Below are 65,456 nucleotides of genomic sequence, written 5' to 3' on the forward strand. Positions count from 1 at the left end.
CCTTTTAGTAGCGTAAAATACAGTCGGTCACTTGCGGAACCCAAGAAAAATGTATTATCTACAATATTTTCGAGGGTAATGTTAGTAAGTTTAATGACCGACGCAGTATTTTTTGGGAGGAAATTATTACCACGCGTTGTCGTTTGGGCAATTAAGGGTGCGAAGTCAGCCCCTCGACCCCTATGAGTGGCCGCCTTGACACCCGCAAAAATCACTTTGCAATGTCAGCAAATGTTGGCGTTCGGCATGGAGCAACTTTTCGACTTTCGTATTTGAGCTAGGCATCATTTAATTAAAGGAGGGATTAATTTTTTTTGTTTTTATTTTGATAAGTTGAAAAATGCAAGCAACACACTTTTAAAATAGTAATTCCTAAATTTGTTTTACTGCAATTACTTGGAATCTTTTATAAGCGCTACTTCAGATCAAGGAACCAAATCAAAATCAAAGTAGTAATTGCGTTATAAATAAATCAGTCAGTTATTTAAGAACAAAAGTGCTTTTCAATACAATACCTTCAGGTACAGACAGATGGGGATTTAATGTATTTAGTATTACGTTTTTTGCTTTGTCAATTTTCCTTTCGCAAAAGTTTTTATTACCATCTCACTCAAGGGCTAAAACCTTAGTCCTTTCTACGAGCATTTATTAGGGCACTTGAGAGAAATTCTACATTATTCGTATCCATTAGAGGGTCGACCGTACTAAAAATTTAAACAACAGAAAATATTTTTATTCCGCCTTAGGTTTCACGCGTAAGCTTTCTAGATCAACCTTTGTTACACTTTTAAGAAGGATTTCTTCAATCGATCTCACTTAAGGTTATGTTAATCTGTGTCATTTTCTTCGTGACTGGTTTGTGGCAAGATTTTCTTTTTATTATAGGGACTTTTTGCTCCCGAAAATGTCAGTTGTGTATATTTAATACAATTATAACATATAGGACAACAATTAGTATATTTAACGTGACCGTGCACAATTTTGCTTGCAATTCGTGAACTTAAACAAGATCACAATCATTTTTGGAATGAACAGTTGCCAGTTCAAATTAAATAAGAAATTATTCAATAGCTTTACGCACTAAATTGATATTATAATTTCTAGAACGTCTTACAAATTCATTGAAGATTTTCCCAAAAATAGATATACAATTTTCCATCTGAGGTAAATCTAACATTGTGCCGCCATGTTGGTGTAAACGGTTAAAATGTTATGATAATTCCAGAGACACAATTTCATTTGGAATTTCAATCCGTTTCGCCGCGCCACAGAGTACATACGAATGTGGGATTGTACATGTGTTTTGCGTATAACACCGCTTCCCGTATCAAGGGAGGTAATAGCGGAATCTGGCGCGAGAGTTCGTCTACAGGAAATTAAAGTTCAGCTCTTCCCCAAGCGGCTGGCATATAAACTTTTTTTAGAATATTCTAAATTTAATACGGCGGCTTAGCTTAGTAAGTAGCGGTTGTATTTCATTTTTGTTTTCGCAGATTTAGATGTTTAATGCTAGGTATTTTGTGGAATAATAAAAGTATTTTTAACACTTACACTCACTGACAGACAGACTGACGGACAATTCAATTTGACGTTTCAAAAGTGCCTAATTTAGGATTAAATGAAATAAATGCTTTGACTTTGACTTTGACTTTGACTTTGAAACACATTGAACGCCGTGGTGGTCACCAGTGACCGACGCTAGCGGAGGATTTGCCTTCAACGGTTTTCTATTGACATTCAAAGACTTAATAACAATTATGATTCAGTTCTAAGTTAAATTAGTGTGTCTGAATGGAAAAATATGTCTCTAATCTAAACGCAAATGCCTGGAAATTTCATCTAAATATTTAATACTTTCATTATTTTTTGTGTGCTACTTACAATTTTGGTAAAATGATTAGATCTACCTAAAGATAAAAAGCAGGGGTACCCTAGCTAAGAAAAGGTGGCCCCTTCTTAAGGGTGTTGTAAGAAGCAACTAAGGGATTTATATAAGTAGTTGGTTGGACGGCAGCGACCAGTTAATGTAATCTCGTAATCTCCTTTGGTCCTCCGCTTTCTAATGAGGAAGTGTCCAGTTCCCTCGAGAGGAATAAAGGAAGCATTTGTCACGTTACTTAATCCGCTACATTAATTTGAATTTTGATTAATGTACGTTCGCAAATACACATCTCTTTATTCCAAATAAACAGAGGACAGATTAATTCGTCCCCAGAAGGACCCAATGTTATATGACAACAATAAAGGAAATTTCAAATTGTACATTAATCATACGATGTAACGTTACAAATTTGTCATGCCACGGTCGGCGGTGTTCCGACGCGGAACAATAATTAATGAACCCATCCCGAAACAAGTAATTATGGAATGGGTCATTTTTTTCCATCGTCATGTGCTCGTTTGCCAGCCCCTGCAATATGGCTGCCGATGCCGCATCTTGCCTAGATCGCGTTCATTTACATAAACAGACAATCAGAATAACAAAAGACGCTCTGATGAAAACTCATTGTCATAATTTTTCGCTGTCTGCCCGCCAGAATATTGTTGATGTTGGTTGAAACGTTGCGAGTAATACCTAATATGAATACGCAGCGTGTTATTAAGAACGTTTATCACACAAATTGTTTTAAACACAATGAGTTTTAATAAAATATTCACAACATACGTAAAATATGTGTTGGCTCGTCATATGTGCGTTATTAAAATGCCACTTCGTAGTGTAAATTGTTTAATTCATCTACCAATTTGTTTCAATAAATGAAATTAGGTTTTTGCATAATAGAGTGATAGTTCAATAGTGCTATTTGGCTATAATGGGAAGTGTTCCAATGCAATTTACGTAAGTAGATTGTACTATTGAAATGCAACAGCCCAATAAATATATAATGTTGTTCGCGTCAGTAAATTGAATGATAGCTGACACGTTATTACGAAAAGTTAATGGAGTTTGTACATTTTCCAATAAATTTCTCCTGTGGGGTGTATTAATTATTGAGTGACTCAGGTTCGGTACCATATGTCACGCCGATAGCCAATTAGCGTCGGGAACATTAACCCTACACGCTGCGAATAAAACCCACTTTTTGTTATTACTTCATTTAAATTTTAACGAATATTGTAAATTCATGAACGAGGAAGACCTTTTATAATTTCACTTTGCTCCATTTTATTGGTCAGGCCAAGTCTTTTATAGTAATTACAGACGAAACGAAAAATTCAAATGATTGTTGCCTACCTTTGTGTTACTTAAATCTAATGTTTTACAAAGATATAAAATGATACAAATTGCTTTTGTAATAAGGAATATTTTGTTTCTGTTATTTCTTTAAAAAAAAAACATTTTGTGGGTCACACAAGAGTTGCTCAGTGCGGGAATCGAACACACTCAACACACCAACTGTTTATTTACTTTAACGTTAACATTCTAGTAGAAAGTAATTTTTATTTGTATTTATCGACGTCCATATTTATAATCTGTCTCCTACCTTCAATGTGACCACTGAGGGAAGGTTATGTTTCATCCGTCACCACGTTATATTTCGTTGACATGTACCTATGACATTCACCATCATGTTCTCATTTTCGTTTTTAAATGAAAATTTCGTAATAAAAAATCCTAAAAGTACATTATTTAGCAGTTACTTCATGACCTTTGGGCAATACAGTGAAATATTAAAATATACAGAGACCTGAAAACACACAAAACACAACAAATTAAATAAACATAGGATGATTTCCTCATAAATAATGGAACCATTACTCATATTCTCTTGTAGAAGACAAGGTAAACAAATTACGTTTGCTCTAAAGCCAGGTTTTACTCAAGCCCCGGCTGATGAAGGCATTGCCGCGCTTAGTATGTAAGCTGACAGTAGGATTAAAGACGTACGCGAGGTGGAGCCACTTACCAACATTGCCATTTGTAAGGGTCGTTGTGTTGCAAGTGTTAGCTATACAAACTTGTATACTCACTTATGGAAACTAAGAAAATTAATGGTTTGATAGTGATAAGCATTAAGTTCGACTTTTGTTCCAATTATTTCATTGTATTGTGTACATTAAAGATTAAATAAATAAATAAAAAAAAAAAAAAGGACATTTGAGAACAATAACTTTAAAGGAGATGGACAAATTTTGCCCCAAGCTGTACATAATTAAAAGTATTACAATTAATTAAATTAAAATAAATAAATAATTGATAATATCTAATAATATTTCATAGCAGTCTCTGAATAAAGTACAAAAATAAAAGAATTTTAAGCGATTTTATCCGTTCAATTTCACTTTAAAAAGCATATTCAATGTTGCCATTTAATAATATCAATGCTTAGAGGAAAATATAACTAAACGCATACAGCAATTAAAATATTAATAACAAAATATTTATTTAAATATATTTTTGACGATAAGTAATCCATCAAACAAACCTTATTTTAATGATTTTATAGATCAAAACTGAAAGTACACAGACAATATCATATTTTAATAATTTATTTACATAAAGGTTTTACTTGAATTAATAATTACTAACAACACTCAATGAATCCGTCAAACGTCAAAACTGACATGACATATTATGCACTTGAAGTACTCGTTGTTTATATTGTGTTCACTGTATTCGTTTGCTTCGTATTATTATTTTATGGTATCGTAGCCCCATGCAAATGCTCCACTAATTATAATAAATATAATATTAGGTAATAATATACCTAATATTCGGACAACTATCACACAACATTGTAAAATCATGATGAAAACTGATTGAAAAAATCAAGAGTTTCAATTCTTTATAACTTTATTCCACGACTGCATAGCTATATGTAACTTACGATTCTTAATTATTGAAGATGTGCCCTATTGAACGACATATACTTCATCTCTGTACATTCTGGGGCACAGGTCCCAAACATTCTTGTCCATCTCCTTTTGATAGTGAATTATACTATATACCAGCATTAAGCTGTTTCAAAAACCAACACGAATAGAATACTTTGAAAACTATACTTTATCAAAATGTACTAAGGTTTAAATCAAATTAAAGACTATAACGTAAGGTAAACATGTACTAAGGTTTAAATCATATTAAAAACTATTATATAACACTGTATAATACAAAAATACTGAACACGATTACATCACATACAGCACAATGTCTGCCACAAACTGACTGGGTGTCGCGTCGTGTCATGCAAATAATCCAATGAAAAGTGTAAAATTGGATACTCACAGTTGACAAGTTCAACATTGTATTTTATTTAATTTTTGTTTTGAAAAATCATTTTAATTAATAGAATAACTGAGGGAAAGTTTATCTAGAAAATAAACATTTATTTATGTCAAAAAGATTAGTAATATTTTCATGAAAGATGATTTGCATAAAATTATGTCCAGATTCAAACTTGGCCAGTAAATGTCATCTCACCCTAGAGGTGAATGACCCACCCGTTACATTGATATGGGACAGTACGCAAGTATCAAAGCCTTTGTTTAGTAGTTCACGAGTCACGGCGTGATACTAATTTCGATGATAACGTGATCGGAAAGCAATGTAAATGAATGTACAACTTTAATAATACAAATCTGAATTCACGATTCGTACAAAGGATCATGAACATAATCCCTCAAAATCCCGCAATGAAATATAGCCCCACGTCACTATGTAACACGTCACATTATTGTAAAACATAAATCCTCTAAACACGAATTACGCTATACAACAGATAAGACATACCGACGACAAAATATTAAAACCTTTCACAAACCGAAACCTCGCAACAGCTAATTACTGTTTATTTTTATTGGAATTTTATCTTTATTACAATGTAGTTAAGAGTCATAGGGGTTGTGTATGGAAGTTCTTGAAGCGAAACGAAAGCTCGCGACATAATTGCGACTGTACCCGGAAGTTAATTGCGTGTTCGCTGTGAAGCCGCGGGTTGGGATGATTCAAGGATCGTAGAAATAAGGGAGATAAGACGAAGGCTTTACCACACACCCGTAATTATGTATTCCAAAATGCTTATGAGCACTGATAAAAGTATAGCTACCTGTTGTTACCGGCAATCGCGGTCGTTGGAAGTAAAATTGAGGTGTATCAAAGTTAGAAGTGTTTTTGATGGTTAATTGTTATTGTAATATTAAGTTGTTAATTACATAGGTTTATGGAACAGGTATGCAGAAGTCTGGCATTCCCTTTGCTGCTTGGCTTCTAAATATAAAGTTAAGTTATAATAGCGATGATGATAGGTTATGAAAATTAGAACTCAAATTAGTCCGTCAGTTAGATAATGAAATAATATTAGACATGTAGTTTTTTATTTTGTCATATAAGATAATAAATAGGTGTGAAGCAAATACCTAGGTCATTTCTACGTTTTATAATAATAAAACGGACCTAGAAGTGACGCCACGTGATATTTCAAATCGATATACAATACATACCTATGTTGGAAAGCTTCTTTCCCTACGAAAATAAAAAATATGAATTTTTAAAATTATCTACAAAATTAGGTATCCACCCTATTGTGTTCCCTTGTAAAAAATCACTTCAAGTTTAATATAAAGCAAGATGACTTCGGTATTTCGTAAATGACTACTTTGAATAAATACAAACAGAAATCTCTTTAAAAAAAGTTTTGTAGGAGAATATTCTGTTGTGTTAATTTTTTGGATTATCATGCCTATCCTCTTTTTCTATGTTTCGTGTTCAGAACAGACACGTCCAACATAGAACATAAGTTGGCAGACGCTAAGTTATTAAACCTATTACTGAATATTTACCAACCAAGTCTGGTTTCAGATTTAATTTTGTAACTAATTTATGTAAGAAAATGAGATTTATTTTGTAAAGTTTATTTGAATATTTAATTTCGTAGATTTGTTTTTGGAATAGTGGGTAAATAAGCAGACGGGTCACTTGATGGTAAGCGATCAGTGCCGCCTATGGACACCCGCAACACCAGAGGAGTGTGACCCGCAACACCACAGGTGGGTAAATAAACTGATTTAAAATAAATATTTTAAATCTTTCGTATCTATATATATAAAAATCAATTGCTATTCCTTTGTCTCGCTAAAACTCGAGAACGGCTGGACCGATTTGGCAAATTTTGGTCTTGAATTATTTGTAGAAGTCCAGGGAAGGTTTAAAAGGTGAGAAAATATCAAATAATTGACGGAAAATCCCTAAAAACTGCCCTTTCCTTTATCCCATACAAACGTTTTCTAACTAATACGTAGAGTCAATTTGAGCTTTATTGCTATTGGATAAAGTTCATTGTTGGATAAATGCTATTGGATACTAAAAAACAAATGCTATTGAATAAGTGTGCGTTGGAGACTTGGAGCACAGAATCCCTACTAATATTATAAATGCGAAAGTAACTCTGTCTGTCTGTAATTACGCTTTCAAGCCTAAACCAGTGAACCGATTTTGATGGAATTTAGTACTGAGATAGAATAGACCTTGATACTTTTTATTGCAAAAAAAAATAGCGGAGAATGGGTAAAAATAAGGGATAAATGGTCATATGGAAATTCGTCATTTTAAAAGCTGTAACAGTAAAACTTTGTATTTAGATACTTAATGAGGAACGAAAGAACATGGTCTACTTTTTATTGCAAAAAAATAGGGGAGAGTGGGTAAAAATAGGGGATGAATGGTCATATGGAAATTCGTCATTTTTAAAGCTGTAACAGTGAAATTTTGTATTTAGACACTTAATGAGGAGCGAAAGAACATAGGCTACTTTTTAATAAAAAGGGTAGAGGCGTAGTATGTTTGATAGAGGAGATTAATGTTTGCTTGAAAATTCGTCATTTTCGTTAATACGTTGCCTGTGGCTTCACTCGCGTTCCATTCTTATTTAAATACACATATACTTATTTAAATCGCCAATATCCCTACTACCATACTAATGATATGAATGCAAAAGTAATCCTGTTTGTGTTGAGGTTACGCTTGCACGAATGTGTTTTTTTTGGAATATAACAACGAAACAAGGTATTTTTTTATTGATAGGCAATATATAGGAAAATAAAGGATAATTATAAAGATATTTTTCATCATGATTATAAAATGATGAATCGGCGGTCGTGGTTTCTATGGAATACATATCTTTAAAAATGCTAACAGTAACATATTCTCAAGTAATTCACATTTTAGATGACATACGGCAGCATTTTGACCACTAACACCACTACGCGGACGAAGTCGCGGGCAAAAGCTAGATTCGATAAATTTTCATTTGTACATGTCAAATATTTGTTTTTTCTAAATTCAAATTCTGTAAATAATGATTGACATTTATGCATAAACTATGAAAAGGGTGAATAAACAATTGTCTGTATTTTTTTTAATCTATTGAAAATGTTGAAAAGCATTAATAGAAATTCCTCAAATATTAATTATGCGTGCGTCCAGCAATAATGACAAATTATCAACAGTTACGCGTGTGTTCAGAAATTTATTTTGTGTAAATTAAAGTTTCTATTCACGTTTTCGAACAAACGATGCTCTTTCAATATAGTCTATTGGTGTGAATGACATTGACATTCGTATTGCGCGTTTTTTAAAATATGCAAAATTAAATGTATATTTTTCAATATTTCTGAGACATTATCTTAATATTTCTTCGAGTTTTAAAGACTAAGAAGATTCTTATTTTCTAATAAGTGTTTGTTAATCAAGGTAAGTTCACATCTTCATTATTGATTTTTAGTAACTTTTGGTGACTACACAATACTAGAATTTGGTATACACGGTTATGCAGAAAATGTATGAGAGCTTTTTATTTTCAGTTGGAATTTCGTTTTTAACAATGCTACCAACCAGACGTACAAGCTTAGGCCGCAGAACTCGAAATACGGCAAGTCAAAGAAATATAAGAGCAAATCAAACTAATCCCCACAAAGCTGCATTCAGTTATAATGTGGCAATTGATTACAGTTCAGAGCAAATTGTTGCTATTGGACTAATGAACATTGTGTGTCCACATTGGGATTGAAATTAAAAAATGAAGCCTCTGGATTGTGTTGCGCCAGCGGCCAAGTCAAATTGACGCCATTGGTACCGCCACCAGAGCCACTACATTCATTGGTTCATTTTTTGACTCATATCTAGCAGTACAATAATTGCTTTCAAATGACATCATTTGGGGCAAGAAAAGTTATACGAGACAATTTTTTGCCTACTTTTAGCAAGTAAGTATAATAGCAAACGATTTTTTTTAGTTTTAAAACCATGTAGCTGGTGCAAAATATGTCGAGTCAGTGATGTGTTTATTTTGTAAACAATAAATCAAATACATAATAATAGTCTATAATCCGAAGACTTAATCAGCAACATTTATAACATGTTGTATTTTATAGTGGCATGAGCAAGATGTTCTTGGTAAAGCCTACTACCTAAAGCTGCCGTGGAAGGCTGTTTAATGTCGAGGTTAAAAGTAGTTTTAATTTGAAATGATGTAAATTATTGTGGCAGTATTTTGCGAGCCACATGGTGGTACAATTTGCTATACAATTGCCTGTATACATATTTATATTCTTGCAGATTCAGGGATTCAAATATATCATCAAACAGGTTCCTTATTGCCAGTGGCTGTTGAAGACTATACATTTTTGCAAATATATTTTATGAACAAGAGAAGTCGATCAGCGTTGCGCACACAACAACTCAGTAAAGAGATCCATTGTGATGAACAACTTCAAACATTTTTCCTTCAACACAATGAATTAGTTGCATTAGACCGATGCATTAGACATTCACAAATGCATTAGACCGCATGCCATCAGATAATCACAAAATTGTCATCAGAGCCGATAAGGCGCCTGCAGGACAGTGAAATGATTGAATCCTATGAAATAAACACTATTATGAAAATATATTTTGTTTTTTTTTTTTTTAATTAGTAACTAACTTTTTAGGTATAGTGAGATCAGGAAATTATGGATTCATTTTTATATGGAGGATATTTATAGATTCCAATTCAAATTGAATAGGGACTCATACATAACTCAGCTATACAAAATAAAGTAGAGCATCATTGCTACGCGAAAGCGGTACGAAGTTCGCTGGGTCAGCTAGTACAACTATAAATTTTACTATCAACAAAAAAAAACCGACTTCAAAAAATAAATATTCCAAAACAAATTAATATGCACTAAAAAGTAAAAGAAATAATTGCGTATTTTTCAACAACTTAATAGATCAACTAACTTTACTAACTCATCACACACATTATAATGTAAGTAGGTACAATTATTGTTATTTCTGGAGTCGGTGTCAGCCAACTAAGATAGGTTTGTTATTATTTACCTATTATCACAACAAAACATTGCAGTTTTACACCAGTTGTAAGTAGGTACTCAACCACCACTCCGCCCGTGCCGTGCCCGTGCCGTGCTAGTTGTTAGCGTTTCCTAGGCTGACACCGACTCCAAAAATAACAATAATTGTACCTACTTACATTATAATGTGTGTGATGAGTTAGTAAAGTTAGTTGATCTATTAAGTTGTTGAAAAATACGCAATTATTTCTTTTACTTTTTAGTGCATATTAATTTGTTTTGGAATATTTATTTTTTGAAGTCGGTTTTCTTTTGTTAAAATTGTTTTTTATTTCTTGATTTTTAGTGAATAACTTATTTGAGTATGGGTCGACCTATTAAACGCGCTGCTCATATGAGACAGTGCCGTGTAAATGAATAATATTAATATCTATCCATATTGACGCATAATTACTTTATTTTCAAACTAGCTTCTGCCCGCGACTCCGTCCGCGCGGATGTCGGTCTTCGCGTGGAAGTTTTATTTCTCCATTTTGAGTAACTGTGAAAATGACATCTTATAAATATCTATTGGACCCAAATACGGCAAAGCCCATAATAATTAAGGAGATCCCTCTATTGAGCTACTGCTGTTGAGCAGAATAAAACTGAAAAATAAAGATTTTTTTCTACGTATTTTTCCAGGATAAAAAGTAACCTATTTTATGTCCAGGATAATAAGTTAATTATACCAAGTTTCATCGAAATCAAACCGTTAGTTTTCACGTGATGCCTGAACATATATAGACAGACAGACAAAAAAATAATAATCACATATTTGGGTTTGGTATCGACCCAGTAGCACCCTGCTATTTATTTTTTCTATATTTTCAATGAACAGAATTGACCCTTCTACAGATTTATTATAGCCCGCGACTTCGTTCGTGTGGAATAGTGACTTCCGGCAAATTTTTGGTTTTAACCACATAGTTCCCGATTTCGCGGGATCTCTTCAAAAATGAGATGTGGAAAATATTCTAGGGAACTCCTCAAAAATCAACATAATGAGCTCTGCGTTTGAATTTAATAGATGTATACTCACTTCGGGCATTGAAAAAATAGTTTAAAAACGCACTTAAACTAAAGAAATATTATAATCTTTCCGAACTTAAGATGAAAACTAACTTAAAACTAAAGAATTAAAGAAAGCTACGAATTACGAATTTATAACAATTAAAAAAGAAATTATATTACAACCTATCCTCAATGCTATAATACCAAGCCAAACCAAGCTTAAACTAAATAATTTAAAAGAAACGACTTAAATCTAATTAATTTATAAATTATAGACTTACAATTTTATTAAACAAACTAACTACAGTAACTACTAATAATCGATATCAAACTAAACCTACGTTAAATAATTTAACCAGGAAAACCCAACAAATAAACTTTTTAATAGACAAATACAACGAAACCAATTTAGAATATACGAAACAGCAGGACCACTGCAGACAAATAATCATACGACTTATAGTACACTATTTCCACAACAGTACCGAAGCGCTCGGCCGATACCCAACAAATACTAATAATAAAAACGATAGAAAACAAATAAAAACTATCCTATGTCCTTTCTAAGGTTCTAAACTATATCTGTACCAAATTTCAACCAAATCCGTCAAATAGTTGCGGAGATTAATGGTATAAGCATAGAATGTTCGACGTGATTCTTTAATTTGACATAACTTTTTTATTTATGAACCGATTGACATGAAACAAACACTAAATGTAAATTTAAGCATCCCACAATATATTCGTGAAAACCGCATCCAACTCGGATCAGCCGTTTCTGAGATTAGCGCGCACAGACGAACAGACAAACAGACAAACAGACAAACAGACAAACAGACAAACAGACAAAAAAAAAGTTAATTACATTTTTGGGTTCGACATCGACATAACAATAACCCCTGCTATTTTTTTTATTTTTATTTTCAATGTACAGACAGCACTTTTCTACGATTTTATTATATGTATTGATGATTGATGTATGTTAACCTGATACCCTTACTTATGATCTGCCGAGCCGACAGCTAACAGTAACCTGTTCATAAGCTACATACATAGTCAGTTGTCAAACACACAAACAGATTAGATACCCACATAGGTATACAGTCATGTAACTCAGACAGCACATCAAGCTACCCATCATTCTATACTAGATATGCTACTATCTGTCCTGAATTTTATGGCTACTGAGAAAGATAAGCTAGTATGCATCACTTCAACGTAAACGCGGAGCTCATTCTGCTCATTTTTAAGGAGTTCCCTGGATTATCTTCCACATTTATGGTCAGACTTTAAAAACAATTATATGGGACCACACTGCCATCGTACTCTTTCAAATACAAAAAGAATTTCTCAAATCGGACTATAACTGCCAGAGATATGCATTTGTCAAACACAAACAGATTAGGTACCTACATACACATGTAAATCAGACAGCACATCAAGCTACCCATCATTCTATACCAGATATGCTACTATCTGTCCTGAATTGTATGGTTACTCAGAAAGATAAGCTAATATACATCACTTAAACTCAAACGCAGAGCATATTCTGTTCATTTTTGAGGAGTTCCCTGGATTATCTTCCACATTTATGGTCAGACTTTAAAAAAATTTTCATGGGACCACACGGACATCGTACTCTTTCAAACACAAAAAGAATTTCTCAAATCGGTCTATAACTGACGGAGATATCGATTAACATACATAAAAAAAAAAAAAAAAAAAAATACGGTCGAATTGAGAACCTCCTCCTTTTTTTGAAGTCGGTTAAAAAACAAAATACCGCAGCCATTGGATGCAGCAGTGGACGTCCTGTGACTGATACGATAATATCATATAATACAAAAATAATATAATATTTAATTCTAATTTCAAACAATGATACAAAATTATACACGTTCAACAATTTATTAATCAGTTGATTTTACAATTTGTTAGTAACTTTTTCAAATAATAAGTATTAAATGATTAAAAATGGCAAAATACCATTTTCAAAATAAAAAGCTAGTATCAAAAATCAAAGTCCTGGAATCCTAAAGTACGATTAGGTTTTCTGGTCATTTTAGTTGGTTGTGGACCTTTAGGCATAATGGACAGTCTCCTATGAATGGCACGTGATGCGTTCGCACTCTCTTCAACTCTAGCTCCGGGCATTATGGAGAAGCGTCTGCAAAAAAACATGATTCTAGTAATAACGATAGAGTAAAATACAATTTGTCACCAACCCTACACTTCTTGTGGGTGTCGACTAAGGAACTACATAACTGACAAAGACGGGGCCTCAGCGCTTTCTGATAAATCGATCTACAACTTGCCTGCCAAGCACGGAGGTTATGGCAAATCTACCCCAAAGGAGATAAAATAGGGGATTTAACTTTGTATAAAGCGATCGGCCTGAGACTTTTCATGCATATTGCTACCAAGACGTGGGACGTGGCATCCCCTAAGATATTAATATGATAAATTCCATTAATAATAATACTTTCTAACGCAATCGAAGTCGCAGGCAAAAGCTAGTAATAATATAAACAACTATATCACAAAATGACGGGTGTAACTAAATCCGTAGGGTTGCCAATGATACGAAGGAGTTTGACAAACGTTAGGTCCTGATAAGCCCCAGTCAGACATCGGGTCTAAACAAGAATATCGCATCACTCAGGCTTCGAGGTTGTAGGTATTATCTTCAATTAAAATACTGTAATCCCGACTAATCTGGCTAAGATTCAGTGACCCTGAATTGTTGTTAATTTTGTTTCAAGGTTAGAAGAGTAAAGTACTCAGGTTACGTTAGTAAAATGATCGTAAGTCTGTACATTATTAATTATAAAGAAGAAAGATTTGAATGTTTTTATACATAGATTTATTTCTTACGCGGGAAAGCCATGATTTGACAGAAGTGGGTTAGCTATACCTGAAGTTTTAGAAAAACTAAGCGTAAAATTACGCGTATGTTGTAGTTCGCCGTATGAGTGAGAAGAACATCGGATTCCCAATACTCCCCCACTCTCATTCCATCCTATTCTCAAAAAGTCTGGTAACACACTTATAACTAATTCCTCTGGTGTGACGGGAACCTAAAACGTTTTTTAATATACAAAGAAAAGGTCATTAACCTGCTGACTGGTATATTAGACATCCTCTTGAACAGATGTCTGGCGGCAGATCGTAAGTCATCATCTTGCATCAAGCTCACCAAATCTTTCTCGCGTTTCTCTAAAGGAGCATCCGAGGCGATCACTTCACCTTCCAAAGAAACGTTGACACACTGAAAATAATGGATTTTAAATTCTATGGCTCTAAATCGAAGGTTCGTTTTCAGTTGACCTTCATTTGAGAATGCCTTTAAAGTGGATGTCATGTAATAAACTATTGTTATTATTTTGAAAAATATATTTAACAAAGAGTTCTAAGATTTCTTAAGAACTAAATTACCTTACTACTTCTGTAACAAATTACCTTATTACAGAAGAAGCCAAAAGTAATTTTGTAAACTAAATTGTACTAGATTTGTGTAAGAAAAACGAGTTAAAAAGTTATTTTCTCCGTTTAGAAACAAAAACATATCGAGGCATAAAATTCTCCGTATTAAAATTTTCCTGAAGTTCGTTTCTTTTTACTTTTTTTCTGCTCTCGGACTGCCAGCTTACGGACGCCATGTAGCACTTAGCTTATCAAAAACGAATTACGAGAACATTTAAAGCAACATTTTTTTAGGACCCGTGTGTTAAAATTTTTAAGAGATTAAGTACAGTTATAATTTGATACAAAAATAATAATTTTCAATGTTTTGAGGGCTTTTTCCTTTGTGCATTTTATGGCCGGAATCAGTTCAAAAACCATTGTTAAGTTAACCAAGCTATTAAAAATAAATCTTACTTAAAGGTAAAAAAGAAAACACAAAAGAAAACTCTTAACCCCCCAACAAGAGACAATCAGCGCAGAAACCGTTAAAACGTTTAATTACTTTCAAAATTCGAACAATGTATTCTCTGCGGTATAGAGTTAGACAACCTACTCTTTTCTGTCAAATTACTTTATTCAATTTTGAACTTTAATCTTTTTAATATAAAGTCGAAAATCGAATGAAAAATTGACAGACTGGAATAGGTTGAGATGCTGGTGTCTCTACAATGTTCGGTAAAGTAGGTATTTAAGTTTTAAGGCGCTTACAGTGTCATAGAAGTCGGCCACTTCACCGTAGCCGTAGGAGCGGGCGAGACCCGCGGCTTCTAGAAGTACTGCTCGGGCTTCGGGCCGGTTATTCTGCAGGAGATGGCAGCGAGCCAATAGGAACTGCGCGTTTAAAAGCCACGAACGCTGATTGGATGCTTTAGCCTCTGTTGAGTTTGAAAGTTGTTAATTTTATGACCGCTGTGCTAATGTGAGCGTGAGTTAAGTATAAGTACACTACCATAGATATACAAAGTACTCTGTGAAGTACACAGTCATGTAAAAATAATAATAAATGTTTGAATTTATCACTCATTCTTCTATTTATAGTAAAAGTTAACATTTACAGATGAGTCTTCGAATGAATACCCAGTAAAATATGTAAATTCAAAGTTTATCTAAAGAGGGCTATTTTAAAATGAAAGCTACCAAATCGATTCAAAGTCACGAAGCGTTTTCTAAAATGGTAGCGAAGATTTAAAGGTTTTCTGGGCTTTGGCTACTGAAAGATAATCTAAAACATGGTTGTGGGAGGCCTGTCAACGTTTCAACAAGCCATTCAGTTAAAAGTTATCGAATTATTAAATTAAAATCTTAAGTCCTTTTACCGATGTCTAGTGATTTACATGATTAAGTTTGTACAATTTTTTATTTAGCTTTGAATGTATGTATTGTTCCTGAGTACGATACACTGCGATCTATTAGATGGGCTGTAGTCGTAAGTAACGATGACGTCATAATATCTTTGAGTCAATTAAGTTCGGTTAGATCGCTTAATGGGGCGTAGTTTAGCCTATTGTGTTGATACGGTTACTGAGATGATATGTCGTGGACATGGTGTGACGGCCGACGGCACGAAAATGTGCATTGATTCTAATTCATAATCAAAACTCAATTGGCGCCGCGATATATTTATGTATGAATAAATGAATTGGTGTAAAGTGGAATCTTGCAGCTTAAAATTTGAAGTAGATGTCTACAACCGATTTGGCTGATATTTCGTATACACGTTTAATTTACATGACCATCAGCTTTTATAGATATATTTATATTACAAGTATCTCTATTTCTTTTGTAAACTCACTAAATTATACATTATATTATACACTAAATTATAATTATATCATGTATGTATTATGAATTCCATAATAATAATTCACAACAAGCAACTCTTCTGAGTACTTATTACACAATCTATACTTATAATAAATCTGTAGAGAGGTCAATTCTGTACATGAAATATATTTCCAAAATAACTATCAGCGGGTGATTAGTGATCGATACTGACGCCAAAAATGCAATCAGATTTTTTTTTGTCTGTCTGTCTGTCTGTCTGTCTGTCTGTCTGTCTGTATGTTCTTTATAGAAACAAAAACCACTCGACAGATTTCAACGAAACTTGGTACAATTGTTCTTCATACTCCTGGGCAGGTTATAGTATACTTTTCATCACGCTACAATCAATAGGAGCAGAGCAGTGAAGGGAAATGTTGGGAAAACAGGAGAACTTACTCCATTTTTTAAACTTCCGTCGCGTGTGCAGCCTTAATGGTTAAAGCTACACAGAAATAATGTATGGCGGAAATGTTCTCCTTAAAATTGTTAAAAAAATATTCCTAGACAGCAAATGTCTATCTCTTATGGTTGACTCACAATAACACTTATAACTCCCGATAGCTTAGCAGTTCGGAGCTTTCTGATTATATTTGTCTACTCTTACAAACGTAAGAGTAGACAAATATAATCAGAAGTGTTATAAACATAAATCAGAGAGTGTTATAAACATAACACTCTCATTCATACATTCATATTACTAAATCTGTAGAAGGGTCAATTCTGTACATTGAAAATATTGAAAGAAAAGCATCACGTGAAAACTAACGGTTCTATTTTGATGAAACTTGGTATAATATACCTTATTATCCTGGCCATAAAATAGTATACTCTTTATCCTGGAAAAATACGTAGAAAAAAAATCTTAATTTTTAAGTTTTATTCTACAGAACGCGAGCTCAACAGCAGTAGCTCAATAGAGGGATCGCCTTAATTATTATGGGCCTCGCCGTATTTGGGTCCAATAGATATTTATAAGATGACTTCCACACAAAGATCGACATCCGCGCGGACGGAGTCGCGGGCGGAAGCTAGTTATTGAATAATTTCGCAGCGCAACGAGCGCCTCCATATCAGATATATAGATTCTCTCCTTATATACTTTATACACACAATATGAAAGTATTTAATGTAAATAAATCTTTCCCTGCGGTAGGCAACGTTGCAAAGTTTATTCATTACCTTAATGCATTCAGCGTAGACCTACGAATTCCGAGATTGACCTGCGTTTCCATTTACTCATCATACGAATGTGTATTAGAGGGTCTAAGCCGAGTTTTGGCATCGGTTTTTTTATGAAAACTGTCTGTAGAAATATAGTGTCCGAAACATATACAAAAGTTTAGTGTAGCCAAATAAAATATTAAAGTATCGAAATTGTATATCACTTAGGTTCCAAAACACTTTTCGTATAAAATATGACTAAGTTAGAACGAAACTCTTGCTTGGCCTCTGATGCCTTTGACTTTATGTTCCTCATACTTTCAACCCTGTCTATGCTAACACGACTTTCGAATCTATACAAACTGAATTATAATAACAGGATAAAAGCGACATAAAGACCCTTTGTGTAAATATTTTCATTGAAAAAATTCCAACAATTTGTGAATAAAAAAGACATTCCATTCGATCGTAGTCGACTAATTTATTTCTTGGAATCAACGACCCGTTCACTGGCCTATAAATCCCCGGAACACAAGTATTTTAGTGCTAACAAAGTGATAAATTCCATTCTACTGAATGTGCCTTACCGGTTTGACATTTGGTCGCGTAAACTCTTGCTTTTAACGGTTGCTTTGTATCGACATTGAGACGAGCAAGTTCATGCAACAAGTAACATCGTTCAGACTCTCGTGTGCTCATCGACAATGCTCGTTCTAAAGTACGAATGCGAACTCTGAGAACAAAACAAAATTTATTGTATGAAGATACACGGTAGTATTTTGCACCTTGTTGACATCAAAATTAGGACTCATGTAGGTACTACACTTACAATTCTAGTAGAACCTTAGAATTTAGAACCAATTTCGTAATTTGATCATTTATTTTAATTTGCCTATGAGAAACTTAAAAAAAAAAATGCATTGTAAAAGAAAAACATACCGACTTTGAATGTCTTCATTGCTTTTTTTTAAGAATACAACTCTTACCTACAATTAAATTTACATTTCTAAGGTTATTCAAAAACACCATTTCATTTCATTGTTTTAATAAAAATGAAGACAATAAGATATACGAAGAGATTACGTACATTTAGAAAGCATATTATTTTTAATGACACGTTATCTAAAGGCATATAAGGGAGGAGATAAGCCACCACAGACATTAAATAACATAAAACGACAGGGTGGGACTACTGCCGGCTAAGCGACGGTTTCAGATAAAAGGTCGAATTAATTAAAGAAAGTTAGGTCAAGGCAAACGTTACGTAACCTATTCAGTCTAGTTTCATACGAGACACCAAGTGTGCTCTCATTTTATATGCCTCGTTTTAAGCCTGAGAAAGTTACATTTGCTCAGATAAAAGCATAATAATCTTGAGGAGTCATTATAATTAAACCCTCTTTTCATTTGAAATGTGTTCCGAATTCATTTTAAATACTCATCAAGGTTTTCTTTGATGTATACCACCTTAACACAATTCGTAACGTTAAGCCGTTGGGTCTATTGGTTACAGATGTAAGTGGAATACTAATCTCACTTGGCGTCCCGAGGCGGAGCTGGCGGTCGCACCCGGAGCACGGAGTCGCGACTCGGCTCACGAGACACCGTCATGCCCAGAAGAATAAACGCCCTTCGTTCCCGATCCGCCTCGCTCATATTTGCTCGAACACGTTTCTGAACATAAAATAAGAAAGATTTTTCACGGTCTACGTGACTTGGCAAACAAGCTCTATTAAAGTTCCCAGCTTCGTAATGTCCATGGCTACACAATTTATAAAATAATGCAGCGATGGACCTACCTGGTCCAGGAAAGCGTTTCCAACAATATCGTGAAGCTCTTGCAAGAATTTATCTTTTCCCGGTAATAAGTTGGCTGGTTTCCTTGTTATTTGTTCCATTCCGAACTCGGCTTGCTCCAAACACTTGGCGGTATCTCGTTCCTCGTAAATGGATTGAGCTGTCTGTATGAGGCGGCGTGCGTCGGTGGCGTGTTGCTTTTGCGTGTGCGTCAATTGCTCCTTCCGCGCGCGTGACAAGCGGGCCCGGGCAGCCGCCCCTAGTGCTCGAGCAGCATAAAGAGGCCTTCGCTCACGTAAGACAGCCTGATTCATATTAAACAAACGATCAGAACTTACAAAGCTAACATAAGAAATACGAAATATCTGAATTATAATATGTTCCAGCCTTTCAAAGCGACGTGACAGGCTTACGCAATTTAAATGATAATATCTGTCTGAAAAAATGGACTGAGCCAGCAAAATAGCATCTAAATATTACTGGAATACGAGGATAACGCCTACTGCCATTGTACATTGTGTTAAAAATTGCTATTGTTATTCAATTAAGCTTATATTCTCGTTTCGAATTTTGTGAATACTGAATCTACTACAGGGTAAGATAACAATCTGTACAAGTGCTATAAATTACAATTTACTCGGCCATTTATAAAGAGCAGCGGCGAGCAATATATTACATTTTGTGGGTTAACAGGTCACAGTTTAATTTTATTGAATTAGATAGTGTGAGCGTACTTGTCGTTTCTCGACGTCGGCGAGCGCCTTGTGGGCCAGTTCTTGCAGCTTTAGAGATCCTTGTTTATTGGCAGAGACCAATCGTTCGTCCTTACATAAGGCAGTTAAGAAATATTTGTCATGTGCCATTCGCTCCAAATATTTCGAAGCCATTAAACGGGAGATTTGTTCGGCTCTCTGTTTTTCCGCGCGGGATATTTCTTGGACCTAGAATTACGGTTATTGCCAACATATTTTTTATTTCTCGTTGTAAACAAAGACGTATCTGCACTTTAGTAAACGAGGTATAGACGTTCTTTATACGGAAGTGCTATAATAAATCCTTACACATATTTATAGCATAACAATTTATTTTGACAAAATGGTGGTCGTAAAGTGAATTAATAGGTAACTACAAGGTCGGAAACATTTTGTAATAAATTAAAGGGACACAGTAATTTTACTTAAAAGGTATTTTGTTTTTGATTGATATACCAAAACACTGTGCAACATTGCAAAAAAGTAAAATGACTTAACAACTTTTTTAATATAAATGATACAGCATGGGTACAACAACCAACAAACATTTATCATAATAAATACTCAACATTTAAAACAACAAAGTAGTTTGTCGTACTTTGGTCATTTTATGCATAGCTCGCTGGGGGTTGTGAAATATGGGGAAAGTTTTGAACCTGTTGTTCCTTCTGTGGTTGCATACGTCGGGGCCGAAGTAAGGCATTAGGTGCATCCTCATCGAGGGACTGTCGCTTTATCTCCATGTTCTTAAGCAGTGTTACAGCGGTGTGCAACACATCGCTTGCCGTCTTCCCAGCACATTCCCGTACCTAATATAAGTAATAAGTTGTTTTTAGTTTATTTTTTTATGTTATTTATTTTCTATTTTTTTTCCTGTTTTTATATAAGAATAATTCATGAATGTTTTTATTACTTTTATATTTGTTTTAATAATTAAATAATAATTGATAATTATTATCGTTTTGTTTTTTTTTTGGTGCATCGTGCCCGGTGCAAAATAAACATTTTTTCTTTCTTTCTTTCTTTTCTTTCCTAATTGTAAGAAATGTAATTAGTAAAATTGGAACGCAACCGGAGTAGTTCCGATTATTGCCGCTTCACGGCGCCACTCTCTCTCTCTTCTACGTAATGGCGGATACGTTAGTTTAAAATACCGTTTGTAAATCTTTTAATAATTAATATAGAACTTCGTACTAATATCAGTGCTTTATTTCAAAAACCTCCTACATGGTAGCAGAGCGTGGTTTCAGGAAATAAAGTTATATCAGAAAGTACGAAGTTTCTCCGAAAGAAAACGTGTTGAGTACAGCGAGGTTAAGTTCTACAGAAAAACGTGGTCAGGATGAATTCGCATTCGCACATGTTCCATATAGAGAAATTGAACGGCCGCGACAATTTTGCTACCTGGAAATTCTCAGCAAGAACGTATCTCGAACACGAGGGTTTATGGAATTGCGTAGAACCCAAGGAAGGACAAGAAATTGACCCGGCAAAGGATATCTTGGCCAAGTCCAAACTGATCCTATTAGTCAATTCTCAGAACTACGTACACATACAAGACTGTAAGACCGCGAAAGAAGTATGGACCAACCTACACAAAGCATTCGATGACAACGGGCTCACCAGAAAAGTGGGTTTACTCAAAGAGTTAATAAACACATCGCTGGAGTCTAGCAGTGGCATCGAGGAGTATGTGAGTAAAATCATGAACGCAGCACATAAATTACGTAACATTGAATTTGATGTTAATGACGAGTGGCTAGGTACTTTAATGTTGGCCGGTCTACCTGATCAGTACAAACCCATGATCATGGGACTCGAAAATTCAGGAGTCACAATCAGCGCAGACCTCATTAAGACCAAGCTTTTACAAGAAGTCGTTTCTACAGATACAAATAATGCACTTTATTCACATACTAAAAAGGGAAAGTTTAATTCACATAAGGCGAAGCCAACCAAGGGTCCCCGGTGTTACAACTGCAATGGTTATGGGCACTTAGCAAAGTACTGCACAGACAAAGGGAGAAGAGAGCCACATAAGCAAGAAAAATCCAGTTTTGCTGCAGCATTTTCAGCAACTGTCGGTGAAATTAAGCAACTATGGTATATAGATTCCGGAGCATCCATGCATATGTGTGGCAACAGAGAATGGATGTACAATCTAAGAGCGCCTCTTGTTAAGAGTATAACAGTTGCTAACAGTGAGCCGCTGTCTGTAAAAGGAACTGGTGAAATAAATGTGAACCTTTCACAAGGAAGTACAATACAGTTGAAAAATGTGTTACATGTACCCGGACTTGCAGCAAATTTAATATCAGTGAGCACTATTACAAAGAGTGGATACAGAGTGATCTTCAATGAAAAAGGTTGCAATATCAATGATGCCAGTGGAAAGCTCATATGCTCAGCTACGCTGATAAATAAACTCTATGTGCTGGATATGCAGGCAACGGAGGAAAGTGTTCATTTAGCTTCCAGTCTTGTAAGTTCTAATAATATAAGACTGTGGCATCTTCGGATGGCACATTTAAATGTTTCAGATCTACAAAAACTACCAAATTATGCTGACGGGGTGGTGCTTGATCAAAATCAACAAGTAAGGTTGCAATGTCCAAGCTGCTGTGAGGGTAAGCAGGCAAGGTTACCTTTCAAACAAGTTGGTACCAGAGCAACAAAACCATTGGAATTAATACATTCGGACCTATGTGGACCAATGGAGAATGCATCGTATGGAGGTATGCGATACTTTATTAATTTCATAGATGATTATACTAGGATGGTTCATGTATATTTCACAAAGGATAAGCTAAGTATTTTAGACATATTTAAAGATTATAAAAGATATGTAGAGAACCAGCTTGACTTTAAAATTAAAATCTTAAGGACAGACAATGGAAAGGAATACTGTAACAGCAATTTTGAGAGATACTTAGCTACTTGTGGAATTATACATCAGACATCAGCACCATATACCCCGCAGCAGAACGGATTGTCAGAGAGAATGAATAGGACACTTGTAGAAAAAGCTAGATGTATGATGTCTAATGCAAATCTAGAGAAACCTGTCTGGGCTGAAGCCGTAGCCACAGCTGCCTATATTATAAATCGGTCTCCTACCAAAGCACTTAACTATACCACTCCGTATGAAATGTGGACAGGTCGCAAACCGGAATTATCTCATATGAGAATATTTGGTTCTGAAGCGATGGTGCACGTACCCAAAGAGAGGAGACAAAAGTGGGACAAGAAATCGGAAAAGATGATATTTGTAGGTTATTGTGAGAGAACGAAGGGATACCGTGTCATGCATCCTAAAACACATCAGATTATAAAGAGTAGAGATGTTATATTTTTTGAAAGACCTGGTCTGTGTGATGAGTTTCTGATTTCAGCTCGTTCAACTGAAGATCACAGGTTGGGATTGTCAGAAGGATCAAAGCCTGATGATCAGTCAAAGAAGTTAGAAGCTGCTTCCTCTTCCCTTCAACCTGTGGACTGTAAGCCTAGTTTGGAAGAAGCCAGTGGTAGTGAGTATGAGACTGACACAACTGATGATGCTGATACTGATGAGACATATTACCCACCAAAGCATATTACAGTTCAGGAACAAGGAACTCGTAACATCACACTGAGACCACGTAACAAAGATGATAAGAAAGGTATGCTCTGTTTATTTACTAGTTTATCTGATCCTCAGACAGTAGAAGAGGCATTGTCTACCACAGAGGCTAATGAATGGAAACAAGCCATGGATGCTGAGATGAATTCTTTGATGGAGAATGAGACCTGGAATCTGGTGAAACTGCCCCCTGGGAAAGTTGCTTTACCTAACAAGTGGGTGTTCAAAAGGAAAACTAACCAACAAGGTCAGGTTATTCAGTATAAAGCTAGACTAGTCATCAAGGGTTACGCACAGAAGAAGGGTGTGGACTTCCATGAGGTATACTCTCCTGTGGTAAGATGGACATCCATTAGATATTTGTTTGCTCTAGCTGCACAGCAAGACCTGCATGTATACCAGATGGACGCAGTCTCTGCATTCCTACAAGGATCTATAGACACAGATATTTACATGGTACAGCCTGAAATGTATAAAAAGGGTGATGAGGTATGTCATCTAAATAAATCAATTTATGGTTTGAAACAGGCCAGCAGATTGTGGAATACAAAGTTAAGTACAGTCTTAAAGGAAATGGACATTCAACAATCTAAAACTGACCCTTGTATTTACTTTAACATCAACATTGGAGTTTACATTGCAATCTGGGTTGATGATATTTTATTATTCTGTTCACAAAGAAGTATGATTAATAATATAAAGGAAAAACTACAGCAGAAACTAAATATGAAGGATCTAGGAGAGGTGAGCCAATGTTTGGGTCTCAATATTACCCGGACAAAGGATTCTATAATGCTGGATCAAGAAAAATATATTAAAGAAATATTAATAAAATTTAAAATGTCAGAATGTAAATCTATTAAGACACCAGTGGAAGTTGGACAAAAATTTAATGAAAATAGTGAAATTGAAGTGAACTGCCCGTACCAACAAGCTATTGGAAGTCTCCTTTATGTTGCTCAAGGTACCAGGCCGGACATATCCTACATTGTGAATGCTCTAAGCAGATACAATAAGGAACCGAGGTCTGAGCACTGGACTGCAATAAAAAGAGTCATGAGGTACCTGCAAGGGACTAAGGACTACAAGCTCACCTACACCAAGAATTGTAACGGAAAAATCACAGGCTACTGTGACGCAGACTGGGCAAGTGATGCTAGAGACCGGAAATCGTGCACCGGTTATATTTTTATGTTTCAGGGAGGTGCTATATCGTGGTGCTCCCGCAAACAGCAGACCATCGCCTTGTCCACAGCAGAGGCGGAGTACATGGCCATGGGGAGCGCGGCACAGGAAGCTCTCTGGCTGCGGCAGCTGCAGGCTGAAGTTGGACGCGGCTCCGACACCCTGCTCATATACTGCGACAACCAGAGCGCCATCAAGTTGTCGGCCAATGATTGTTACTTACCTCGCTCTAAGCATATAGACATTAGATACCATTTTATTAAAGACCATGTAATAAATAATAATTTAAAGTTTTGTTATGTTAAGGGTTGTGAAAATGTTTCAGATATTTTAACCAAGGGAACTACTGTAGAAAAGCATATGTATTGTGTCACTAACATGGGATTGCGTTCCGGGGAGGATGTAAGAAATGTAATAAAGTAAAATTGGAACGCAACCGGAGTAGTTCCGATTATTGCCGCTTCACGGCGCCACTCTCTCTCTCTCTTCTACGTAATGGCGGATACGTTACTTTAAAATATCGTTTGTAAATCTTTTAATAATTAATATAGAACTTCGTACTAATATCAGTGCTTTATTTCAAAAACCTCCTACACTAATAACATTTGCAATAAATTAGCGAACTTAGTAACTTAATCTTGAATTGTCGTATCTCGTTCATGACCTAAATGGTTGGCGAAACACTTGGCGGTACGTTTTAAGTTATTTATGTTAAGTCTTGCACTGGGTTTAAGATGTCGGGTATTTTGTTCCGCTTCTTAGTAGAGGTATGTTCATTTGTTTTATACTGTGTTGCAGTGTCGAAATTACTGTGCAAATTGTGTAGGTTCAAATGCGAGTAAGTGTTTTAGAAATATAGTCTGTTTTAGGGTAGAAATAAGAATGATTTTACTATTTATTTTAATTTTGCTAGATAAGAATCTTATAATCACACTACAACATTTTTGAAATGTTGTCCGAGAATATAAAAGCAAGTTTTCCATTGTTCAACTGAGTGCTCCCTTTTCAGTATAAAAGTAGATCATTAAGAATACATCTGAATAGTAATAATACCAGCCTAAAAAAAGTTTTGAATCACTGAAAAGAGCAGGCAACACCGTGAACTTATTTTTTCACGCGAAAAAATTCCGTTGCTACATTTTGGTGCGAAAACATTCCATTAGAAGATGGCTGAATAGCGTGAAAAGTTTGTTATTTTTTTTTAAATCTTTCTAAGCGAATCACTTCAAGCTCGTCTTTTTAGTGAAAAATAAACTGAAAGCGGAATGTCTCGTTATCTTGGTTATTTTATCGGACCATTTAAAAATTTAAACCATTTATTTATTTAGTAAATTTTACGTAAACTTTCTAGTCACTATCTAATTTTTACTTATTCTGAATTCGCGTCTGTATTTTGATTAAATTAAATGAACAATCTTCCGCAGTTGACTTTCGGTTAAGCAGAGATGAAAATTATTTATACATACATATAATGCTTTTTTAATACCATATGAATTAATATTTAAACATAATATTTACCGGCAGGGATAGGGAAATACAACGCCTTTTGTTCCCAAAGGGGTAGGCAGAGTTATCAGTTACTATTATGTAAATTGTATACCATGTACGCCCACTTTTCACCATTTGTGTTATATGTCCCATATAATAGCAAGTGAGCCTATTGCCATATACTAGACACAATTTCAGACTCCATGCTACTACTGTCATATAGGGAAATGTCAAACTAATATTTGTTTGTAATGTTGCCTTGTAAAACTACTATTTACACCCCATCTATTTGCAAAATAAGTAACACCATAACAACACATATAATTTAAACAAAACCTTACCGTTTCTTCAGCACAGCGTGCACATTCAGCAAAGTCTGGCGGGAACCGTCTCATACGTTGCCCCCTGTGTGCAAGCACCAGAGCGCGTTCAAAGGCGCATTTCTCGTACTCAGTTTGCGCACGAATTTGCAAAGCTCTTGAATTTTGAGGCTCCAATGCTAGGGAAATCATATCTTTTTTATTTCGTTTCGTGTTTTAAAAGTCTGTTTATGGTTTATTTGAAATCTATGTATTGATTTTGGTGGCTTGTAAAAAGGTAGGATGACGGTTTTTTCACTTTGCCTTTTTAAATGGATTATTCTTCAAAAAAGAAACAAAAAGTTAACGGTATCATTATCCTTAAACAAAAGTTAACAATTCTGCAGATTGAAACACAAAATTTGGTTTAAATGAATTTAGCTTGGACACAATTAATTGAATGAAAATAACTTAATAAACGTGGGAGAGTAATGATTTCTTAAGTAAAAGTTTTTTGAAGAAACACCGAAATGTTAGAATTAATCTTCTTTGTTCTACGTATACCTACGCGATATGGTATTTTTAACCTTTTAAAGTATAAGAGAAATTAACAGTTCATATTCTCTGAAGATAGCACAAAAGTAACTCATGTAAGTATTATTAAACAAAGAACAATAAACGTAAATACAACATAAAAGCGGAAAACCCATTTACACTTTTAAAGCTGTTCAATGTATGAAAATTTCAAGAGATCGCGTGTAAAATCTTTTCTTTAGAACTCGAGTGTGAATATCGTATAAACCTTTATTGGCCTTTGTTCATAGTTAATTGGTAATACAAGTGCATAGCTAATGTGTTGCCCCGTATGGAACGAGATTACTTCACGTTATAGAAGAACCAACTTTAACGTGATGCGATAGAATTCACTTTACGTGAGCATGACTTTTCAATTGACTTGACGTCATTGAAAAATCAACTATCACAGTAAAATAATAAAGTATAGTTTCGAAATATCAATGGTGTATTGGTTCCTATACGGTGTTTATACCAGCCGCTTGCGCTGCGTCGGCCAAGGCACCGGCATAATGCGTTGCTTTCGCTCGCACCAAGCTTCGGCCCAGCAAGGAACGAACATCAGAGCCCTGTAAATAAAAGATACGTTCATGTTTTTCCCAGCTACGTGGATGGAGTGAGTACGATTTTATAGCCAAAAACATCCTTAAATATGTAGGTTTTATATGCGGATGAACGAATATACGGACGGATATTAAGTTGCTGGTCTTTCCCTTTTGTTTACTTATTATAAATGTAAGTCCAGCACGTATTTTGTCCAGAGGGATACTTATGTACATGCAAGCTGGTTGGCTGAGGATTAAAGTAACGTGGGTAAACAATTTTTGGTCGTCGTTAGTGCCATTATTGAACGTAAGGTCTTACTTAGTTAAAATTTTATACAGCGTAGTACTATGTACACGTAAAAATCTTCATAAATAGACTAGACTATAGTAAAAATCGCGTTTTTTTGTAATTTTGAAATAAATCACTTTTGACGCATATAAATTTACTTACGATACATACACGCAAAAAAATTTTTTTTTTATTTGTGTCTGTCTGTTCGTTCGTTATCTAAGAAAAAAAGAATATTTCATCCGAATTCTGTTCGAAGTTATTAACTCTGAATTTTGTTCGAAGTCATTATTTTACGCGGACGAAGTCGCGGGTAGCAACTAGTACACAATAAATTCAATGTAATAAGTAGGTATCCTTATAAATACAAACTGCAGTAAAGTGAAGTCAATAACTTTCACATTTAAATAATTTATTTTATTTATTCAAGCAATATTAAAGTCGCTACGGTAGTGACAGACCAATTAAAAAGATATTAATGAGTTAACGAAGCGAGATGAGGAGAAATTAAATAAAATTTATATTGACTGGTTACGTTTGACATACTTATTCGATGTTTTAATTGCATGCCGATTGCATAAAATGTATCAATGAATTGCTCTTAATGTTGAAAGTTCCAATTTTCATTAAAAAAATACTTTAATTTTCATTGAATACTTTTTTATATTAATGTAAAGATGATGTAGTAAATAAGAATGTCTTTGTAGGTTGATACAGTATTCTTAGCTTGTCTATTTCTGGAAATTGCCTAGCGAGTTACCAGGAGTAGGAACGGGGTGGTATTTAGTCAGTAATTGTCTAACACTCCCTCTCGCTCAAGGCGTGAGAAGCCACTGAATGATATAAATAAATAGGCAGCCTATTTAGAGGATACTTATTAATAAGGACATGATTGTTCCCTAGTCATGTTCCCTTAAAGTGAGTTGCGTTTTGACCACTATGCTAAAAAGTTCAAAATATTTTTTTATCTAATTGTTTTTATTAATTTCATGTTATCACCAATAAACGATTAAATCAGTACCCGAAGCAGACACAGACAAAAAAATCCTTGCTATACCTACTATTTATTTAACCTTCATACTGTTAGGTATAATAATATTCGTCTAAAGAATTGTTATTATATTCTTACTGCCATATAATATTTCTATTATCTTATTCATATAATCTTATATATATCTCACAATAAGCTACATTATCTACAGCATGGGAAACACATAGATGGCAGCACCTGACAATAGACGCAGTATGTTGAGTGTTTAACAATCACCGCGCCTGATTGCTTCGTAGCCACCCTCTATTTGATGTCCATTAACCGTCTTTGTTTATTCCCAAAGCATTCATTTTATACCCGTAATTGTTGCTTCCGTGTCTATATTTATAGTCTATGTATAAATCTTTTATAAGTATTAATGTTGCTGCAATAATACCATAAAATAGAATAGATATTTGTACGAAAAAGAAATACGGTCGCAACAGTTTTAATAAATTATAATTATTTATAGAAGATAATATTATATTTTTTATAATTATGGAGTTTTATAATAGAAATAGCTGACCCGGACTGACTAAACTCGTTCGGCCTCAATATTTTTTTTGTCACTTTGGACTTCCACTAACCAATACCAATTCATTACCAAAATTAGCCAAATCGGTCCAGCCATTTTCGAGTTTTAGCGCGGCTAGCAAACAGAAATTCATTTATATATAAATATAAGATATGTGACATACATAATCAAAATCATAACAACTATCATAAATCAATTTTATTAACAACAAAAAATCCTTTCCAAATCTCTCAGCTCAAATTAGTGGAAAAGCACCTAAACATTAGTGCTAGTTTCAACTAAAAATATAGTTCCTAACAACCCAATCCTAAGTTTGAGTTAGAACTTAGTTATCCAAGCAAACATTATCAACACTCTTGGTGCTTCTAATTGCATGTTTACTGTGTGGAAATAGAATCTCAAGTTGTTTGTCACTCACATTCCATCGCAGAGCCTCATTGTACGCCTGTGTGGACTTTTCGAATAGTTCCAGCCGTTGTAAATAGTTCCTGGAAGAATAAGATAGATTATGTAATAGGAGATTGGATTTCGAAATACAATACAAACTAATAAGTAATTGGAATCTTCTTTATGACTGAAGTCAAATCTCTATTAAGTTGTTTTAGTTTTCGTAAAATAATTTGTTCATTTTTTTCACGTCTTATGTAATCGAGGACGGTCTTTATCCTTTCTTTTTGAACAGCACAAAAACACTTCTATTTAACAACTACGAGTATTAGCATCACGCAAAAAGGCTCAATCATTTAGGTACCCCGAACAACCTAAAACAAAAAAAAAGTTAGAAACAAGTCAATAAAATTGCGTAGGTACTATCGGATCCCTTTTTTAATTAACTCGAAAGTAATGAAGTAATCAATCATTGTCTACGCAATATAACATGAATTGGCAGGTGAAGGTTCTAGTGGCCCTTCGTTATACGAGAAAGGGGACGGAATATAATAGAATATAACTCAATGACACTCTATGACGTCATTTTATGAGGGATCCCTGATCACTCTATCGTGGACCGCTCGAGTTGAGCCCGTTTCTATGCGACCGAGCAAAAAGTAGCTTCGTTATTTTGTATTATGTAATCGTATGATTCTATGTACAGAATCAAGCAACGCAAATGTGTATTTTATGGGACTTATTTTACTACAAACGACTGTTTATTGTAGCGTACGCGTCGTCGCTCACCTGAGGCAGAGAGTGGAGTGAGTCGCGACAGTAAACAGCAGTACCGAATAGACAATTTGTCACTACGTTCCAGAGTACGGAAACTTTGGCTTTGTTTGTATAACATACCCTCTTTCGCGGAACACGTTCACTGCGTTACATATGGGTCTCTCTTCTGGCTCTAATTTCGACTTCATACTTCGAAGGCTCCCCTTTGTCTTACACGAAGTTGCACGTCATTACTATCCTGACTGTTTTCATAGTAATGTAACAAATTCACGAACAAATCTAGGTGACCTCGATTCTCTCAAGTATATAAAATTTGGGGTTGGCGACGACGATCCCGAATTACGATATTCATGGAATTAAAATTTAGTATCTGTTATTATCTTTATGACAGGATTTATGGGGGATAAAAATGATGTTAAATTGGAATGGTTTCTGGAACCGAGTAACGGAATAAGAATTAAATTTTAATTTCGAATACTTAAAATTAAATGGCGGTTTCAGAAAGCAATAAGTAGAAGTAGGTGCTTTATATTAATGAGGCCTTGTAACATTAACCTTCTAGGTATAGTTGAGTAATAATTATAATTCTAACAGACTAATGATCGGTATATAACATTACATCGCGGCCCTAGCTTTCATTAACTATTGTTATTATGTGTTATTAAACTATAATGTAATTTGATAATTATTGCGTTCATATAATTTATGATGGCCTATATTATGAAATTTATTTCGTAAACAAATATGTGATATTATATTGTACCAATTTAATTGATTGTCTAAAATTACTAACTAATTAATGTAGTAAAAATGTGTTATATTTTTTAAATACTTCTTGTTAACTTACCCAAACTTCTACGGCCTAACAGAGACTAACTATGTACTGTACTAGTCGTATAAGTATGTACAACGTGCAATAATTGAATATATATGCTATTTACATTTTTCAATGCAACACCAGATCCAGATAAGACTCTGGTGAATGCACAAACATCAATCTGAAACGTTCAGTCGCAGAAACCGATCACAGACAAATGTAAAGTTTTATTGTTATTCATCGCAGTCGTAAAATATCTTTGGCGGATATTTTCCCCCACTTTGAAGACGGAACTGCGCTAAGTATTAAGTCTTTCGTTAAGAACTTTAAAACTTGCAACTCTTGAATCCAGAACTTCGTTTACGAGGGGATTTTAATGCTTGTAAAAGCTAGACTTGTTTTTCGCAGACGTTCTAATGCTTGTGTTTTCGTGAAATATTATTTTGAATGTGAATATGAGAGGTTTCAGTGTAGAGTATGTTTGTTGTTTTTTTTTTTAAATGTGGAAGAAGGCTGCGGTGGAGTTTAGAATCGGATATTTATTATATTTATATTTTAAAATATTTGATACGTATTTTCTATTTTCTTACGGAAACAAAGATTTCTTCAAAGATATGTTGATTTGAAATATTGAGTAACGTCACTTCTAGATACCTTTTATACGTAGAAATTACGTATTTGCTCCCACATTTACGTGTCGTTTTATCTAAGTATTGTATAACAATAGGTTTAAAACTCATAACATAAATGGTTGGAAATGGTGCACTGCTGCATATCCCTTTGTGGATTAAACGCGAGACGCTGTGTGTGTTTTATTATATTACTATCATAACATCGACTATAATATCAATAGACCATTTCACGTCCGGTCTTCCCCACTAACGTGATTTCGCTACGGCCATAAAACGTCGGCAAATCAAAAGCCTATCTTTTTAATATAGGCAGGCAACGCGTCACAAAATTTAACAACATATGTCTTGGACCATTTAATGCTTCATGAGCCGTGTAAAGAGTCCATTTTTTACTTTTTTTTTGTTTGAGTTATTGAACGTGAAAGGTAATATTGCGAACCCCTAAAAATATATGGAACTTCTTTCTTTATAACCGGATACTTATGGGATAAAATGTCTATTATTTAAGGCTGAATGCTTTGAATCAATTGGAATACGTGATACTTTTGACACATTCGTGGTGACAGCTCAATATTATAGAAAAAATATGAGGAGCCGGTGCTACGTCGTAGTTAAATTGCTACGGCGTAGCAAAATAGTTACATTACTAAGATTTATATACTTCTAAAGATTCTGTATAACTATTTTCCCAAAGAAATACAAATTTATTACTGACTAAGAAGAGAGTTCATACAACAGGAACTTAGCTGTATCTAAAGGTACAAAAAGTTTTCTAATGGCATAAATTATGAAATAACTATCACACCCTTCAAAAGTTATGTACTCATACATCACATACATTGCTATGAAATTGCGAAACATGAAAAGTCGCTCTGTTTAAGTCCCACTGCACTTAGAGTCCGTGTTCTATGTACGTTTTTATGTAAAGGCACTTGTACGTTAGCTTTTATTAGTACTCGAGTAGAATGTCGTGGTAACTGTGACTTGAATTACACAATTTTTGAATTCGTTCTATTGTTGCGACATTAGAACACCATGGAAACACCATTAAAGTAATTCTTCAGTTAGCACACCACGTACTTATCAGTTAGTTTGTTTGGATGCTTCGATATTTGTTCGTCAATCACGCTGAAGCTGAAACTACTGAATGGATTTCGATGATAGGAGTTTTTATTCCACGGGAAAGTGGGCGAAGCTGCTGGCAGAAACTAGTTACAGAATAAAATTTTAGGGAACCGAGAGTAAAGTTCCCTAAGAAAAGGAGGATCCTCCAACCAGGCGAGGTGAACGTGCCTGGCGGGCTTTCTGCCCAACTGTTTTTTGTTGGGATTTTCTATCCTTGTTTATTCGCATGTCAACTTCATATGTGCGATGTAGGATTTATGACGTCATCCGTTGATTTATTCGTCAAACATCTATTGCGATTTCTATCATCTGTCACTTGTCATATCATGTTTCAGCACAAAATTACCAATTTCATAAAACTCATCTGACACACCACAACAGTACAGATAAGTTCTTTATCAAATTCCCTAATAAAATGTACTGAGAAAGTAAATTTATACGGCCTACTTAAGTGTCTTGACAGTGACAAATTTCCTAAGTATGAGATATAAATATAGATGATATTATTAAAAGCAAGTATTTATCAAAATTCCGCGTATCTGTTACAGTATTTTTATGCCTAGCAACAGTTGCGATTAATTTGAACTTTACGGCTTTCGTAATACGATTCAAAAGAAGTCAAGTTTAAAGGGAATAAACATGATTGAAATAGTAATAAATTATGAGGTAAGATCTTATTTGGTCGTATGGTCGCAACTCCACTGAGCGAAGAGTTCTGATTATTCGATTTATTAGAAATGGCATCGTGTCTTGTGCCATATCACCTTAAGTGCTGCTTACCATCAGATTGACTTAAATGCATGCATAATAGCTGTATAAAAAAAGGTTAGCGACCGAGACAAAAATAAAATAATTGAATTTAAAAATTGTATTAACTCAAAGCCATTCTAAGCTAGGCTCTCGAGTAATTGCGATACCTTTTTTGTAACAGGCCTTCATTTTAAAGGATTATCCGCAACGAATACTAAAAGGGTTTTTTTTAAATAAACACGTTTCGCTATAAAATTGTATTTGAATTTGTTAGATGTCAAAACGTCTGAAAAAAGATATCTAGAAACAGTTGTTTGAGAAATAAATAAAATATATATTTTATGTGAAGCAAAGTGAACTTTATATATTTGTATTGTTAGTCAATCATATTTAGTCAATTTTTTTGACTAAATATTGCCGTTTCAATTTGACATAGGTACCACTACTTTTTACACAAATCCAGGATAGTACAGTACGTTTAGCTTGCTTGTCTATTTACTTGCTCTTCTGATCTATTGCAAAAGTTCTATTAGAATTATACATATAATGCCGACAATCATATGGTTAGGTTGTTCACAATCTTATAGTCAGCAGTTGTTTCAGCAGCTGCCATCTACGTCACCAGCAAAAAACCCAAATCCAAAAAGAAATATGACTACACGGTTTGTGCAGAGGCTGGGCAACTGGCTGCTGTGCAACGGGTAGCGGGTTCAATTTCCGCACGGAGCAATCTGTTGTTCGAAACAACACTCTGTATAGTCCACACAGTGATGTTTCGAGTCTGGGTGCTTGAACTTGTATGTTTGTAAACGCACCCACGACACAGTAGAATATCTTAGTATGGGGCAAATCTAAACAGATTTACTAAGATATTTCCACCGTAGTACTACTACTATATCCTACATCAGTAATACATCAACTCACAACAGAATGGAACAAATGCACACAAATCCCCCATTTACCAACAAACTGTTCAGTTTGAACAAAACACTGACCACTACCATTTGATAGATGACCACAGCACGACCGCATTACTTCAGTTCGACTTAACATTCATTGATTCAAATAGAATTTGGGGAATCAAGCAACAGACGTGATCTATTTTGTATGAGAAACTCGCTCAAGTGAAAATGCTGGCGTAAATAGAACGAACAAATGGTACTGTGGTATTGAGATCAACCATTTTATGTTTGATGGCATATTTCTTTTTGGGGATTCTGTGTGAGAATATTACGTCTTACGAGTTAAATACCCAATATTTACTGATAATTTTGAATTTATTGTTCGAACTATTAAGTTTTAGTTAGTTTTAAAGATTGGAATGGAAATAAAAAAAAAACACATTTCTTATTTTAAATCTAGCATTTTTTTATTTATTGTGTAATGTTGTGTTGCCATTAAACAATAAGCCCTTTATTAAATGCAGTAGTATAAATACAATTTTCTATCAAGATTAGGTAAATGGCTTCTCCATAGTTAATTATCTTATGTTATACTATAACAATGTTTACGTAAAGTTCTGATAGCCCATCCATCTGCATATTCTTACCTAGCTTTATACCTAATAGATTAAGAGCCCGCGACTTCTAGACCTTCCTTAGCTTTATACTATGACAAATTTGAACTACAATTTTACTCACCTTTACTACCAAAGCCATCGCGAGACAGGTTCTATAGTCAGAGTTTGTTTATACCTATATAGGGGACATGACTAGAAAAAAAATCAGCTTTTATAATTTAAGAAAGGAGCTTGTGACTCCCAGTCACTGGCTCTCGCTCTATAAAATGAGAACAGCTTTCCCAGAAAGGCGCTAGCTTCCATACTAATGTGTTTAAGCAACACATTTTCAACGTAAGACTAAATTATAATAAAGCTTGCTTGAGGCGAAACTTTCCAATTTATGTTGCTCTACGTCCTTATAATGGCGGAATAGGATTATCTCAATATAATTTAAACATCGTGGATGGAAATATTGATCCATTATCCTGTGATGTGTTCAAGATGATATGATGGTAATTGTATTTTTTGTGAACAGGATATTTAGGGTGCTTTTCCTTCAGAGATGTGCTATGTGTGAAAATGAAATGTGCTATATGTGAAAAAAAATATACCTTAGTATTATTTTCTAAAATTAGTGACCATTTTTCTACAGTAAGTTTAACTTTTTCAACCGACTTCCTAAAAAGAAGAGACTTCTTAACTTTCAGTGGGTGTTGGTTGTGGGTAGGTATTATACCTATTGAGTACAATTAATAATAATATTTTTTTGTTTTTAGTATTTGGTTCTTAAAGTTTGTTTTTTTTTTAATTTAGTTTAATTTTTTTGATACGTCTAAAATATTTCACACCAAAGGCAAGGCACCAAAGGATAAGTAAATGCTGTATATTATTTGCGAATGTTATAAGATATTTTACTATCTACCTAAAATTCTCTTTTAGCTTCTATCTACAGACCAGCGATATTTTTACAGCTATTTTTGTAGAAAATAAGGTATCACAAAAAACTCACGTCTCTAGCTTTAATGATCTTTACATAAATATTGACCCAAAATTATAAACAAGATGTATAACTGTACTTTTGTATAATAATAATATAGGGTGTCCCAAAATTAACGCAAGATTTGAATTAAATAGAAAACGCCGTTTTTAGTCTTTTGATAGTTATATTTTTATTGATTCGTAATGTACATAGGATAGGGTTATGTGTGGAATAACACATCGGACAAATGGCCTCCACGGCTTTGCGAGACAAGCGCACTCTTTTGTTGAAATTTTCCATGACCATTCTGCAAAAATGTGGCTGAATTTCGTTGATGCAGCGTTGAATCTCCTCTTTTAATGCACGGGTGGTTGTGGACTTGTTGACATAGACTTGTGATTTCAAATAATCCCATAAAAAGAAGTCTAATGGTGTTAAATCACACGATCTAGGAGGCCAATTTTGATCACCAAAACGAGAGAGTACACGACCTGGAAATGTCTTTGAAATATTCTTTAATAATGAAGACACGTTGTTCTATCGTGTAACGCTCCATTTTTAATAACCCTATACTGTTAGCTGTCAAATTGCTTTTTTCAGGGTTGCCAACACTTCACTGCACAAATGGCGGCAAATTCAAATCTTGCGTTAATTTTGGGACACCCGATATAAGATAGCCACAGTCTCTAAGGAAACCAAACCTTAATTCTTTATTAAACAAGGAAACTCTGAAACCGTTTAGGCTTGTTTGTAAACTTTAATTAAAGTTTTGTACTTAATTTATTTTTTGAAACCGCTTAGAAGTTTAAATGGATTTATTTTAGACTAGCTACTCCTACGTGGTTTCACCCGCAGTGCTCGGTTCTTATTGATCGTAGCGCATAGCCTTTCTTGATGAATTACCTATCCAACACAAAATGTTTTTATTCAAATCGAACCAGTAGTTCCTGAGATTAGCACGTTTAAACAAACAAACTCTTGAGCTTTATATATAAAGGTATATCTGCCACGACTATAATGGGAGGTAGTGATGTGTCTATGTATAGGGATTATAAAAATGGTAATGGTATATATAAATGGTCACACATTGTAGAAAATTATACTAAAGGTATATTTTTTCAAGTTATACACGTCTTGGAAAAAAATCTCTTCAACTTTTATTGAATTTGGTATTAAAGTGAAACCTTATCTTTGCTTCTTAAGATTGATAATAATCCTATTTGAATATAAAGTAGGCTAAATTCGATGATGGTTTTTGCACTACGGTACCAATTTTCCTTCTCTTTCTTACGCTTTCTCTCACTTTCCATCGGTTTCCCAAAGCACTTGATATTATTTTATTCAGTTAGTTATTCCATTATCAAAAGATTAAATTATTGTTTTAGATCTCAAAAGCTTTTACACTTTGATCAATTGAGAGGAAGGAAAATAAACTATTTTTAATTTATTTCTTTATACTTATTGCAATGTTGCGTTCGGATGCGGCTTTAATGCAGCATTTTTTCCAGCTCGACTGTTACTTACTGGACAGGGCAAGTGTAAGCATTTCTTTAGTGTGCATCCACATGCTGTGGATGACATTGTACTTGTTCAAGAACAGTATCAAAATGCCCACTTAAGGCACAGGGTAGTGCAGCTGAACAGTAGGTCACGAGCTGGAATTTACGTCACGAGATCATCTAATTTCACAGTAACATCTATAACTAATTTAATGACGTCACACTGTGCCGTGGCGGAGATTGCCTCAGAAAACTTTAAACTTTACGCTGTGAGCTGTTACTTTCAATATTCTGACTCAGTTACTCCTCACATTCATCACCTCCGTCACGTCTTGCAATCGCTTGCGGGCTCCAAAATTATAATTGGCGCCGACGTTAATGCGTCTTCATCCTTATGGTATGGCAAAGTTAGGGCTACTGACATGGAGCGGCGTTGTGCCGTTGAAGAATTCATTGCCGAAATGAATCTCTCCATACATAACACCCCTGATGCACCACCTACTTTTTGCAGCCAAATGGGCGAATCTTGTATTGACGTCACACTTTCTAGTTCGGACGTTAGCTTGGATAGGTGGCGTGTCCTACCGGATGCGTCATGTAGTGACCATCGCCTGATCGTGTACGAATTTGTCTCGGGATTACCCCGGGGTCCAACGCTTTGCAGTAGTGGCTTTAGATATAAAACTAAGGGCGCGGACTGGAACTTCTTTAGCTTATTATTTGCATCTCAGGCCACAGACTTCACTCGCAAAGACCTTTCGGCAGAAGAAGGTGCTGAAATCATGTCGGATACTTTTACTTACTGTGCCGACATTGCGTTTGGTCGGGGATCCTTAACCAGTACGCGCAGATGTGACTGGTGGAATAATTATCTAGTCGAACAACGTAAATGTTTTCGTAAAGCGCGCAAACAATTAAATAGACTAAAAAAACGTAAAGTTACTGGTTTTGCATTTGATGAAGCATTGATTGCGTTTAGAGTTGCCAGGTCACGTTATAGGGCTTCAGTGGAGAAAGCTAAGGGTAACCTGTTGCGGAGAGTAGTGCAGAGGCTGGAAAGCGAGGGTCCGTGGTCGCCTCTGTACCATGAGTTCAAAGCCAATAGATCCGTCGATCTGGCGTTCGTACAGAACATAAAAGTCAACAATGTTCACACCACTGGTATTGAGGAGACAACGGAAGTTCTACTCGATGAACTCATCCCTGACGATGTATCCGAGACAGATAGCGATTATCATCAACAGATTAGGTCGTGGGCGGCTATACCACCCAATTCACCGGTGTCTGATCTACCTTCCATCAATGAGCTCGTAACTGTTATTAAAACGTTGCCTATGAATAAATCGTCTGGTGAGGATAAAGTTTCAAATAAAATGATAATAGAAGCGTGCAAATCTGCGGCTGACGCGATCCTGTCTGTCTTTAATCGTTGTATAGCGGAGGGCGTCTTTCCTCGTATATGGCGACGTGGATTCATTCGCATAATACCTAAGAATGGAAATAAACCACCCGATGACCCTAAGTCATACCGGCCTATTACGCTTTTACCATCATTAGGAAAACTTCTTGAGCGGCTTATCGTTCCTCGTTTGCTGCCCGGTGGACCGAAATTTCACAATAATCAATTTGGTTTTACTGTGGGTAAATCTACTGTAGACGCAGCTCTCTCTGTCCGAACCATAGTGACTTCGTCTGAGCACAAATATGTAGTAGGCATTTTTCTAGACATTTCCGGTGCCTTTGATAACGCGTGGTGGCCAATGCTACTCCTTAAACTGAAGGGTCGTGGTTGCTTTAGTAACATATACAAACTATTATACACTTATTTTCTTCATGGTTCTGTAAAACTGAAACTTGGTAATTTTTCTCGGTCGAAGTCGTTGTCAATGGGATGTCCTCAGGGCTCGGTTATTGGCCCGTATCTGTGGAATTTAGGGTTTGATGACTTGCTCGCGACCCCCCTTCCTTCTGGTTGTACGTTGACTGGATATGCGGATGATGGCCTTTTGTTAATACAATCAAATACTCGAGCCGGACTAGAGAATTTAGCTAAGGACTGCCTCAGTAGGATCTCGCGATGGGGCGAACGTAATCGATTAACTTTTGCACCCCATAAAACCTATCAATTATTGCTTAAAGGAAATTTGAAATCATGGCCGTCTATTAAATTCAATAACGTTCCCGTCAAACGTAAGGAGTCGGTTTGCTATCTCGGTCTAGTCCTAGAAAGAAACTTTTCTTTTATTGAACATATTAAGACTATTAGTGAGAAAGCCAAAAACAATTTCTATGCGCTCACGCGAATTTCGAAGGCTACCTGGGGTCTCTCTTTTCTTACGCTCAGAACCATCTACGGAGCAACCTACCTGGGATGCGTGTGCTACGGGGCACCAGTGTGGGCTGATAGGGCCACAATAGGCGCGGTACGGCGAAAGCTTCTCCAAGGTCAGCGTCTAGCCTTGATCTTTCTGTGTAAGGCTTATAGGACGGTTAGCACAGAGGCCCTACCTGTGCTCGCGGGACTACTTCCAGTCGATCTTGAGGTGCAGCGACGTGCTGCCATGTACTATAATGCGAGACCTAACTTTTCCGCAAACTTTCTAGCACAACGTGATCGAAGCAAAATTGATAGATTGCTCAAGCCTTTAACGGACGTCTGGGATGAACTTCTGACTGAGTGGCAGTTTAGATGGGAATCTTCTACCAAGGGCCGCCACCTCTATCAATTCTTTCCATCCGTGCATGAGCGTCTGGAGAGGACATGGTTGGAGGTGGATCACTGTGTTGCCCAATTTCTTACTGGCCATGGCGACTTTAAAAGCAAATTGTTCTCATTTAAACTCGTTGATTCACCATGGTGCCAATGTTCGACAGTGGAGTTGCAACATGAGCAATCCGCCCATCACATACTCTGGGAGTGTGGTCTCTGGCAATCTGAGCGTGACACTATGTTGGATAATTTAATTGTTTCATCAGGTGTAGTTTATTACACGGACCTTGTGGAGTCTCGAGCAAATTTCCGTGCGTTTAGGCGTTTTTGCCATACCTATTATTGGAAGCAAGTATAACAGCTCACGCATAGGACCCATTTAGTATTAGCATTTAATATTTTAGTTTTAAGTAAAATTTCCGTGGTGCTTGGCGACTGGGCTTCTCCCAGTTGTGCAGTCTCTTTTGTGCCTTAAGGCTTAAGTCATCCTGTCTCCTGCATTAAATTCACCGAGGGAAGTGGAAACTATCGTTTTCTTTTCTTCTCCTCTAATAACATCTTCTGATTTGTTTCGTTGCGGGATCCAAGACAGTCATTCATTTCCCTGGGACGCGCCGGACTTCAGTGTTCCGGTGTTTTCATGTTTGTATCTACTGTAGATCCTGGCTTACAGGAGTTGCAGCGGTATGGGAGGTTGTGGCGGGCTTGTCCCATCAAAAAAAAAAAAAAAAAAAAAATGCTGTGGGTGAGTCGACGGCTTAGCTATTACATTTACGTAGCATAGCTACACACCCCGTCTCTGGTGGAAAAGCACCCTGATATTCATAATCTTATAGTCTGATGATAAGTTCCTGTGTTTTGTATTGGTTATCATTAGTCATGATTATGTCCTTTATTTTATTGTTGGACTTATTAATATTATATTTTATTTTTTCAATTATCCTGATCTAAACCTCTTCAAAACTATTGTCCTTTGTATAAAAAATTTAGATTCATTGTCTTTTATACGAATCTGCCTATGCCAAAAAGTTTAAAAACGAAAATCTGAAGCGAAAATACACAAAATGTACCATTTTATTATTACCTACCACTGACATATTTGCGCACTCAAATAAAAGAACCTATTGTTGAGTTTTATAAAGAATATTTCTTACTTGGAACACAATGAATAGAATTGCCATTTGAAGCTATTTTCCTGTAGTTAATGTTATGCAAACTTTTAGAGACAGGATTCGTTTGAGCTTTGGCCGCTTTCCAAAACTGCCTTCATTTATTCCTCTATTTGGGTACCAAGAGAAACTAACAATTAAAATGTCACAAAGTTCCGTGATTATGTAACCGATGGTATTATCTTTAATAGAATGTCAAATATACTTGGGGAATTAATTGTTTAGCTCAACTCTGGCCTCTGCGAAGCCTTGTTGAATGAGACGGTAAGGTCAAGTGTCAACTGTTGATGATGTCGGACTCTATAGGTACGGACTCAAAGCATTATGTTGACCTTTACACCTCTGTATTTTTATGACAGAAATGTTCGTATACATTTTGGGTTCTAATATCTGAGAGGTCTAATATAAAAAATATCAATGAAAATTGTACTGTACAGATTTTTTTATCCTTAACCCGCCATTGGTGACCTATATGTCTATGAGACCGGGTAATTTAAAAACTAAGAATAATTTTTAAACTGTTTATCGAATTAGGTTGCGATTTCGAGTAGCTGCCTTACTACACGCCCTCTACCATTAGTCCACCCCGCAACAGCAATGCGGGGATTCGTATTCAACTTTCTATATTCGAATACACTTTGCATTCAATTTTACACTTTCAATGCGTCCAAATTTCGTACAACGTCGGGTAAAAGAGAAACGCCGATCAATATTTGGCTATTAGAATTCAGCGGTCGATTTCTAATATCTGTTAATCCCGTAATTATTCCGTGATACATCACGCTGACTGATTGGTTCAGAATCCAATAATCCAAGAGCGTCTTTGGGAAAAATAAATGGCATAAAATATATTTGGAAAAGACACATTTTCAAATCAGTTATTTTACTTTTATGAGACAAAAATGAGGACAACATACACGGAGTGGCCCTAGTTATGTTTTAAAGATTTTTAAAGAGCATTTCCTTTGACGACTAATATTTCACTTGAGTAGATACCTAGGTACAGCATATATGGTCGAATTATAATTTCCAGAAATCCTTTTGATACCTCCCATGATGTGTGTATCTGAATCTGTCAAAGGTAATCTTTAAAGCACACATCACGTCTCTCGTTGCATCCCAGATTATACAGTGCATTTCTGTTACATAGTCATTACTCAAGTTATGTTTTTAAATCGAGATTTTGCTATACAATGCAAAATGTATTCAGTATCAATTGGGGATTTTGAGGACTAACTTATTTTTTCCATATTATCCTTTTTCATCTACGTAACAAGACTACTAACATAATGTATCTTCACTACCACAGAACAGAGAAATACCATTTAAATCGCATACCTCTTGTAGTGCTATCATAACTATAGAACAGAGAAATTCTCTATTCTGTAATCACAACGCTACACAATCTGTAAACAAATAACAAAGAACGCCACGAAACCGCTTCAAAACACAGACATCGGAATAAAAAATAAAAAGAAGTGGCAATTAGACCGCGCTATTAATTTTACCGTTTTCCCGCACCGTTATCTATTGAGTTACGAGCAATTTCGATATCAATTTATCACACCGGTAAATTCAAACCGATATTGCCTTGCAGATTTATTAAGTGCTTAAAATGATAGGACTTCCACATAGTACTGAAAATTGATAAGTATGCCAATTTTATGTTATTATAAAAAATAAAATGTGTAATAGGTCGTTTGTAACTCAATTCTAAATAATTAAGGACAACTAAAGTGATTGAAACTGTAATTTAGTTTGTGAATGTCAAAGTTGAACTCTATCAAAATGTAATTGGGGCGTTTATTGAAATTTAAAGTGGCCAAAATGACACTGAACTAGTCAAAATCGATATGACCTTAAATGTAAACTACTAAGTTTAAAAGGACTAATTTGTATTGTAAGATCATTACAATATTAATATAAAAATATTATTCTACATTGTAAATTACGCCCCCGGATTATACAGCCTCCAGCAAGAGGAAATTGTACAAATGATAAAATATTTAAAAGATAACACAAAACAATGATAACGTACCTTTTGGCAAAAAATAGAATAATTTTACAGTATTACCTTTTTATGAAATCCTCCCAATTCCGGGACTATTAATTTAACATCCTATCATTATATTAACACTTATTACTTGTCGCTTTTCCTGGCTATAAGGTTTCAAATAACAACCCTTTTAAGTGTACCAAAGTAAAGACAGTGTCGTGTAAAAGGGGCGAGGCTAAATGCTCGCATTTGTCCGGTCCGGCGTTAAAAGGGACCATCGACCGGACGCAAGGGAAGTCTTAACGAGGTCCGAAACTAAGTACTTGTTTACTATGTATCTTTTAAAGCATCAAAGTTCAATAGTGTCTCGGAATGTTTTAATCTCACCTGTGCCGCGCTTCAAGCGCTTTACTTGAATAAACGATAAGTCTCCCGTCTAAAGTTTGGCAGCGTACAGCGCTGTTTTGCTGCTAGTATGGCTGTAATATGTATCTGTTTATACTAAGTTACATACTCGAGGGATGTTGGTATATGTTGATTGTGTAATAGTGGGTTTCGAAGCGTGTTCCATGACGTTAAGTATGGTACTAGACCTACGTGTGGGGAAAGATAGTGATCATCGCTCGGTTTGCAATCTATTTTGCGCAAACTAGGGTGATAATGATAAGATAAGGAACTGTTAGATGGGAAAATATATCCGTAAAAAGAAATGTGGGATGTTTCTGGCGTGAGTGATCGGATCAGAGATTTACATAGGCAGTGCTGAAAGCTGTGCCTTAGGTTTCGAAAATGTACCGGAGTTGAAAGCCGGTTGGGAACTTGAACAGTTGTGCTTTTGATCTGAAACAATTCGTTGCTTAATTTACTATTGATATCTTCCTGATATTACAAGTGCGGATCTTGTTAGTTGGTCTGTTTGTTACTCAATCGTGTGAAATTGGCTGAAGATATCGGAAAATTTGGAACATGGATAGATTATGCTCTGGGATAACCCATGGGGTATGTTTATTCCACAAGACCGCGGGTGAAACCGCTGGCAAAAGCTAGTATTATTATATATGTTTTAGAAGCTTCATAGGTAGTCCGCTTAGGTTACCCGTCGCCCCTTTATGTAAGAGGGTCTTAGAATTTAAGTGATGCAAGACTCCCACACTCCTTATTCGTTTTCTTCAAAAGCTGCCGTCTTTCACCCAGTCAGCTCCAGTAACATTTAGTTGTCAAAAAGGATTGGTACGTCTCCTTTTTGAATTGTTCTCCTTGTCCTTGTTACTGTTCAATTAGTTTAAATTAAGAAAACATTATAATAAAGAAAATCCCACCAGTAACAAAAGGATATTTTTTTAAAGAAAATTATTTTCAGCAAGTCAAAACTTTTATTTATACTTTTCATTCACATTGTTTATTGTACTTCTACTTATTCCCTTTAAAATTATGTAAAAAATAATAACGTGTAACGTTTCAATGTTCTCTAACTTAAACTAACATATACCAATAGTTAAAGGAACAGAATATCTTAACTATAAATGTTTACAAGTCTTATTGCTAGTTGAGAAACACTAACTTTTCACGAAATATATTAAAAGTAAAGTAACAAATAAATGCAAATTCTTAAGGCTATACATTATTTCAAATGATAACTCCAAGAGCGAAGATTTTCCATTTAAAATAAAAAGTCTGAAATGTACCAACGACAAATAAGACACCTAACTACAATAATTTACCACCTATCCTTTACTAGCTTATACAAAAACAAGACAAAATAAAATGAAATATACAAATTGACTTTATTGTTTTATTCAAAAGTATAATAAACGAGTTTACATAATTGAGCTGGCGCCACGTCTCGCTATCTTCACATAAACTTTAAGACGCAGCACACGAATAATAAGAGGACACAGTCATCGCACAATGACCTAAAATATGAAGCTATGAAGCTTTTGTTAACTCAACCGATAATTCAGCCATTGCAGGTCAATTAATTCTTCTCATGCAGACAAAGGGAAAGCATGAACGTGATCACAATCGCTTGCTCGTTGTTGCGTGTTTTTCACTATTTTTTGGAGTACCAGAGGGTGTATTTTAACCCATACTACCATTACACGAAGCTCCGATAACTCAATTTTATTGGACAAAATCGATCAGTCTCAAACGATATCACTTCCACTCCGTATGATATCCATATTGTAGTCTCTAATCCTACGCAAACAAAGCCGGCACCAAATCTAATAGAGTAATATGCTCGAATATAAATTGTAATGAAAGCATTTGCTTGTTTGTGGTGTGAAGCGAGACTTGAATAAAATTATCAGAAAGTCAGACGCTTCATCGTCAATTTCTTGATATCAAGCCAAGTTGCTGAGTAAGCAGTAATTGCATAAATTAGCGTGGGCACACGATCAAAGGAGCCAAATGGGGTACCGAGTGCCTACACTCGCCTTTCTGAAACGTTCCTTTACAATGTAACAGCCGTCGAGTAATTATATTGATATCAAACTACTGACCCGAACAATGCTTAGAACTATGCTGAGGCACCTTATTAAGGGAATATGTATAAATAAATAAATATATGGATAGCTGGCCCCTTTTACTTGATTAATCCTAGTGACCACATTCACGGGTGAGAGGAATTCCAATAGGCTCGAAATGCTCTGGAGCTGTTCAAATCAATGTAATTCCAACTACGGTGACCGCATTCTTGGCCTTTTAATTGGGTTATGTTGAGGATTCACGCCGCGCTGGCACTCTCACGTGCCCTCATGTTCCTGACGTGCAGAACGATCAAAACCATTCAGCAGAGACGATTGGATTCCATTTGTCAAGACTATGTAGGTAATAAATTGTAATTATTGTTGTTATTTGTGATTCTCATCTAAATTACTTTATTTTTCCCAAAGTTAATGTATCCAATCAACCCTATACGTATAAGATCCTAAGTAGAAAAGCACGTTTTGGAATATCTCGTCGTTCGTAAATTGTGGGGCTATTTTAATCACTTCAAATTCAAATAGGCCCGCTAATGACGGTGTGATTACATAGATTAGCAACCATTATCAGCCAATTACCGAACTCCGAAATCAGCCGTAAAATATTAGTGAAATTTTCGAAAGCATCAAGTGTGCGTTTTGAAAGGTGCGATAAAAAGTGTTAGGTACGAACACCAGGTTCATCAAGTTACTCTAGTTTACACAAGTTTCTATTACACTTTCAACTGTATTGTTTTGTGATAAAGTAAAAAATCTAATAAATAAATTGGTATAGGTGGACTTGCTGCCGTACGTCGAGTATCGAGCGATACAGACCCGGTATAATGAGCCCATGTCAGGCTCGCGTGGTGAGAAAATGCCAGCGATTTTCACTTTATCTACGAAATATCTCGCACAATTTACGGAGACGTGTTTGTTTTTGTAAAAAGAAATACGTATATCTACATAATCTCTATACAGTATGTATGTAACAATTTTATTTACGAATGAAAATACAGATTTGAAGGAAATTGTAGTTTTTACAATATTTTACAGGTGACCTTCACGAAAGGAGAGATTTACCCAATAATATCACAAACTTACTACACCTCCACTGAAAGTTTAAACTGATTTTGAAAAATTAAACTGCATGTTATAAATGAAACAAAAGGTAGAAAGTACAACAAATATACTATAATGTTCCTTAAGTAACACAAGAATAACTTAAATGACTACTTACTTAAAGAAATAAACATAAAGAACTTCCTTAAAATAATAGTTTTTCTAACACAAGAAAATTTAGAAAATTTTATTTTAAAGTAAAACATAATTATTTAACGTTTACGCATTTCGAATCTAGACCCCTGTACTTGTAAACTACGCATTTGTTCTATTACTTGTCTCCTGTATTCTTCTTCAGCAGCTCTAACTAGACTTTCTTCGTCATAGTCTTCCTCAGGGACTTGTGCTGACACATCCTCAGTTTTAAATTTTAAACGAATCTCCTTTATACGGGCTGTAAGTATTGCTTCGCGGTGATTCTCACGCTCAAAAGTTTGCAACATTAATTGCTTATCTCGTGAATCAGTGTAACATAAAACGTTTGACAAAGAAACTAAAAATACTCTGCCACATTTACCTCCAAATGCGACAAACTGACTATCCGCAAGAGGTGAAATTTTCAATATTGGGTTATTAGCTAATGGCATGCTTAAAACTGGTTCGCGATATTTGCGTAGTAGGTCCCAATATCGAAAGTAACCATCTGCTGAAACAGTCATATAACCGGAATACCTGTCTGGTGCCCATACTGCATCGAGGATCTGATAACGATGCATAACTCCCGATATGATAGGGCTCACTTTTATATCTTCACTCCAAATGTGAGTCGTCCAATCACCGCAAGATAGAAACATTTTACTGGTACATGGACTACGGTGTACTGCTCTCACTGGACCAAAATGTGCTTGATACAAAGAGCTCATTTTATCTTCTTGAGTTTTACCTCTTCTATTAACGTTTATAACGAGACCAGATTCGGTTCCAGCAAAAAATCTAGTAGGAAGATTGCGATCATAGTGAATGGAAGTTATACCTTCTGCATTAGCTAAACTAATACTATCTCCTTGAGGAACATTTACAGACATAATTAACATATCTATGGGTCTAGAAAGATTTCGCAAATCATGCCACATGCATAGTCCATCGCTTGAGCTAGTAAAAAACTCGGAATGATCACGTGACTGAACGTAGAGAAGACCAGTTACTGGTGCTCTGTGTGCCGTGTGTGGTGGACTTACGGAAACACAGTGATCATGAGCACTCAAATCAAACACACAGACTCTGCCATCTTCAAGACCTCCCAAGACAATTGAAGGATTAGAAGGTGAACAGGCTAAATCCCAGCAAGCGGCAGGCGGATCAAACTCAATAGCTGGGCTTTCTGGATTTTCTAAATCCCACTGGTAACAGGTGAATTTCTTATTTACTGCTCCGTGTACAGGGTACTTTTTGTCACAGTACGACACCACCAATTTTGGATCATTCTCAATGGTCCAAGCGAGACCCGCTACGGGACGAGAATCTGGATCTCGGTAAGTGTTGTTCAATTTAGCAGTAGCTTTTTCAGCGGATAATAACTCTTCCATACCATGAAAATATTGTTGATAGATATCTATAGCGTTATTTTGAGAAATTAATTTCTCAAATTTAGGAACAAGACTCAGGACAGAATGTACGTAAGCATCATCACGTTCAATGCGACGACGATATCGTGTAGTTTCTTCTTCGTTGTCGTGATGAACCTCTTTTGGCCAACCGCCCTCAACGTGGTTAATACCTTGATTTTTCTTTTCAACTATAGTAGTGTTTGCCTCGTGTTCAGACTTAGGTAGTACAACTTGAGTGCTGCAATGTACAGGATTGCGTACAACATATTCTTTCTGGTATGCAACATTTGGATTTATTGAATCCAGCATTACCGGGCCCACTACGTTGAACAAAGGTTGTTTGCCAAAAGATTTTCGAGGAACAATATACGACTGAGCTATGCTCCTTTCCATGTTGAAATATGTATTTTCTTTTGTAATAAATACGTGATAATTTACAATTGCAGTTTCAAACTATATTGTTCTCAATAAAATTAATTTATTCACATTGACAGCGTCAATTTTGACAAATTAATATTTATGATGTTTTATTCAGAACTATACATATAAAATCAAAGAGTATAATAAGTATAGTACAAAATTTAAAATAATACCTTTTCTACAAATCAAAATCTGTTTCGCTATGATAGAAGAAAAAAAACAAGGTTTAAGTTTGAAGGCTTCGTCCACTTAAATCTAAAACCCGCGAAGGATTAAAGTTGACTAGCCATCAGTGATTCAATTTGCCAACAAGGTTTACATACATTGTGGACGAAGTCCTCATGTGATACAATTTTGGGATAAAGCGAGACAACTTTGCGTAACAAACTATATCTTGATGGAGTTTATTTGGCAGACAACACGACGCCAGCGCTGTATTTCATGTTAACTCAATTTTTCTCCGAGTTTGTTAAACAAGGTTTTTATTATCTTTACAATCTTTTGGCCGGAAACAATTGTGAGTGGATTGAAGTTGGATTATTTAGATTTTTTTTGTACTTGTATAAATTATGTTGTGGCCTTCCTGACTTATTTACTAAGTACTGGGTTTGAGAGTACTTTTATAAGTAATTGGACCAGTCTACTGGATTTATGAAATTCTCATTTCAAGGACTGAGATTGAATAAGACAAGCGTAGTATAAAAACTAGGACAACTTTGTATATTTTATTGAATCCTTCTACATTTAAATAACATACACAAATATCTGTTTAAAATATAGTACGTACTAAATGCACTGATGATTCAAGCAAATCTTATCTATCTTCTTCTATACATATAATAAAATCGTAGAAAAGTGCTGTCTGTACATTGAAAATAAAAATAAAAAAAATAGCAGGGGTTATTGTTATGTCGATGTCGAACCCAAAAATGTAATTAACTTTTTTTTTGTCTGTTTGTCTGTTTGTCTGTTTGTCTGTTTGTCTGTTTGTCTGTTTGTCTGTTTGTCTGTTCGTCTGTGCGCGCTAATCTCAGAAACGGCTGATCCGAGTTGGATGCGGTTTTCACGAATATATTGTGGGATGCTTAAATTTACATTTAGTGTTTGTTTCATGTCAATCGGTTCATAAATAAAAAAGTTATGTCAAATTAAAGAATCACGTCGAACATTCTATGCTTATACCATTAATCTCCGCAACTATTTGACGGATTTGGTTGAAATTTGGTACAGATATAGTTTAGAACCTTAGAAAGGCCATAGATATATTTTTATTTCAAAAATCAAAAAATAAAAATAAGAAATAAATTATTTATAAATAATTCTATGTCGATCGTTACACGACTTCGGTTCATGTTATTGTTTTAATTCATCGTATAAAAAAGTAAATAAATAGTAAAAAGGTATGAAAAAAAAATATCAATATAATTAAACTTTTAGTACAAAGAAAATGCCCGAACGGAGTATAAATAAATAATCCAAGTTGTCTTTATCCTCGATAGATGGCGTTGGGATCGAAATAGATCGCGCTATGGTTTCGTTACATTCATTTGGTTGGGTATCGGCCGAGCGCTTCGGTACTATCGTAGAAAAAGTGTATTATCAGTCGTATGATTATTTGTCTGCAGTGGTCCTGCTGTTTCGTATATTCTAAATTGGTTTCGTTGTATTTGTCAATTAATAAGTTTATTTGTTGGGTTTTCCTGGTTTTTTGGTTAAACTATTTAACGTAGGTTTAGTTTGATATCGATTATTAGTAGTTACTGTAGTTAGTTTTTTTAATAAAATTGTAAGTCTAATTTATAAATTAATTAGATTAGATTTAAGTCGTTTCTTTTAAATTATTTAGTTTAAGCTTGGTTATTATAGCATAGAGGATAGGGTGTAATATAGTTTCTTTTTTAATTGTTATAAATTCGTAATTCGTAGCTTTCTTTAGTTTTAAGTTAGTTTAAGTCCGTTTTTAAACTATTTTTTCAATGCCCTAAGTGAGTATACATCTATTAAATTCAAACGCAGATCTCATTATGTTGATTTTTGAAGAGTTCCCTGGAATATCTTCCACATCTCATTTTTGAAGAGATCCCGCGAGATCGGGAACTATGTGGTTAAAACCAAAAATTTGCCGGAAGTCACTATTCCACGCGAACGAAGTCGCGGGCAAAAGCTAGTACTTATAATAAATCTGTAGAGAGGTCAATTCTGTACATGAAATATATTTCCAAAATAACTATCAGCGGGTGATTAGTGATCGATACTGACGCCAAAAATGCAATCAGATTTTTTTTTGTCTGTCTGTCTGTCTGTCTGTCTGTCTGTCTGTATGTTCTTTATAGAAACAAAAACCACTCGACAGATTTCAACGAAACTTGGTACAATTGTTCTTCATACTCCTGGGCAGGTTATAGTATACTTTTCATCACGCTACGATCAATAGGAGCAGAGCAGTGAAGGGAAGTGTTGGGAAAACAGGAGAACTTACTACATTTTTTCAACTTCGGTCGCGTGTGAAGCCTTAATGGTTAAAGCTACACAGAAATCATGTATGACGAAAATGTTCTCCTTAAAATTGTTTAAAAAATATTCTACGACAGCAAATGTCTATCTCTTATGGTTGACTCACAATAACACGTATAACTCCCGATAGCTTAGCAGTTCGGAGCTTTCTGATTATATTTGTCTACTCTTACGTTTATAACACATTCATTCATTCATTCATCTATACATATAATAAATATTAGAATAAATCTGTAGAAGGGTCAATTCTGTACATTGAAAATATTGAAAGAATAAATATGGGGTGCTACTGGATCGATACCAAACCTAAATATGTGATTAAAAATGTTTTTGTCAGTCTGTCTGTATGTTCAGGCATCACGTGAAAACTAACGGTTCGATATCGATGAAACTTGGTATAATTATACCTTATTATCATGGGCATAAAATAGGATACATTTTATCCTGGAAAATACGAAGAAAAAAATCATTATTTTTCAGTTTTATTCTATAGAACGCGAGCTCAACAGCAGTAGCTCAATAGAGGGATCTCCTTAATTATTATGGGTCTAGCCATATTTGGGTCCAATAGATATTTATAAGATGTCATTGTCAGAGTTACTCAAAATGGAGAAATAAAACATCCACGCGAAGACCGACATCCGCGCGGACGGAGTCGCAGGCGGAAGCTAGTTCTAAATAATGACAGAGTTCCCATTTAATTTATTTTATTTAGCATGCTATCTACGTTCACTAGAATTTTGAGCCAAGTCAAAAGGCGATGGTAAGCACTTAAAAGCAGCAGTTTCCTACTAAATATTGCATGAAGAGCCAGCCAACTTGCAACTTCAACTGATAGTTACTTCATATTAATTAAGGCACTGTACAAAATATTAAATGCAATTAATTATTTCATGGTCCGATGGCAAAAGTAAATGGTATGGTCATTAAATTGAAATGTCATATTTTGAGGTCGTGTATATTATGTAGTTTTAGTAATTAATTTAGTATTTATGTAAAGTAAAACAAAAAATGGTAAATAATTATTTGTTCAAAACAATCGTCGAAACGCAACCACTTCATAGTAGATATCTCACCTACTCGCATGAAGCGCTTTGCTTCAAGCTTCCTTGTGCGAACTACTAAGGATTGGAATTTTTTGCAGGGATAACCTGGATGTCTTCAAGACCTGAATATGTTGGTTGCTTATGGGCAGACGTGCTCCATCGTAGGCTGCATCATCGCTTACCACCCGGCGAGATAGTGGTCAAACGTAGTGCCATTACATATAAAAAAATAACAAAGAATATTCAAAAATTTTATACAAAACCAACACCAAATTGATGTAGTTAAAGTATTGGTCTTCAAAAAAGTATTACATGCTCACAATCACCTTCACTAAATGAGACCACAATTTTAAGTAACATTTAACATACAAATATTGGTTGAAACAAACATTGCTTTCAAATTATCGGATTACCGTCTACTGCAGTATTTGTAATGGCGTATGTAAAAGGAACGCGTCGACATGTTTGTCGAACGAGAGAGCGGAGTAATGAAAATATTTCATTACTATAGTACCGAATTGTTTGGCTAGCTGACGGCTGACGAGGTAATGTTCTTTGTGCCCTAGTAATTCCATTGCTACTGAAAATGGTACACACTCTGAATTTATTACAATTTGAATAATGCACATTTACAGGATTGCACAGTTGGCGCGACCGTTGGAGAAATGGTTGCGTGCAACGTATCGCAGGTTCGTGGTCGGTTGTGTAATCCGTAGATTTTTGTTCCGGCTCTTAGCGTCATGTATATGTGAAACTGTAGTGTTGTAAACGCACCCACGACACAGGAGAAAATCCTACTATGGACACTTTTTTTTTAAATCAACTATTAAAAATATGCAATAATGCATAGTTCTTATTATGGTCCCTGTCCAATACTCGAAAGTAGACGATTCACCTCGAACTGTTACGGATACAAGCCACACATTCTAATTAATTATTAATTACAAAAATTGCAGTTGTCAATATTTTTTACTCTACACTTAGTTTTTATAGAATATTGATACATAAAGGTAATGTTTCAGTAAATTTTTAGTAGTAGCTAGGAAATACTTATCAAATATTTGTTTCCTCTTCGGGGACTAGCTTAGTGACAAATTAATTTCGTTCAAACCTGTTGAGCAGTTTCGACGTGAAGCTCAAACATGCGGAAAATAATTCAGCCTGCATTTAATATGAGTTTGACATGAAAAACATGAAAAAATCTGTCAGTATATGTGACACGTGGCGTTCTCGAATGGGGAAAATAAGAGAAAAATTTACGAACTATATTTTTTGTCATATTACCTACCATGTTAGAGTAAAGCTTATGAAAGATGAAAAGATGCACGTTTTAGTCTTTATAATAGTGAAATAAGCTTCATAGACATATTTATTCTGTTATTCTGTAAAAAAATATCGAGTGTCTACTTTGTAGCTGTTTTTCTCAGTATACTCATGTTCAAGACAACCCTTTAGTTTTAGCTCATAGAAACTCAAAAGAAAGGAAAATAGTACTTATTTTGTGAGAGTATCAGAACGCAGCTCCATTTTAATGTCTCTTAATATATTTCAAGCCCTTTAAATTCACATCTAAGGTATTCCAAATTAAACACGTCACCTTTTAAGACTTGAAAGACAAAAAAAAATATTAACTTCAAACCTTACAAGTCAAATTTCCACCGATCAAAGTGCTTCTTTAACATTTCTTACTTGTTACTCTCGATAGAATATAGGTGCTGAATACTAAATAGCTTTGAGGTTTTGTAAGTAATTTAAAGGCTCACCTGAATAAATTAAAGTAAAAGTAAAAGTGAGACCATTTCGAAAGTACTTTAAAATCCCGTCAAAACCAATCGTAGCTATGTAAACTTGAGAGCTACGTGACTTGTGAATATTTTTTTCAAAAGGTACACAGAAAGTATTAGGTTTCGTAAAATATTGTAGCTTACATTTTTGCCTAAGACCTAATCATTCGTGAGAAAAGTTATTGGTTTTGGGCAGTACTAAACCATTTAGAATTTCGATTATGGAAATATACATAGTGAGGTTTACGTGGAACATAATTAAAGTAAAATTATGTACATCACACTAAATTTTAAATGTGAAAATGTACTCGTTTGGATATTTGCACGTTTGTCCTTTTAAAGGGACAAGCCTGCCACAACCTCCCATACCACTGCAACTCCTGTAAGCCAGGATCTACAGTATAGATACAAACATGAAAATACCGGAACACTGAAGTCCGGCGCGTCCCAGGGAAATAAATGACTGTCTTGGATCCCGCAACGAAACAAATTAGAAGATGTTATTAGAGGAGAAGAAAAAGAAAACGATAGTTTCCACGTTTGTCCATTGACACTGATACTGAACGGAATTTGATATAATTTGGTATAAAAACAGTACGAACTGACTTTGGTGATAGGATACTTTTTATCCCACGAAACGAAGCCGCTAACAGAAGGTAGTAGGGCAATATATTAATCCCTTGAAAAAAAACAACGTTTAGGTTACACATATAAGCAAATTACAAAGTATTATCCATGGAACTGCCAGATATATTAATCATCAGTTAACACTAAAAATAGAAGAACAGCATTTATCATTGTCCAAAAGACTGATTCCTTAATGGTATATTGCTTGCAGTTTTCTAAATTAATTAATTTCCAAGACAGCTGTTTCTCGACAGTTTTATTCTTTGTTGTACTGCTGTTAAAATGGAATGGAGTCAGAGGTGGAATGCTACTAATCATTTTGTGTCCTCCTTTGCTGGTAAAAGAAATTTCGTCACGCTAAGAATTTCTTTCTTACGTTGGAATTCTTCATATAAATTGTCATTTGAAGCTGAGAGCTGATAATTAGGTTTTTATTTTGCTATGAAAAGAAAAATAAACTATACTTTTATAAAAGTTGTATTAGTTATATTTTTCATTGCTTTTTACTATTTTGTAAAAACAAAAAGAATTAAAACAATAACATGAACTGAACAAGTAATTACACCATTGCCGATCAACGCATCTATCTACGGAGTATAGGAACAGCCCGACATTGTTCAATTACTACTATAAGTACGAAATTGAACAATAGATGGCGCTGTATGTCCGGAATAAATTTATTTTTTATTTTATTTTTATTTTATTTTTATTTTATTTTTATTTTATTTTTATTTTATTTTTATTTTATTTTTATTTTATTTTTATTTTATTTTTATTTTATTTTTATTTTATTTTTATTTTATTTTTATTTTATTTTTATTTTATTTTTATTTTATTTTTATTTTATTTTTATTTTATTTTTATTTTATTTTTATTTTTATTTTTATTTTTATTTTATTTTTATTTTTATTTTATTTTTATTTTATTTTTTATTTTATTTTTATTTTATTTTTATTTTATTTTATTTTTATTTTATTTTTATTTTATTTTTATTTTATTTTTATTTTATTTTTATTTTATTTTTATTTTTATTTTATTTTTATTTTTATTTTTATTTTATTTTATTTTATTTTATTTTTATTTTATTTTTATTTTTATTTTTTTTTATTTTATTTTTATTTTTATTAATAATTTTATTTTTTTTTTATTTTATTTTTATTTTATTTTTATTTAATTTTTTGATTTTTGAAATGAAAATATATCTATGTCCTTTCTAAGGTTCTAAACTATATCTGTACCAAATTTCAACCAAATCCGTCAAATAGTTGCGGAGATTAATGGTATAAGCATAGAATGTTCGACGTGATTCTTTAATTTGACACTTTTTTATTTATGAACCGATTGACATGAAACAAACACTAAATGTAAATTTAAGCATCCCACAATATATTCGTGAAAACCGCTCCAACTCGGATCAGCCGTTTCTGAGATTAGCGCGCACAGACGAACAGACAAACAGACAAACAGACAAACAGACAAACAGACAAACAGACAAAAAAAAAGTTAATTACATTTTTGGGTTCGACATCGACATAACAATAACCCCTGCTATTTTTTTTATTTTTATTTTCAATGTACAGACAGCACTTTTCTACGATTTTATTATATGTATAGAAGATGAAAAGAAAAAAAAGTATACTTTTATATATAGGCTTATTTACAAAGTAACACATAGATTTTCCTGCATTTCTTATTTGACTACTTTGAGATTAAACACAAAAAGCAAATTAGAAGTCCAACTACCTAGCAGGTTCCCGAGGCTCCGGCTCAAAGAGCAAGAGTAGGAGTGAGGTGATTTTGAAGTCCTTGACTGCCAAAAGAAAACTGTTGAAGGCAAATCCTCCGCTAACGTCGGTCACCGGTGACCACCACGGCGTGTTAATCAGTAAGAATCTGACACTCCCTCTCTTCACACATCAGGCGGGAGAAGTCGTTAAAGATTTTTAGAGATTTTAGCTTCGCAAAAAATAGAGGGCAAAATTTATTTTAAAGGCCAGACAAAACAAAATGAAGTGAGAGAAGAGTACTAAACTAATATCAAACTATAGTAAGTAGACAATAAATCTACTTCAATGTCTTAAATCTAATTCGGATTACAATTTTATACAAAGTTATCACTTAAACCCTTAACTACGTAGTTCTTAACATTTATACTGTTACGAAACTTTTTAATACCATCAGATTATTTAAAAGTTGTGACATCTTTAAAGTAAGGCATTTTAATGTAACAAAGTAAATAGTTTCTTGATACAGCTTTACGGAGCATCTAATTAAACCTTTCTTTTGCACTTTCAGACAGATTCATTCATTCTGTAAAATGTGGAGTATAGATTACAAAGGGATTCTTTTTTCTCTATTAAAAAGACGTTGGTCCACACTAGAATTTTCTCCTGGATCGTGGAAACGTTTACAAACATACAATTTCACTTAGACATGACACCACAATAAATCTGTAGATCAAAGAAAGAGTTGTTCCGTGCAGGAATCAAACCTATGACACTTTGCGCGACAGCCGGCTGCCCAGCTACCGCGCCAACTGTGCAGTCAATTTCTTTTAAATCCGTATATTTACGTACCTACTTAAGTACGTAGTAAGTATTTTCAATGAGCCTTATAACTTACGTTTGAGAATCCGTCAAGGGCTCTATTTCAAGAGGTTTGTGGTTTGTTACCTGCTAGGCGTGGGGACTACAGTTCCTAGAAAGATCAGACAGGATCGAGATGCTCGGCGTGTAATATTTTGTAATGACTAGCCTTTACCAGCGGTTTCGTCCACATTCTCGTGGGATAAAAAGTATCCTATCACCCAAGTTAGTTCATACCTTATCTGTATACCATATTTCATCAATATCCGTAAAGTTTATAATATCAATATCATGTTTGTCCGTCAATAACGCTGACACTAGTCAGCGTGATTGACGGACAAACATGCAAACAAACAAAATTTCACATTTATTAGATTAGTGAATTGTGATTGTGATTATTATCTCGAATAAATCCAACTAATTATTGCAAAATAATACACATTTACCTAACTTTGTTCTTCTATAACTTCTGTCTATAATAACTTTGACAAAATCTAATAATAGCTATGATTTAGACATGATAACAATAGCTGGCCAAGTTTTGGTAACTGAATATTAAGATCGACTAGTGCCTTTCTAATCACGTCTTGGTTATTACGTCATTTCCTAATCCCTTGAGTTATATTGGCAGGGACTAGAATTTAGATCTTTGTGGAGTCGTTGTGTGTTGGGTATTGGATCGTTCATTTTGAGAGAGGAAAATAAAGGTGAGTGTTCACTCCTTATTCTGCATTTGTTCAACCGTACCTATTTACGACTGTGATGAGGATTACTTTTTCGACACGTTAAGTTAGTTTTTATTTCTCTTTAATTTATTTTAAAAATGGTATTTTTAATATCTTATGTTTAATTAATATGGTTTAATATATTGCACTACTTACATTTGGCTGACAGTAATGAGTCAATGTTTATGTGGTGATAGCTTTTTGTGGAGTAGAAGATGAGCAGATGGGTCAGCTAAAGTCAGAAAATAAGATTTAGATTCAGCTGTTTCATTCTTGATTATGTTGCCATGATCGTCGTCTCAATGAGAATTGATTTTATCGTTACTTCATTTTGAGTGTGCTTTTCCACCACAGCTGTGCTATGCTACGTTGATGTGGATGCGTTTGGCTTCCACCGACCATATTCATTGGTACACATAGCTTAGCACTGGTGGAAACGGACTCAGGTCAGCTATGTTTTTATATGAAAAGATGTATACTACTGATGCGTGCTATGGATGGTTTCCATACTATCGATACATCGCATACTGGGCATCTTCCTCACACACCTACATAGCTTAGTATCAGCAGAAACTATCACACAGTTTCACAGCTTAGCTATTACATCTTCGTAGCATAGCTACATAAATGCAGAAGCACCCTAATTCATTCATAACATGTCAACTAAGTGGATACGTCGATTAAACCTCTTCACGTATTAGGACAATATTGTACAGTATTATTTCGTCTGCTCACTCAGGCTTAAGACCAAAGCTACGTAACTTGAGACAAGTACTACAATCGCAAGATTACCTGCAGCCAACAGGGAAACGCTTATTGCCAATCGGGCACGTTTCCAAATTCCACCGTGCAGTCTGGAATTTCTTGAGAAAGGTATAGGAACCAGCTGGTACATTTTTACTGATTTTTTTTAATTACTAGCAATGTGACGTAACTTAATTATATTACATACAAAGTTCTTACTTTTGTGTATAAATAATTTAACCACAAACTCTTATGTTTATTTATTCTACATTTATAAGAAATCTTTGACGGCAATAACACAATCTTTGTAGGCCTTTTATTATTCTAAAAAAGTGTTTATCATGGTGCACAACTACGTATGACGACATTAAAGAGTGACAAAACCGCTGCAGTGTATTCGTCAACGTATTATGACGTCATCAAATGAGTAACCTTAGTCCTGAGACCCGCTACATTTCAAGCGATGAATTGCGCATCTATTGCGGCCTCCCTAAACTAGGTTGAATTTATTGTCAAATACAACGTAGGTTTATTATATTTAGCAACCGTGGCACACTTTTAATTATTATTTAAATCAACACCATTTATCACAATACTTGTTTATTTTTTCAAGTTAAAAAAACAAAAACTCACCCTCGTTTTGAACACTGCATAATCAACATAATTAATTAATCTGAACGCAATAGACCGAGAGAGGAGAAAAAAATATTTTTCTGTGTTACAAAAATCCCGAAAATAAGCGAATATTTGGGTATATTGGACCCCATTCATTAGTGTGTGTGTGTCAATACATAATGTAAATATGTTTTCTCGTTCCATTTAAGGTAAAAGCTTTTCCTAATATTCGTTGCCTGGCAAACATGTTATTGCCTGGCAGGTAGGTAAATGTTTTGCCATCGCTCATGCGGCCTGCATGTAAACGATCCTTGCGGCATATTGGCAAAATACATTAGCTATCTGATATATGAGCGTGTCAAACACAAACATGTATTAAAGTATTACATTTTAAACATGGTCGTGTTTGTATTAGGAAGTGTATTTTGGTGTTTTGGAGAAAGAACGGAATTATTACGGCAGAATAAATAAGAGGGGACGAGGGGAGAAAACAAAACATCCTGTTTTTCCTTAAATTAGTTAAAGTCAAAATTATTTATTGCAAATAGAACGGTAGGCACTTTTGAACATCAAGGCAATATGAAAAACAATAGATGCTAGATGCCTGTCTGTCAGCCAGGCGTCTAGTGAAAATATTTGCGTTGCGTTCCAAAGTGTAAACTCCCATGGAGAAGAAAGAGCAAGAAACTCCATAGGTTACACTTTTTTAATCAGGTTAGTGCTTTCATGTAAACTTATTTACACTGGAGCAACATAAACAATTACTAAATTACTACTTAAATTTTATTTAGAAACTCATTCATTATCTATGCATAAAAAAGAATTATCTCTAAGAAAAATAGGCTCGACATTAAACAAAGAATAATAACTTTACAGATAAACTGTGGGTGTAACTACCTAACTACCCGTGAATCAAGGAAAAACATGTGATACTGTATATTATCTATGATATGAACAGATGATTGACATGTCAAAGGAAACCCTGACCATTGTATGAAATGGTTTTTGTGACTATCGAGCCAGTTATTATTTCTTTATCCTTAACTTATGTCCGGCAACGCACTTTTGACTTCTCTGTTGTTGGTGGTATCTATGGGCGGCGCTGATCGCTTACCATCAGGTGATCAGTACGTTCGTTTGCCCCCTATTGCATAAAAAAATGTAGTAGCTGCATCCACCAATAATCTCTTTGATCAAGTACCTAGATAAGGTACAACCTTTTTAAAAAAATACGAAATTCTAGTAATTTTTTCTACTGCCAAGAGCAAAACGACTGAGAAGAAGAAATATACCCACGACACAGGAGAACATCCTAGAGTGGGCCAACGTTTTATAATAAAAAAAACCATAATAATAATAATAATATATGTATCCCTAAACCAGTTCCAATATTAAAAGCATATTGACTATTCTAAAAGAAATTCTCAAAATAAACAGTCTCGAATTTCATCGTAATGAAAAATTCATATCCTAACAAAACATCTAGTGGTACAAATACATCGCAAACAGAAATATATTTGACGTGTTCACTGGAAACGTTCTTATCTGTCCATGGAATCCAATCTGCGGGTGTGTACTGAGATTGGAAAGATTGGAATCGTGTAAACAAATTGAAACGAATGTACACATACAAAACGTGGCCCCGGTCCTACACGGCTAAATGGCTCGATACAACAAGACAAAAGTAACCGATACGATACTATTTGAACTCTTTCTCTGCAAACCTTTTTCTTTGCACGGAAAGTTTCCTTTTACTTACCTAAAGCGTGAAGTTTACTTAACGTTTGTTAGTATCTAAGGCTTTTTTTTTCTAGTCTTGTTTCGTAATTAGTACTTGAATTCTAATGAAGGTCTTGTAACAAGAACTTTTTTAAGCCCAATAAAATATTCTTCATACTTAACATACACTTTAATTAATACGTTTATAATTTTTTATTCGTTTAGCAACCATTCCAACCTAAATCAGGTCAAACTCTCAACTTGTTTTTAGTTTTCTGTCTTCATAATTTCAATCTTATTGACGACACGAATGAACGACTCAAATGATTAGTAAAAGGCAATTTCTTTATGAATTCTCCAGTAAAAAGTATTCAAAATATAAGATTTTTAGTCGAATAAAGACTTTTACAAAAGCAGCCATGAGCGAAAAGAGTTCTTAGCGAACTATTTTCCTGGCTAGTGAGTTTTGTAGAGTAATGTTAAACAGACCGTACAAAATTCAGACAAGATGTAAATAAATTTAATATTTGAAATGACTATTACTCTTGGTTTCTTGAAAAATTTCTCAGTAGTAGCACGGAGTCTGGTATTGTGTCCAGTAGTCCAGAATTGTGTCCAATATATGGCAATAGACTCACCCCCTATTACACGGGACTTATAACACAAATGGTGAAAAGTGATGAGCACCTTTGCCCCTTCGGGGATAAAAGACGTGACGCTGCGTTGCTTTTTATTACTCTTGATTTAGCAAAATACATTACCTTCATCTTCAGTCTATTAAATCATGGGCTTCTTTAATAGCACGCCATTGAGCTCGAACTTCTGTTCTCTGCATTCAGTCACTCCATCTATAGCTGGTGGTCGCTCTGTAGTTCGTTTGCCTAGACGTGATTTCCACTCCGCAACATTCATATAGTCATATCATTCCTCACGTATTATTATATATCATCTTTCATTTATTGAAAACTGAATTATGAACTAATTGTAACCTTAGTATGAGTTTGCTTTACGTTTAAAGTAATCGAAACTAGAGCGCGTCCGGCGCTCTGATTGATTGGTTTATTTGTGCCGGCCAATAAGAGCGTCGAACGCGCTCTCGTATAAACGTAAAGGAAAGTCATATTAAGGATACTGTATTACAATGAAGAGAGCATGAACTGTGTAAACTAATAAAAGTAAGCAAGTAATGAAAAACAGCAAGATTTCGCTACAGTATTAAAATCACTTTTCGTGTCCGCGACAGGCTATTCACTCGTTCAAAAAAAGGGTTGGTAGCCACTCGTATAAAAATCATAAAACTCACATTTTTGCTACAGACCATCCCAGTCACGTATTTCAACGAGATCACGTTCGCGTTCGTCTTTTGTTTTTTTTTTTTTTTTTGTGATGACCTAATCTGTTAGTTTTGTTGCGTTTACCCTGTAACACATGCACTTGAAAAATTGTTATGTTTGCATCCATGTGTTGCATAAATTATTTTAAATGATAAAAATTGTGAATAGCTCGTTTTTTTTAATAACTGAAAAGCATCGCACGATGAATTGAATAATTAACTACCTAATTCCAAAGCGTTCAGCGTGTGATCTATTTTATTATTCAATTATGTAATAGTAAACTGTATTCCCGAAGGAAATAAACCGTCGTTTCAAAAATAAACTTTATATATTTAAAAGAGTTTTCCATCTTACTCTTTCCCGTAGCAGCTTCTCAAGCAGAAACCAATAAAAACTACATAAAGACACAATAGAATCGCGTTTGTTGGGACCAGGTATTAGAAAACCCCATTTCCTTCGCTCGCCTTTCATAACGCGATCAGAATTCTTACAAGTTTGATATCGAAAAAAGAACAAGTTGTTAGAAAATTCAACCCTTTTTTGGACCCAATTAGTATTTTATAAATCGTTCAAAAGGAGCTATTGAGACTTGTTTTTTTTCTTTCAGTAGTGATGAGAATATTGATGTTTGTTCGGATCGTCGTGGACGAGGTAAAGCAAATACCGTGTTTACCGAAGGTGCTAGAGTTTGCCGAGAGATCAGTCTTACGACCGTCGACCTAAAGAGCCCTCCGACCTTTCCGAGAGCTTTCTTTACACGGTATGTTTGGCCGGCACGAATAATTACAAATCATTTCAAAGGCTTTTCGTATAAGACGAGTGAAATTGGTTTGTAAGCGAATGGTGGATGGTTTTGACACGAAATTATTTTGTTTTAGGTGTTTGAATATATGAAGTGGAGTGGTTTTGTTTTCTTATAGAGAGTTTTATATTCTCCATTATTTATAAGTGATAAAATTTTCATACTTACTCACAGGAAAACCTTTTTTTTGTTTTTAGTTACTACTATCAGCAACAACGTTATCTCTATGGATTCCAGCATCGAAGTTTTCTATTTTATTTCTGACACAACGCTAAATATCTACTTTCTTCAATATTGCTATGCCTATATCGTATCTATTACTTATAACAAGTGAAAAACTTACTGCCGCACTCAGAATTATTAAAACTTCCAATTCCTAATGATTGATTTAAGTAACCATTAAATGACTCTGAATACGGCGACTACACTTTATCCCTAAATTACTGACTAAAACTTCGTATCATGCATACATACATAACATCACGCCTGTCTCCCAAGGGGGTAAGCAGAGACAATGGACCGCCAATTGCTACGAATCTTACATACCTGAAACTTCGTATCCTTTTGTCCTTTACTCTTAATCAATAAAACAAAGTATTAATTGCAACTACATATTATTTTAATCACAACAAGTATAATTATCATCACGTAGTAGACTGGTAACCTTGCCTAAGGTAATAATACAAGTATAGCAGTAAGTATATAAGTATAACATCGATCATTCCATTCCCGAACAACTCCTAAACATATATTCGAAGCAGGAAAGGTCAAACAATAATGATAACCACAAAGTAACCTGCGAGTATATTCACCAAAAAAAAAAACAAGAAAGGAAATAATAACATAATGAGTATTTCTTTCACACAAACAAACGTTAACGATGATGACCCACGCACTAATTACAACACACGCTAATAGATACAGCCCATATTTTTTTTACGTTTTCCTACATTTTAAATGGTTTATTGAAATACTGTAAAAGTAATCGCATTGTATTCTATTTAATGGAAGGTGTAATATTGTATTATTTGTATTATAATATGTAATGAAAGGTGTAATTATGTGTAGTAGAATATTTGGCTATAATCTTGCATTTCTACTAGAAGTGTGCTATGCTACGTTGCTGTGGATGCGTTTGGCTTCTACCAATCATATTCATTGGC

At 34.7% G+C, this 65,456-nt stretch overlaps 2 protein-coding genes across 2 annotated transcripts; both read right to left on the reverse strand.

Moving 5' to 3' along the window:
* Positions 1–13,319: 13,319 nt before the first annotated feature.
* On the reverse strand, positions 13,320–31,354 carry LOC118264326 (uncharacterized). The gene is made up of 12 exons (XM_035576801.2): positions 31,190–31,354; positions 30,324–30,393; positions 27,982–28,075; positions 26,976–27,133; positions 20,999–21,151; positions 20,325–20,531; positions 19,593–19,895; positions 19,331–19,467; positions 18,381–18,526; positions 15,517–15,683; positions 14,460–14,611; positions 13,320–13,510 (listed from the first exon to the last, which is right to left on the reverse strand). The coding sequence occupies exons 1-12, from the start codon at positions 31,255–31,257 to the stop codon at positions 13,354–13,356; spliced, it is 1,812 nt and encodes a 603-aa protein (XP_035432694.2). The 5' UTR covers positions 31,258–31,354; the 3' UTR covers positions 13,320–13,353.
* Positions 31,355–47,883: 16,529 nt separating this feature from the next.
* On the reverse strand, positions 47,884–49,870 carry LOC118264334 (dynein axonemal intermediate chain 2-like). Its single transcript, XM_035576811.2, has one exon. The coding sequence runs from the start codon at positions 49,769–49,771 to the stop codon at positions 48,044–48,046; it is 1,728 nt and encodes a 575-aa protein (XP_035432704.2). The 5' UTR covers positions 49,772–49,870; the 3' UTR covers positions 47,884–48,043.
* Positions 49,871–65,456: the final 15,586 nt, after the last annotated feature.

Source organism: Spodoptera frugiperda, chromosome 26 (assembly GCF_023101765.2).
Source record: "Spodoptera frugiperda isolate SF20-4 chromosome 26, AGI-APGP_CSIRO_Sfru_2.0, whole genome shotgun sequence".
NCBI lineage: Eukaryota > Metazoa > Arthropoda > Insecta > Lepidoptera > Noctuidae > Spodoptera > Spodoptera frugiperda.

Coding starts and splice junctions, on each gene's coding strand:
- LOC118264326 (XM_035576801.2), bottom strand. CDS start 31,257: ATGAAGTCGAAATTAGAGCCAGAAGAGAGACCCATATGTAACGCAGTG. Junction 18,527..19,330: donor GCTCCGCCTCGGGACGCCAA/GTGAGATTAGTA, acceptor TTTTGTTCTCAG/AGTTCGCATTCGTACTTTAG. Junction 15,684..18,380: donor CGCGACCAAATGTCAAACCG/GTAAGGCACATT, acceptor CAAACTCAACAG/AGGCTAAAGCATCCAATCAG.
- LOC118264334 (XM_035576811.2), bottom strand. CDS start 49,771: ATGGAAAGGAGCATAGCTCAGTCGTATATTGTTCCTCGAAAATCTTTT.